General features: G+C 53.5%; 3 protein-coding genes across 13 annotated transcripts; all 3 read left to right on the plus strand.

Annotated features, from left to right (window-relative positions):
- The first annotated feature begins 12318 nt into the window (after positions 1 to 12318).
- On the plus strand, positions 12319 to 33446 carry ITGA5 (integrin subunit alpha 5). The gene is made up of 30 exons (XM_004774538.3): positions 12319 to 12822; positions 18951 to 19081; positions 20631 to 20743; positions 20867 to 20987; positions 21188 to 21249; positions 21338 to 21383; positions 21640 to 21765; positions 21990 to 22034; positions 22165 to 22208; positions 24150 to 24206; positions 24391 to 24443; positions 24739 to 24947; positions 25224 to 25415; positions 25645 to 25690; positions 25861 to 25962; positions 26151 to 26206; positions 26341 to 26495; positions 26813 to 26950; positions 27083 to 27150; positions 27758 to 27908; positions 27992 to 28084; positions 28230 to 28309; positions 28411 to 28491; positions 28598 to 28703; positions 28917 to 29069; positions 29832 to 29918; positions 29998 to 30111; positions 30682 to 30783; positions 31580 to 31702; positions 32348 to 33446. The coding sequence occupies exons 1-30, from the start codon at positions 12446 to 12448 to the stop codon at positions 32429 to 32431; spliced, it is 3315 nt and encodes a 1104-aa protein (XP_004774595.1). The 5' UTR covers positions 12319 to 12445; the 3' UTR covers positions 32432 to 33446.
- A 3863-nt stretch (positions 33447 to 37309) lies between these two features.
- On the plus strand, positions 37310 to 57803 carry ZNF385A (zinc finger protein 385A). Of its 11 annotated transcripts, none has more exons than XM_004774541.3 (8): positions 37310 to 37396; positions 44024 to 44160; positions 51531 to 51641; positions 53196 to 53358; positions 55247 to 55489; positions 55838 to 56007; positions 56214 to 56309; positions 56454 to 57803. In XM_004774541.3, exons 1-8 carry the CDS (start codon positions 37387 to 37389, stop codon positions 56685 to 56687), a joined length of 1164 nt encoding a protein of 387 aa, XP_004774598.1. In that variant the 5' UTR covers positions 37310 to 37386; the 3' UTR covers positions 56688 to 57803. The 11 variants fall into 11 exon arrangements, with proteins under 11 accessions (XP_004774598.1, XP_004774599.1, XP_012902380.1 ...); XM_004774542.3 differs by having other exon boundaries at positions 56457 to 57803; XM_013046926.2 differs by having other exon boundaries at positions 37341 to 37396; positions 44028 to 44160.
- A 3341-nt stretch (positions 57804 to 61144) lies between these two features.
- On the plus strand, positions 61145 to 63182 carry GPR84 (G protein-coupled receptor 84). Its single transcript, XM_004774546.3, has 2 exons — positions 61145 to 61255; positions 61776 to 63182. Exon 2 carries the CDS (start codon positions 61784 to 61786, stop codon positions 63002 to 63004), a length of 1221 nt encoding a protein of 406 aa, XP_004774603.1. The 5' UTR covers positions 61145 to 61255; positions 61776 to 61783; the 3' UTR covers positions 63005 to 63182.
- Positions 63183 to 68648: the final 5466 nt, after the last annotated feature.

Below are 68648 nucleotides of genomic sequence, written 5' to 3' on the forward strand. Positions count from 1 at the left end.
CTACGTAGGTGTCTATTCCCTGAGGCAGGTCACCGTGGAAGAGGAGAAAACTTCAGAAGACTGAGTGTGACTGTGGGTATGTCCCGAGTTGCAGAAGGAATCTACAACCCAGTTCTGTCAAAGTCCCCAGGCTCCCTGCCCTACCAGCTCTCTCCCTACGCCCATTTCAAGACTGATGAGACCAAATGCTCATTGCCAGCAGATTCCCATTCCCAACCACCGACTCCCAGCTCCTTGGTCCCTCCCCCATCCCCATACTCACTCCTCCGCTGGCAGGATCTCTGGGCTTTTGGCTGGGAACCCAGCTCAAAGCGGAAACGGGCAGCTGGGAGGTGTGATTTATGTCTCTGACTTCACCCCAGGCTGGAGCCCAACACATGGACCCTCCCCTCAAAGTGCCCTTTCGGCAAATTTCCTCCTCCTCCTCCTCTTCCTCAGAAATCTCAGGCTCTTCTAACTGGTCAGAGGTCATCTAGGAGAACCATTCCATCTCTGCTATCATCCCCACCACCACCACCACCACCCCTACCACTCATACCACTACCTCCTGCTGACTGGAGATGGAAGAATCTATTAACTTTACAATCACCACAGGAGGCCAGATTCCCCTATCAAGGCAAACAATAGGGAAGTCCCTCCGTATATCTAATGTCCTTCTGTCCTGCTCTTGAGCCAGTAGCTAGTGAAACAAAGGGCAGCTACTTCACTCCGAATTCAGCCTCTGGGGTCTCAAGCTCCTTTGGCAGATTTAAAGAACTTCTCCAACTCTCTGATTGTTTCTCTAAAGACTTCTCAGAAACAAATCCAAGGTATCAGGGTGCCATTTTCTCATTTCTAACCAGTAACATGTCAGGCAACATCGTGCATAACTCTATCTCCTGTCTGTCAAGGGCTGGAAAGCGCACTCCGCCTTTCTTCAGTTTAAGCCAATCCTGAAATCCAGAGTGGAAAAGATCTTCACAGGAGGTGATAATTCCCATAACTCCTTGCAGGGTGTCCCACCTTTACCAATTAGTAAAGTCCTATTAGAAATCTCTTTTCGCCTTTTCCTGCCTTTTCGGGAGTCCTCCTCGTCAGTCAAATGGTTTTGCTAACTTTAGAGGGTTATTGGGAAGATGAAATAGGGAAAGGGATTTGAAAGATATAAAGGGCTGCCTCTTCGTATTATTTTGAGGTCAAATGAGATAATACAGACTTAAGGCTTAGATCTGTACCTGGTACTTGGTAACTTAGCTGATTTTCCCCATGATAACCTCAAAAATTAGAGAGGGACCTGAAAGTTTGCCCTTCCTAGACATTTAGAGCTTGTAGTCTCATTACAGCCTCCTTGGATGGGAAACTCAGATTCCTAGGTTTTAATTTCTGAAAGTACATGATTGAATGAATAAGTGAGTACGTCCTCCATTCACTCTTCTGGGATCTGGCCTTGCCTGGCCTGGCTTCCTTCCCACCACCCCCTGCAGAGCCTCTCCCTCAGAGCCCTGAGCTCATCCTAGTTACCAAGTGTTTGTTTAGTTCTGTCCCCCTCCCCCCCCCACACACAAGGACACCAGCCCAAATGCTGGCTTTCCCCAGTGAGTTCTTTTCTTTCCCCCACTGATTCTTACATAGGAATCTGAATGTGTTGGAGATGGAAACTCGGGCCATCTCATTCAATTCCTTCGGTTCAGGAAAGACAAAACTGACAGCCAGAGAAGGGCAGAGTCTCAAGGCAGAACTACCAAGTCAAATACCTGCATCCATGCAAGGGGGCCCTGTCTGCTGTCAGGGATAGGAGAATTCTCAGCCTCCTCTTCTTTTCTCCACCTAAGTAGGTAGAATAAATCACTATTTTTAAATGCCTGGAACACAAGCAAAGGCTGGAAAAGGGCTCACGAAAGCCCCTCCACACAGACGCTGGGGCTTCTTCTTCATTCCTCCATCTTACCCCAGTTCTTATTTCCGGCCCCTTTTGGTATCCCCGCTCCATCCCCAACCCTCCAGTCACATTTGTTTGGCTTCTGTGCTAACCTGCCTATCATTTGTGTGTCCCTCAACAAATACATTTTCTGGGATGCCTGGGTGGCTCAGTTGGTTAAGCTGCTGCCTTGGGCTCAGGTCATGATTCTAGCGTCCTGGGATCGAGTCCCACATTGGGGTTCCTTGCTCAGCGGGAGCCTGCTTCTCTGTCTGCCTCTGCCTGCCACTCTGTCTGCCTGTGCTCACTCTGACAAATAAATAAATAAAATCTTTAAAAAAAAAATACATTTTCTGGGACGCCTGGGTGGCTCATTGGTTGGGCAGCTGCCTTCGGCTCAGGTCATGATCCCAGCACCCTGGGATCGAGTCCCACATCGGGCTCCTTGCTCAGCGGGGAGCCTGCTTCTCCCTCTGCCTCTGCCTGCCTCTCTGTCTGCCTGTGCTCACTCGCTCTCTCTCCCTCTATCTCTGACAAGTAAATAAATAAAATCTTAAAAAAAAAAAATACATTTTCTGTTTTTTGTTTTTTTAAAAAACGGACCAGTGGCTCTCTGGGGGTGTTTAGTCTGAATCCATGCAAATACCCAAGGCTCCACAACGGGTCATATTTGACTGGCAGCTCCTGAGGGTTGGAGTTCCCTGGCCATTCCTTCTGCCCCTGCCAGTGAGGCTCAAGTATACTCCAGACAAAGCCAGTGGGTTGGTTTCTCCTAAAGTGAAGCCAGATTGCTTGGGTTTGAATCCCAGCTCTTCCACGGACACTGGAACGAGTGACTTAAACTCTCTGTGCCTCAGTTCCCTCATCTTAACAGAGAGATCTGCAGTTAGCTCTCTCATACGGCAGCACCAAGCAAATGAGTTCATACACCTAAAGCTCTCGGAACACATAGTGTGTATTATAATATGTATAATCGTAGATACTATGTAGTATGTCTAATAATACCATAGGCCATTATTATAGGAAAAGACAGGGACTCAAGAAATCTGTGTCTCTACCCCCACCCCTATATGTACTGGGTCATGAGGCCTGGGATGCCATTACCCTTCTCCAAACCTGCTCCGCTGGCCCCTAAGCAGTCATTACCCTTCCCTAGCCCCCTTCTCTCCCCTGGGGCCCAAACCTGGATGTGGGGAAGGGAAGGAGGACAGGAGGGAAAAATGTGGCCATTTTAGGGCAGAGGAGCTGTTAGAGGGGAGAGGGAGTGGGGGCAGCAAGGGAGTAGACCCAGAGTTGGGAGGCTCCTTATTGGGAAAGGCCCCTGTCTGATTCTGGGAGACAGAGGCCAGGCCTGGGCACTTGGCCAAGTCCAACGAGAAGGCCCCAGGCCCTGTCCTGGCCCCGAAGCCAACACTGGTGAAGAGAAGACTAGATGCTCATTTGCTTTGGGCCCTTCTCCACACGGTCACAGCACACAGTCTCCTACCCCAGTCCTACCCCTTTCTGCCTAAACCCCCATGGCCATTAAAGTGATCAGAGCCAAGAGGAGGACCCCCCCCACACAAGTGTGTTGGGGAGCAGGGCTCCTGCTTTGGCTGTCTCTAGGACCCTGCCAACCACCCACAATCCCCACTACCTCGGTTCCTTGTCCAACACTGTGAGCTCCTCCTACAGGAACTCAGCCAGTTCTGGGGAGACCACTGCCAGTGAGGGGGGGCCCAAGGGTGAGTAACAGTTCCCGCGGGGATCGGGGTGCCCATGACTAATCAATGAGAGAGTGAGAGAGGAAACTTACATTCCTTGACTTGTAGGGCAGTGGATAGAGGTGGGAGGTGGGGCAGGGCAGACTGAGGCAAGGACAGCCAAGTAGGGACACAGAGAAGGAAGCTAGGCTGCAGTGGGGGTGGGGTGTCTCTTCAGCCCTGCTCTCTCCACATCCCAGGCTGCAAGAGGGGCAGGCCCTAGGTAACCAAATATCTGGGTCCCTGCTCTGTTCAGAGGCTCCCCATCTTCTGGCCAATGAGGCCCTCCCACAGTTCATTCAAGTGGGACTTCTGATCTTGAAAGTGTTGAGAGGGACAGACTGGCATCTCATTTGCATTCCTTAGCCCCTATTCCATTCATCTAGGGGTCCCCATTCCCCGAAGACTCAGCTTGGAACACCTCCCCTGTGCCAGGCTGAGGGCATACGAGAGGAAGCGAGCTGGGAGCCAAGGTGCCCTGGAAAGGAAGGAAGCCAGTCTGCCGCCACAAAGGAGTCAGGAAAAAGAGGGAACAAACAGCCAAGTGCTTCCTGCCCATTCTCTTTCCTACCTCCCCACCTAACACTCCCCACCAGCCTCCTCCAGACAGTCCCCACATCTGAGGGCATGGGGGAGAGGGAAGAAAGGGATGCAGAGACCCATGCTGGATATCACCTACAGCCTCCAGCTGAGAAGCCTTCCTGGCAGGGGGCCCAGGGCTACTCTCACAGAACTCCCTGCTTCCCCTGCCTAGTGATCACCTCCACCTCAGCCAGTCCCTGAAGACCCTCGTCCCAGTTTTTTCCACTTGGGGAAGAAAGTGACCTGTTCCTCTTTCTGTTTTATGGTTTGCTTTCTCTGGCATGAGCTAGAGAAGAGATGGGATGGCGGGGAAAGCAGGCAGCCCTCATCCCTCAGGCCACTAGCTCACCGCCCCCCTCAACCCCGCACTGGCAAGAGATCACGCCCCAGCTGTGGCCTGTTGACCTCTCAGGACACAGATGCCCCCACCTGTGCACATATGCACACTGACACAAGCCTGTTCAGGTGTTCAGACCACACACACACACACACACACACACACGTCTTCACCTCACATCAACATTCACCGCACACAGGATCTCCTCCCCGCCCAACGGTGAACATCCGTGCAGGGATACAAAAACCTGGACCAACTTGGGCCCAAAATCTATCCCAGCTTTGACACTTCCCCAGGCCTCTTTCTCCTCTTCTTCGGCCCCAGGGCTTTCCCTACAGAGCACAGCAGGGGAGGGGTGAAGGCACCTTAGGGTGCTTCTTCCCCAAGCCTGCCAGTTGTGAAACTCAGTCAGCTCTGTCTGGGTTTCTGGAACCCAGCCCCCATCCCTGAGGTGATCATATGGAAAACGTCCAGCTGTGGTTGCTTGGAGAGATGAGCTCAGCCCGTCTGAGTGGGGCTGGGGGCCTGGACTCAGCGTCAGACTTTCCATCTCGGACCTTACCCCTCCTCCTACCCCTAAATACCACCCCAGGGATTCAGGAGCAGGAAGGGGGCCAAAGGGACTTCTGACACAAACATCTCAGGCCGAGACGGGTTTGGCAAAGGAGCGGAGACACTGAGTGGAGAGCAGACCAGAGCTGGAAGCACCTCCAGGCCTGCTTCACCCCTACCCACCCACTTCAGGGAAAGAAACCCAGAGAAGAGAGACACAGGAGACACAGCGTGATGAGTGTGGAGGAAGTTGACTTCAGAAATCAGTACCCAAGAGGTGGAGGTGAGGAGGACAGGGAACCAGTGAAAGAATTGTCACTTCAAGGACCCCAAAATGGCGAGGGATAGAGAAAGCTGGGTCCTAAATGGGAAGCGGGCGGGGAGCAGACCAGAATGCCTACAGGCTCCCGCCCGCTCCAAAGCACCTCTTGGTGACCAGCAGAGTTCCCGACCCAGCCAGAAGAAAGGACAGGCCCCCCAGTTCTAGCATCTTCAACTCACCATGCCTCCACACACCTCTCTCCACATCCTCCCTCTTTCCCCTACTTCTTTTCTTCCTGGTCCTTTCCCCTCCCTCCTGCTGCCTCCACTCCTTCCCTTTCATCCTCTGGGCTCTACCTCTGCCGTTTCTCTCTTTCTGTAGCCTCTCCCTGTCCACCCCTTTGCTCCTTTCAATCCCCATCATAGCCCAATTCCCCCTCCTTCTTCTCCCTCATCATCTCCCATCCACCCCACCCTACCCCCCACCAACCCAGCATGGCCCACTGAACTTCCGTACATAGTTAGCATTCAAAATGTGTACTGACTTGGGTCAACCACCCTTCCTATGTGTCTTGCATGGTTCTCGGCATTTTCAAGTAGACAGAGCTCTACTGCTTAAAAGGCTGGAGCTGTAGAAGGTTTTGAGCTGCGAAGTAGCATCATCAAGAGCCTTAGTTTAAGGAGATTAATTTGCCTGCAGTGAGTAGAGCAAATTGCAGGGGGGGGATGAGACCTTCTTTTCTCCTTTTCCCTCTCCCTCTCCAGCTGTTTCCTTCTGACTCTTCCTCATCTTCACAGGCTTCCCCACATAACCACAATGTCTCCCTCTCTCCCTTCCATGAATCTTCCTTCCTTTCTTCAGTTTCCCTTCCCTGCACCCCCAACCACACAAGCTCCTTCCACCACCACCCCCCTTCGTGGCACATCTGTAAGCAATCCGCTTATGGTGGGGGGTGGGGTTGTGATCTCTTCCCAGCCAGCTGTGGGGGTGTGGCCAGCCACAGCAGGCTGGGTATGAGGGTGTGAGGATGTGAGGGTGTGGTCTGAAGGAAGGGCTGATCTCCCCAAGGTGAAAGCTTAGAGCTCCATCCCACCTTTCCCTCCCCCAGCCACTCAGTGATCTACCAAACTCCATTTCCCTTCTTCCCAGGTCAATCTCTATCACACATCCTTCTATTTTAGGGAACTGAGGGCCTTAGCCCTACCCCCACCCCACAGTTCTGTCCTCTGGGACCCCCTAGGCAAGCCTAGATCAGAGATGGGGACAGGGACCGTCCCCAGCCTCTGAGTGGCTGGATAAGCTATTGAAAGGGATCTGAGCCAACAGGTCAGGAACGGACCGCCTCCCCTTGGCTTCTCCCCTGGGGCTTTGAAGTCCAATCAAGGATTGAGGCCAGGGGCGCCTGGGTGGTTCAGTGGCTCAGGTCATGATCCCAGGGTCTTGGCATCGAGCCCCCCATCAGGCTCTCTGCTTGGCGGGGAGCCTGCTTCCTCCTCTCTTTCTGCCTGCCTCTCCACCTACTTGTGATCTCTGTCTGTCAAATAAATAAATAAAATCTTAAAAAAAAAAAAAAAGGATTGAGGCCAGAGGTGAGAAAGGGCAGAGGCTCAAAGGGCAAAACCCATTTCAACCTTTGCTGCAGGTAAGGCAGGAAGCCCCCATATATATTTGCACTCATAAATTGTATACAACACTGCGTTCTATTAGATTATTATCTCAACTCAGGAAGCCACAACCTTGGAGTCCAGAGGTTAAGAATCTTTCAAGGTTTGGTGCCCCATCGAGCTGTAGCTGCAGGAGAACAGGAGAGGGCTGTATTCCCCAGGAGTGCTCCGTATCACTGAACCCCTTAGTCTTGGCCCTACAGACTGTCCATTCTACCCATAGGGGCTGGCTGCTAGCCACACCTGGACCCCTTGCTGGGGTCACTGTACACCCCACTTACCCCCAAATTCAGCACCCCAACGGTTAGATCTCCTGAGGGGAAGGGCAAGGCGACAGACCTATCTTAGCCCTTGTACATGATCCCTGGAAAACAAATGTGCTCATTACAAGGTGATGATGGACAGGGAGGAATTTGCAGCCAAGAAAGGAGTGTGTGTTTGTTTGGGGGTGGAGAGGTGAGGAGTGCAAAAAGGTCCAGAGACTCATGGGTAGGACTTCTGTACTTTCCTGAGAAACAAGCAGGAAGGACATGCAGTCCCTCATCCCCAATCTCTCACCAGGGCAAATTTATTATTTTGTTAAGGACAAATGGCATACCTATGCTATACATACAGACACACACACACACACACACACACACACACACATGCCTGCAGAGACACACACACACACACACATGCCCACAGACACACGCACACACACCCTGATTCCTTCCAGATCAAAGAGGTTGTCATCTCTGTAAAGCCAGAAGGAGCTAAAGCTAATGAAACCATCTGTCTGGGTTTGGGTGCAATTCCTGCTCCCAGCCCCTTCTGATGCCCTAACTTCCTGTCTGGGATTGGTAATCCTTCCCAGGAGAGGGCTAGAAATGGCAGGCAAACTTATAGGGGTGGAAGGGAATGCCTGGCTCATCTTCAGCCCCTCACAGCCCCAGTCAGATGTGTATTGGGAATCCTGGTGTTCCAGGTCCCTCCCTGATGGGCTCCAGATGTGCTTACATCTGGGAAGGCTATCCCAGGAAACTGATGCTCCCGCCCACAGCTCCCACCCCGGATGGATCTCTTCTCCAGCCCCCAGGTTTTGGAGCACAGAAGCTTGAGGCACTCCTTTCCTCTCCAGAGGTAGGTACAGGGCAGCAAGGGGGAGAAAAAGGATGGAAAGTAATGGGGGTGGGGTGGGTGAGCGAATAAAATGAGGTCAACATTTAGAACACCCCAGAGAATCGTATTTCCCTTTTAACTTCCTATCTGGGGTTGTTACATTTTGCTGTAGGATTCTGTTCCAGAAAAAAAAGAACAGAAAAACTGAAGAGGGTTTGGAAGCAGACTCTAGCTGCAATGGAGGAAATTCCTTCTCATTGATTTGCTTGTTTTGCACCCCTGGGTCTTTTTTTTTTTTTTTTTTAACCCCAGTGTCTCCTTAGCCCTGCCCCTCTCCCATCAGTGTCCTTCCCCTAATTCCTGTCCTTTTGTCGCTCCCCAACCTGGCCCAGCTTGGGAAATTTCCCAGTTTGGTTCCTACAGAGATATCTGGTCATAGTCTCAATCCCTAGGTCCAGAGGCCCGGAGGACCCAAAGAACTTGGGCATACTGCCTCCCAGAACTGGTCTTGTCACCCCAGCAAATGTCATCCACCCGTCCTGTGCTCTGAGCAAAGTGGGGGTGGAAGGGAGAGAGTAGTCTGGGTTTACTTTAGGTCTAGGATATGGGGGAAGGGGTTCTCCCTACCAGACAGGGAGTGGGGGTAGGGGGTGGTGACTCACAGATGATGGAGCCATTAGTTCCTCTAGGCTGAGACCTGAGTCAGGGCAGTGACAAAACCCAATGGTTCCCAAGGCTTGCTCCTGGACTTTCCGATTACCCTCTCTTAGACACACACGCTGAGAGCAATGTCTCAGTGTTAGCCGGCTCTGGACCCAGACTCCGGGGATAACTAGGCTCCTACTCTACTTCCAGAGATCCCCCTGCAGCTCCGTAAGTTTCCTAAGTATCCCTTCTTTCTTCCCTCTCTGAAAATGACTCCCACTTGCCACCCCACCATAGGGTAGAAGGAGTGGGACCCCCTCCCCCCGGCCAAAGCCAGGAGCCACAGACCACCTGACCCCTCGGGCCCCTTTGTCCAGCAAACTCTTCCCAGTCTTACTTGTATTAAGTGACACTGAGAACATGATATTTGCACAGTCCCCCACAAGAGTAAAGCGAGAGCCGCCAGCCCAGGGTTTCCGGCTGTCCCAGGTCTCTCTAGGCTGCAAGGGTTGAGGGAAACAGGATCTGTCTCAGCCCACCTACAACCCACTTCTGTGTGCTACCACATGCCAGTGAGGAAGTTTTGTTTCATGAAGACCTCACTCAGCCCAAACCACCCAACCAGGCTTCTTACAGACCTGACAAGCCTTGAGTCTATTCCTTGAAATCAGGACATCCAGCCTCAGTGTTCTTAGAATTTCCAAGCATTTGAGAATTGGAAAGAAACAACCGGGTCTCACTCCAGAGAAATCACATGCATACACACAAAAACTTCCACCCAGTTTCAGAGCACTAATGGACTGGGCACGCAGTGTTTCCCCCACTCCAGCCTGGGGACAGTGGACCTAAGTTAAAGATCCCTGCTCCAGAACCTTCTCCCTAAAGAAACCGAGCCCAGTTTAGAGGGCTAAACCGACAGTACAGTGGAAAAGTAATGACTTTGGAATCAGCTGGGATTGAATCTGGATTCTACCTTGACCCCTTTCTTTCTGTCAATCTTGGCATAGTCACTTCACTCCAAGGACCTCCGTTTCTCGACAGTAAAATGACGATCCTGATACATTCAATGCTGGACAGCTGGGAAGATTAAATGGGATAAAGGTAGGTTAAAGGTCAAGAGCAGGACCAGACACACAGCACATGCAAAATAAACGACCAATACTCTGCATCCCACCCTAGTGTTTAGAATGTGCTCCTCTATCCTGACCATCTCTGGAAATTTTTTCCTCTTTTTTTAAGGCTCCAGCCTTCAGGACAGGCAGGCTGGTGACAGCAGGAGCCTGGTGAGTGTCCTGCCCTTGCCCTTCACTCCTTCTGCCCCTCCATCAAGCAGACTGTGATTAAGAATAGCCAATCATCACAGCAAATCATTCCTACTGAGCTATGAAGGGACAGAGGGCACCAGAGAGGTCAGATCTGAGAGACAAAACAGAGACACTTGGAGACATACACGCTGGACCAGAGAAAAGCTGAGAGATACACAGAAGAGAGAAAGCTGAGAGGAGACAGAGCATTTAGAGGTCAGCTGGCTAAGAAGAAAGGGCATTGGGTTTAGAGAGTCAAAACACTTGAGTTCTAGAGTCACCACTGACTGGCTAGCTGCGTGTGACCTTGGATAAGTCACTTCAGCTGTCTACACCCATTTCCTCTTCTGAAAGAGAGGGTTGGGCTGATAACCTTTAGGTTAACCTCCTCCTGGCTGACCTTTTTAGGCTGGCTTCCAGACCTGGAGGCTGTGCCAAAGCAGCTCCAAGTAGGAGGGAACCCCAAGCCAAGCCTGACCCGGAAGCAGAGGAACATAGAGCTAGGCAAAGGCAGCTGTGATGAGAGGAAAGGCAGGAGGTGTTGGGGCCACTGGGATAGGACTTATAAGGGCAGAGAGAGCCAAGAGAGGAGGGATATTGGGGATAGTAGAAAAGCCAGCCAGAGAATGACTAAGGGGCTCCCGGTATAAACAGGAGCTGGGAATGGACAGGGAGGGGGCCCGTTTAAGTTGGCCAAGGCTGGGGGTGTGGAGTGAGGAGGAGACTGGGGCAGGACACTATGTCCCCTGTCCCCCACCAAGGATCCTGGGAGGAGCTGAGTCACACACCTCCCTCCTTCTGCCCCTCCCCACCCCCACCCCAAGCTCCCAAATCCTGGGAAAATCTAAAGTGTTTGTGCCTGGACTGAAAAAAAACGAGAGAGCTGGTTCGTACACTTGTGCTTTGCCGGGCTATACAGTGGTCAAGCCACAAGCCCTCTGCCCCCAAAAGGGGTTCTCAGCCCTTGGCTTGAGCAGTATCCCCTAGAGGTTACCTCTGCGGCAGGGGCGCACTTAAATTCTGACCCAGAGATTACTTGGGTTCCTCACCTAAGAAAGCTTCAGGACCTACAGATGTGAGAGTGGGATGGGAGCCCACGTCACCCCACAGTCTGACTAGCTGACCTCTCCCTTGGGCCACAGCTGGCTCTAAAGAGGGGCTTTTAAAAAAACAGCTGGATGATTTGGGACAGGAAGTAAGAGTAGCAGAATGAGGAGGAGACTATGTGAAAAGAAAAAGCACGGATTTGGGGCACTTTCATTCTGAGACTCCCAGGCCAGAGTGGGGCAGGGGCCTGGGGAAGAGAAGGGGCAGGGTTTGATTTGTGGGATTATTATTCTGGAAGGGGAGAAGTCCTGGAGGAGAAAGGCAGGAAGGGGGCAGGGAAAAAAAGGTTACGAGAGAATCTAGGCCCCTTGGTCCCCCTCCCCCAGACTAAGATAAAGACTAGAATCCTGAAAGGTGATCTCATCCCACAGAGCCAGGGCTGGGGGAAGGGGTGGGCTGGGGGTCACCGCCTTCCCCTGCTGAAGAGTCCTTTCCTCTACATCCACAGGGGATCAGGGGATAGTGGGGTCCTGGGCTCCAGCTCCCAGAACCTAAAGTTTGGACCCCTCTGCAAGACACCACCACCACTGCCACCACCCTAGCCGACTTTACAATTCTTCAGGTTTGTAGGAATCAAGCCAGTTTGATCAAGAAGACACTGAGGGTCCCAAGTACCTCCCCCTCCCAAGCACTCCTAGGCTCTTAGAGGTCAACTGCCAGATTCTAGGGAGGGTCTCAACAGAGGTTTCCATACTCTTCCACCAAGAAAGGGGTGACCTAGAGCAGAATTCACCTGTGATCACGCCGGGGCAGGTCCTCCATCAGATCAGGCTGCCTAGGAGTGCCCAGTACCTCAACTCCTGAGTCCCAAATCCAGCCAGATTTGGGACTTGGCCAGATCCCAAGCACCCAGTGGCCGCAGAAGGCAAGGGGGAATCCCAGTTGGCTAGATGCCAGGGGTGTCTCCTATCTCTTTAGACCCCAAAGTCTCCTTCCTGAAGGAATAAGGGAGAACCCCACACGCATATACGGGCTGCGTCCTCCCTCCAGAGGTGATTCCTTTCCTCATTAGGAAATTCTCCGCTCCCTTTTTCCGACTCCTTTTCCGAGCGTTTACGTTGTACATCTGGAAAGGAGGGGGAGGAAGGAGGGGAAAGCAGTGAGGAGGGGGAAGAGCCCAAACCCGCCCAGTCTGACCCAGTCCAGACAACCAGCCTCCAGCTGGGGCTAGGGAGAGGGGAGTGGAGAGGTGCGGCCCCCCCACGCCCCTTCGGGGTGGGGGGCGCGGGCTCAGCGTTCCGAGGACCCAGGAATGCCCCCCCACTCACCCCCCCGGCAGGCGGGGCGAGGGCTCAGCCGGGAGTTTGGCAAACTCCTCCCCGCGTTGAGTCATTCGCCTCTGGGAGGTTTAGGAAGCGGCTCCGGGTCGGTGGCCCCAGGACAGGGAAGAGCGGGCGCTATGGGGAGCCGGGCACCAGGGTTCCCTCTCCACACCGGGCAGCCGCGCTGGGGGCCCCGGCGCCGACCCCCGCTGCTGCTGCTGTTGCTGCCGCCGCTGCTGCTGCTGCTGCAGCCGCCACCCAGGGTTGGGGGCTTCAATTTAGACGCGGAGGCCCCAGCAGTGCTCTCTGGGCCCCCGGGCTCCTTCTTCGGCTTCTCGGTGGAGTTTTACCGGCCGGGAACAGACGGGTGAGTGAGGAGAGCTGGCGGCGGGATGGGGGTGGGGGGTGGAGGGCTGGAGACTGGGGGCGCGGCTGAAGTATGGAGGGGACCAAGGCTGGAGTTTGAGAGGCGGAGTTTGGAAGGACTAGGGCTGGAGTTGGGGGCCCACGCTAGAGTTGGGGGCCCGTGCGGGAGTAGGGAGGGGACAGTGGCCGGCGCAGAGCTGGGCGCCTAGGTTTTGAGATCAGTGGGGAGACCTGTGTGGGGTGGGGAGAGGACACGAAGCTGGAAGCTGTTGAGGTCTGGGCACGGGTCTTGGGGCCAAGGGAAAGGAGGACCAAGAGCAGCGGGTCTCTGGCTGAGATCTGTGAGCTGCCGGGACCCGGGCGGATGCTGGCGGAGAAGGGGCGCGGAGGCCGGGAAGGGCTTTTTGGAGCCCTGGGGGACCTCGGGACCCCTGAGGGCCATTGTGCGGAGGGAAGACGGGCTAAAGCAGAATGAGCTCTGTGTAGCAAGAGGGGAGTCGGGAAGTGAGGGGGTCCGGAGGTTAAATGGGGACTAGCCTCATCCTCCCCTCCCCCGCTCCGCTCAGACTGGGAAAGACCCGGGAGGGGGATGGCGGCTCCCTCCCCTTTCTCCTCGGGCTCCTACTCCGCCTTCCACCTCCAATCTCCGTTCGGACGAGGGGACCGGGAACTTGGGGAGAGTCCCGGGACTCTGGCCCTGGGGGCGCCGGCGCTGGGGCGGGCTTGGCCAAGGGCGGGTGCTCGGATGTGTCGGGAGGGGTGTGTGCGCGCGCGTGAAGTGGGGTGGGCGGTTTCCCTCTTCCTCTAGCTCTTGGGAGGAAGAGAAATGCCGATTTCCTGTAGCTTGTCGGCTGGAGCTGAACTAAGACCGGACTCCAGGGCTGGGGTCGGAAGCTGAGGAGACGTGGGCTCGCTGGGCCCAAGGGCGTCATAACATAGGACATCAAGGACTGGGGAAGTCTCAAAGGAGGGTCCTCATTCCCAGCTCAGCAGGGTGACGAGCACACCGGACCCTGAGTGCCTGGATAATGGGGAGCCCACAGACTTGGGAAAGCTGGAGTTAGAGCTGAGGCAACATTGGAACAAGGGTGTTTGTTTAAATATGGGGGGTTGGGAAGCAAGAGGAGAAGGTAGCTGCTCCTGAGCCAAGGCAGGGACTCCCAGGTGCCAGATTCCGGATCCTCCACAGTAACTGGGAAATCCTCCTCTTCTGTCTCTGGGCTCTGAGCTTTCCATGGGTCCTGACCACCACCACCACCCTAACCCCTAGTGTCTCCAGGTTTGATAGGACCTCTGTCGGCGGTGAGCTAGTTTTATACACGATACAGTTAACTTAGCTCTATTCATTTTCTTTAGTTTTTTGGAGAAAAGGAGTTAATCTAGCTAATTCAATGGGGGGGGGTGCAAATTTCTCCTTTGTCTGGAATGGGAAAAAAGAAAGATAGTTAGGCCCCAGCTGTTGGTTCTGCGCTATTCAAGGTCCCCACCCAACCCCCACCCCACCCCCCTGGCCTCCTGCCCAAACCCCATTGCATCACCCTGGCCTGGAGCCTCTGCCAGGCCTGGCCTCCCCTAGGCCCCCTCAAACTGCTTACCACAACCCTAATGGAGTAGAGAAGAGGGAGGCAGGGGGGTTATGGGATCTTTCCCCCACCAGGGTAAATCCAGTGGTCTGGCTCCTAACCTTCCTCATTAGGCCATCCCCACCCCACCCCCACCTAGCAAAGTGTCATCTCCGATTTAAAAGTCTCCTTTAAAACATCTGGGCTCTCACACCCTCCGGTTCCCTAGGTGTCTGACCCCTGGGCTAATCCTACAGTCCCTAAAGCTGTCCTCTAAACCAGGACCCAGCAGCCTTCTCATCTCTCCTCCTCCCCCTCTGCTCATCTCTCCTCCCAAGAGAACCCAGGTATCCAGCTTGCACTCCTCCCCTCTCATTTTCTCTTACAATACAGTCTTAGAGTAGGACTCTGAACATTCCACCTCCCCAGTGACCTCCCTCCCACCGCAGCTGGGCCTTCAACCCCCTCCTGCCCACAGGGGACAGACACGGTTCCCAGACCTGGGGCCATCGCTGAAGAGGGCAGGCCTCAGTGTTCTTGTTGTCACTGCAGTGGCTTTCACAGGGACACTGAGACAGCCTCAGAGGGCAGGGTGAGCTCAAGAGAGGTTATGTGGTAAGAAAGGGCCAAACTTTGAGTGAGTGCTCGGGGTGCATCCTGGCCCCAACACTTGCTCTTTGTGTGACTGGGGCGAGTTAGTTTTGCTTTGTGTTTCATGTAAATCAGACACCTAATGATTGGGGCTGCTCTGAGGACTGAGACAAGAGATAGAAAAAGCACATGGTCCGTAGAGGGAGATCAGTACATGGGAGGCATAATTTTTCTAGGGTAGCTGTTTTCTATTTCTGGTTTTCTCCTCTCTGGATAGCACCTGGTTCTTTGTCTAACTTTTCCCCTATTTCTTACTTGCTTCTAGTATTTGTTTATAGTAGTGATAGTAATAATGGTCCTTCACATTCCTTAGCACTGTCCTATCAATTTTTCCATTGGATTGTTAAGAATAATCCTTGCATTAGATATAGGAAACACTATTGTGCTGTTTTATATACATATAAACGGAAACTTCAGGAATCATAGAAATTGGCTTAGGGACCATTCAAGGGCAACCCATCATTTTAGGTGGGGAGGGAATCCAGAGCTTGGAGAGAAGTGACTTGGCCCAGGTCACAAGCTGGAAAGGCGCCCAGACTTCTTAGGCCAGCTCCCTCTTCTCTTCTGGTACCAGCACCGCCACAAGGGGAGGCAACTCTTCCTCACCAGCCAGTCCGGCATATATCTTGGGAATTCACTGAGGGATCTAGATGTCCTCCTCTGGCCTGGCCCTTTTGGTTGTGGGACCTGCTGGAGCTGGGCCCTGGTCCACTTGCTACTCCCCACCCCCCACCTTGCCAGGCCAACAGAGTCAAACAGTAACCATGTATTGAACAGGAACCTGGTTAATCAGAAGCCTGGCTGGGGAGATAGTAGAGGGGAGAGAAGGGGATTGATTTGTTGGCAACAGGGTAGACCAGAACGCTGGCCTAGGAAGTTGGATTCTTAGCTTCTGGTCCTCCTGTCAGGAAGGATTCTGATTGGCCTTGGACATCTTACTTAATCTCTCATCTGTAAAATGTGAACATGGGACTAGGTCAGCAATTTAATTAAAGCTTGTTCTTTATTTCCTTTATTTTTGTTTAAACGCAAATAGTATCTTACCAGGGACTCTATATAAAACAGAGAAAAGAGGATGCTCTCTGAAAGAAGATGGGAGGACTGTCAGGACCAAACTAGCCTCCCCAGACTCCATGTGGCTGGTGTGAGGCACCTATGGGACAGTCTTCAAACCAGTGGTTGCTCTCTGTGGCTCCTCGCAGCTGTGGTAGCCTGTGTCTCCACAAGCCAACTGTTGGATTTTGGAGAGCTGAGGCTTCAGAGGAAATCATGGCAATTATTTCTTCCCGTGAACTCTACATTTTAGAAGAGTTTATCTGCCACAGTGCATTTAGTAAGGCATAATTAATTCCTTTTGCCCTGTTTTTTATCAACTAGAAGTTAGAACAAGCAGACAGCTCTAGCTGCCAATCAGAGCTTCTGACCAATACGTGATAACCAGCTTCCCCAAATGTGATAGAATTTTGGCCAAAAGCAAATACGCTTGCAGTTTTTATTAGCCCAGCCACCTTATCAGGTGAATGCATGATTTCCACTAGGCTTTCTGAAATACTGAAAATAGCCCAAGGACCCTTCTTTGTTACCTTCATGGACCCCTAAGAGGGCACAACTGCTGCAGGAGTTAGGAAGCAAGAACTAGGAGTGGGGCATCCAGGATTAGCTATGTGATAGGGCTGCCCTGATACTGGGCACTTTGCTTGGCACATAGGGAAGGGAGCTATTTATTGGGATGCAAGGGCCGCTGGCCCCGCAGGTGTAAGTCACGGGTTGGGGTCTGCGTCTGTGTCCCTTGCCTGCATTCCAGATCTCCTGAACTCTCCAACAGCCACAACATAGACGCCCCCTGGCCCATGAGCCTGTGGGCTTCACAGGCTTTGGAAGGCCTCTCTCACCTTCCATCTCTGCCAGACTCCAGGCATCCTAGGAGCACTCGGGCTCAGTTCCTCCTCAAGAGCAGGAGGTCTTGGAAAACTGGGAGCAGGAGCAGGTCTCTTGGCTACCATCCTGTGCTCTCCTGGAAATGGAATGAATATCAGAGCTCCAGGAGGCTCAGGTAAACTGCTCAACCTCTTCACCGGGGGGGAGAGAGAGAGAGAGAGAGAGAGAGAGAGAAAGGGAGGTGCCCAAGTCCACACTGAGCTGGTGCTAGACCCGGAGCTCATGACTCCTAGTCCAGTCCTCTTTTCACTGCCTCCTGTACCACAGCTATTCTTTGGGGCTGCGCCTGCTAAGGGAAGCTTGTACCCCTCTCTCCTCACCCAGGCCCGGGGCAGTGCAACCTCTGCGCACCACCCCCAGCCCCACTGCCAGTCTCACATACTGGGTCCCTGTGCCTTCTAAGAGGCCAGCTCCCACCCCCCAGCTGGATGTAATGCCTGAGTGAGAGGGGTGGGGCCTGGCGGGTGGGAGACAAACGGAGAAGTGAGAGGTTGGAAACAGACAGGAAGCCACAGGCAGTAAACATTTCCTGTCCCCAGGGTAACCAGGGCTCGCACCCCACCCCCCTTCACTCCAGGAACTCTCCCTCCCTGGCCCCCCTTCTATTCTTCTGGACCCTGCCTTCTCCCTCCTCTGTTCTCATCCTCAGCACCCCCCCCTCGCTGCCTGCTCCACACTCCCCACTTCGGTATGCCCACCCCTATTCCCCTTGAACCCCACCCCTATCACCCTTGCCCCACCTGGTCCTCTTGGAAGACATCCCTAGCTTTTGGGGCATCTACCATACTTACCCACTTGGGCTCTCTCGGGTAAGGAGGACTAGGGAACATAGCCAAACAGCAGGGAAGAGATGGTGCTGGGAACTGAAAGGGGCCAGAAACCAGGAGAGATGGAGAAGATCTGAGAGAGATCCAAGAGTGAGAGATCTGAGAGAGAGACACAGAGGCAGTAGTCACAGGGGCGAAGGGACAGAGACGGAGAAGCAGTGCCAGAGCAGATATGGAAGGAGAAAAGAGGCTAAGCTGACAGGGACACTGGCCCAGGGCCTGGGTCCAGTTGCCCAAGGCTGTCAAATGCAGTCATTGTGGGAGACCCTGGAGGAGAAAACCAACCAGGCTGATGGCTACACAGAGGACTTGGAGCCAAGGGCCCTCAAAGACTGTGGTAGAGGCAGAGCCAAAGACAGAAAAGATTGCCCGGGACCTTAACCATAACCACACCATTACATAGGACCCCCCAGCAAGGGCAGCTTTCTCCTCATTGTCTTGAAGCACCATATTCAGAAGCAAGACTCAGTAGAGCAAGATCTGAATTCAGACTCTTAGTGATGGTGTGTGGGAAGGGTGTTCAGGGGCTGAGCAGAAACTTAGCCAAGATGGGGAGGTCTACCCCAGAGTCTAGGGGGAGGGCAGGCCCAGGCCCAAGGGAACTTGTCTTTACCATCCTCCAAGATCCTCTCCACTTCTACTGACCGATTTCCAAGACTCATATTTTCCTCCTACACACCCCAAGGCTGGGCAGCCTGGATGCCTGGGTCTTGATGCCTGGGTCTCGGCCCAGAGAAGGGCTTTGGCCTGGGCTTTGGCTTGGGACAAAAGGGTAGAGGCTAGGTGAGAGGACCCTCCAAAGTCCTCTCCAGGGGGCTCCAGACACTGTGTGTCCAATCCTGGCAGATCTACAGGGAAGCTGAGGTCCAGGCCCTCTGGCCCCTGTTCCCTTCCCAGAACGGACTCTTGCTTCCTCCTTTCTCTAATAACAAGGGAAGGTGGTGGAGGGGGGTGGTTGTGTTAGTGACAGCGGCACATGGGGACCACCTGACTCCAGCCTGTGCCTCTGGCATCTGTGGCATCTTCTGAGATATAAATACAACCGAGGGGGCATCTACCCCACCCCCCAGCCAGCCCCTGGCCCAGAGGCCTGGGGAGACTGGAGGAGAGCGAGGAGTCACTCTGAACCGCCTCTCCTTTCCCCTCCGCAGGGTCAGCGTGCTGGTGGGAGCGCCCAAGGCTAACACCAGCCAGCCTGGAGTGCTGCAGGGCGGTGCCGTCTACCTCTGTCCCTGGGGTGCGGGCTCCGTACACTGCTCGCCCATTGAATTTGACAGTAAAGGTAACCCCCTTGGGTAGGGGAAGCTCGGAAAGGACCCGGGGGTGCGGCTGCGGCTGGGGGGCGGGTCGAGCGGCGCCGGGAGCAAGGGGGCGGAGCCTGTCCGGGTCTGTGGCCACGTGCTGTCCCCGCGCGCTGGCGCTCCAGCTCCGGGGAGCGCCGGCTCCCCGTGGCACTCATACCACGTTCCCAGTCTAGCCCAGCCCTAGGAGGGCGGGTGTGATTCAGAAACATGTGGCTCTCATTTCCCCTGAATCACCCACAACTCTGGGAGGCCGGGGCAGCAACACAAAGACAGGGAGAGCCACACAGACTTTTCAGTCCATCCGACTAAGCACTGACTAAGTGACAGTGCATGCTGGGCACTGTGCGGGGGCTGCGGGGACCGGAACGCGATGAGACTACCGCCCTCAAGGAGCTCCGGATCTGGAGTAGATGCAGAGGTGGGTGGGAGTGAGACGGAGGGAGACAGCAGAGAGAAGGGCAGGAATAACAGCTAACACTTTCAGAGCACTTGCTCGCTGCTGCCTGCAAGCAGCATACCTCAGCTTGCTTGATCCTTTCAACGGGGGGTGGGAGGGGGTGGGGGGTGAGGTATTATCCCCACTTCATAAATGAGGAAACGGAGGTTAAGTAACTTGTCCAAGGTCACGCAGCTAGTATAGGGTGGAACAGGGGCATGAACTTGAATAGTCTGGCTCCGCAGATAAAGACTGGTGTGAGGGACAAAACGAGGAGAGATAAAAAGATGGAGACAATGGCGAGGGCAGGGAGAAAAATCATGAAACAGACTTTTTTTTTTTTTTAACCTGAAAGATGAGAATCAGAAGAAAGAAAAAACTGTCCTCTAGAGGCCAGAGATAACACTTGGAGAGAGAGATGAAGGGAGAGAGAAAGAGTCGTAAGGGGGCAGAGACCCAGATAAGAAAGGGGATGGAACAAGGTGTCATTAGAGACTCAGATCCAGCCACAGAGAAGTGGAGGCAGAGAACTACTCTCAAGGGAAATAGCCTTTCTTCCCCACCACCCTCCTGCCTTCACCTTCCCACAGGCATCCCTGTCCCAGCCCGGTGAGGAGGCACGGGGACAAGGGGAAGTCAACTCTAGAAAGCCTAGGTTCTGGGTGCATGCACATGTGTGTGCACTTGTGTCTGGGGAAGGGGTGAGTGAGGCTGCACAGAGCAGACTCTAACGACCCTTCCCAGGGCAACTGTGTGGCTCAGTCATTAAGCGGCTGCCTTTGGCTCTTGTGATGATCCCAGGGTCTTGGGATCCAGCCCTGATGGGTTCCCTGCTCTGTGGGAAGTCTGCTAATCCCTCTCCCACTCCCCCTGCTTGTGTTCTCTCTCTCACTGTGTCTCTCTGTGTCAAATAAATAAATAAAATCTTAAAAAAAATTTTTTTTTGAATTAAGACCCTTCCCCACTCCTCCCAGGGAGTCACGGGGCTTGGGGTTTGCAAGCACCTGGGTGCTCCCAGACTGAGGGTGGAGGCCACTCGAGGTCTCAGCCATCCACAGTCCAGCCTAACTGCCTTTTCTCACTTCTCCAAGGCTCTCGGATCCTGGAGTCATTGGTGTCCAGCCCAGAGGTAGAGGAGCCTGTGGAGTACAAGTCCTTGCAGTGGTTCGGAGCGACAGTTCGAGCCCATGGCTCCTCCATCTTGGTGAGAGCCCACAGCCCCAACAGTGCCGTGATAGGAGATGGGTGGCTGTTGACTATAGTGGAGCACAGGCCTGAGGGAGAGAGGAGAGCCCCTTCGGACTAACCTGCTCCTGGGCCCTGTCAGGCCTGTGCCCCTCTGTATAGCTGGCGCACAGAAAAGGAGCCGCTGAGTGATCCCGTGGGCACCTGCTACCTCTCCACAGACAATTTCACCCGCATTCTGGAGTATGCACCTTGCCGCTCAGGTAGGGCAAGAGAGGGCATGAATCCTATGTTTGCCTTCTTCCCATGAATCCCCACACCACCCCAATTAGCCTTTCCCATCACGGTCAAGTTCAGGGAGGGCCTTTCTCTGGTGCCCCCACCTCCATCGCTCCCCAAGCTCTCTCTTTCCTGCGAGACCCATGTGTGCTGGACTCCTTCCCACTGCCTTCTCCCCTTGCAGATTTCAGCTGGGTTGCGGGACAGGGTTACTGCCAAGGCGGCTTCAGTGCTGAGTTCACCAAGGTGAGAGGGTGGCCTGGGAGGGAAGTGGCTGTGCGTGGGGTCACCCAGGAGTCAGGACTAGATGTGGACTCCTCTTCTTCCCCTACAGACTGGACGTGTGGTCCTGGGTGGACCAGGGAGCTATTTCTGGCAAGGTAAGTCCTTTCTCTGCTGTCCCTCCGTCCCCTGGCACACGGCCTCTCATCTCTCCTCCCGCCTGAGGTCACCATCCCTCCCTCTTCTCTGCCCCTGTCTTCTTTCTCTTCCTTCTTAAGATGTGTATATCCTTTTCCACCACCCTCCACAAGCTTTCCTTCCCTGAACCAGACTTCTGCAATGCCACCCCGCTGTCTCCCACTGCCCTCCCCCACCTCCTCCTCTGTGCATCCAACGCCTTGTCCCCTTCCCCAGGCCAGATCCTGTCGGCCACCCAGGAACAGATTGCAGAATCCTATTACCCTGAGTACCTGATCAACCTGGTGCAGGGGCAGCTGCAGACCCGCCAGGCCAGTTCCATCTATGATGATAGCTACCTGGGTGAGTGAGCAGCTGGGGAAGGAACTAGAGGGGGAGAACCTCAGGCGCTTTTGCCCCAACTCCCCCACTTCCTCTTCTCCCAATCAGGCATCTGCAGTCCCGCTGTCATACTTGTGGGCAGGCTGTGTATGAAGGCCCAGTAGGGGTGGGGGAAGACCTAGAGGGTGGGCCACAGCAGAGGGGTCCCCACAGGAATACTAATACCCACTCTCCCTGTCCCCCAGGATATTCTGTGGCTGTGGGTGAATTCAGTGGTGACAACACAGAAGGTGAGTGTGTCCCCAGGTTGGGGGACAGATGGAGGAGACCCAGGACGAGGTGCCACAGGAATGAGACCCCATTCTGGTCTGATTCCCCTTTTCCCCACCCTTAGCACACAATTTTCTCATCTCTTTACAGACTTTGTTGCTGGCGTGCCCAAAGGGAACCTCACTTATGGTTATGTAAGACGCAGCCTGACCCTCCCTCCTTCCCTCCTGTCCCTTCCCTTCCCTGGCAAATCACAAAGAACCATGCACCGCAGTTTGTGAGGATTCAAAAAGTGGATCAGAACCGGGGCTCTGGAGGTAGCCCTGGGTTCAAAGACTGATGCTTACTCTGGATGAATCATTCTGTTATTTATTCATACCCTACTTTATTCCATAAAATCCTTAAACCTACTTAGCCTCTCTGAGCCTCATTCTTCTCTGTATAATGGGATAATAATAGTTCTGACCTCACAAGGCTCTTATAAGGACGAAATGAGATAATGCCAGTGAGAGGGCTTAGTGAACTCTTAGGCAGTGTACAAGTGGTAGCTGTTATTATTAGACCGTGACAAGTGCTTTAAAAAGGACATAGATAAGAATGCCACAAGAGTTCATCCAATTAACAACGTTTATTAAGGCAAGGTAAGAGATGAGAAGATGAATAAGACACTGTACCCCATCTCATAAGGTGCTTCTAGTTGAGGATGTGAGATAGGACCCGGGTCGAGGGACAGAAACTATTCCCAAGCACCTCGGTGCCACTGGCTCTGCCCACTCCTCACAACAAGCTAATGGGACTAGATGATACCAGGCACATTTTCCACATGAGAAAGCTGAGGCTCTGAGACCAGGCAAGTGATTTAAGATCACCCAGTCAGTAGGTGGTCGGAGAGAGGTGTAAAACCAGATCTGTCTTATTCCAAGTCAGCCTCCTTTTTTTCTTTTTTTTTTTTTAAAGGTTACTTTTTAAAATTTTTAAAAAATATTTTATTTATTTGAGAGTGAGAGAGAGAGAGCACAAGCAGGGTTATTATAAGAGGGAGAGGGAGAAGCAGACTTTCCTCTGAGCAGAGCGCCCGATGTGGGGCTCGATGCCAGGACCCTGGGATCATGACCTGAGCCAAAGACAGACGCTTAACCAACTGAACCACCCAGGGGCCCCAAAGTCAGCCACCTTTCTGCACTGTGATAAATTTCAGAAAAGTGGTTAAGAGGATATAGCAGTTTAGGGGAAGGAGTAACCTTTTTAGGGCAGGAGCAGATCAGAGAAGGTTCTATGAAGGATCCATGGAGATGAGGCTAAAGGGCATCTGGGACAGGAGCATGAAAAGCATAGAAGAAAAGGAAAAGAAAGTCAGGCCATTGTAGCATTGGTGGGATAAGGAAAATAAAGAAAGGTTGAGGAAAAACAGATAGTTTGGGGCCAGATTCCCCAGAGCCTCAGAGGACCAGCCAAGAAGCTGAGAACTGGGGCAATGGCTGCAGGGAATCACTGTGGATTTCCAAGCATACGTGTCCCTCCTGGATCCGCTCCAGGACTGTCAGTCTCTCTGCTGTGTTGGAGGCAGGGTACCCAGAGGCAGGGACAGAGCCAGGGATTGTCCAGCAATCCTGGGAGGGGACTCACCCCGGAGTAACAGCAGCAAGAGTGGGGAAGAGGGCGAGGAGTCAAGGGCCAGTCGCTAAGGGGAGACAGAGGGGAGCCAGGAGTGTTGTGGTTTGGGAGGCATGGGGGATGAAGAATGACTAGGTCCCAGCATGCATTCAGCATTCAACTGATGATTGCTGTCTGCTGCTCACCAAGCACTACTTCAGGCTCTGGGGAGAAAGCAAAGACCAAACCGGAACTCCCGCCCTTGCTTATCATACATTCTAGTGCATATAGATGGACACGGACAAATATGAAATCCATCAGTAGTTAACCAGCAATACGGAGAAAACTAGTGAAGTTGCCATGTAATGGAGCTACCTGGCATAGAGATGGGAACGTGAAAGCAAAGTCTGGAGGAAGTTAGGAGACGAGTGGTCTGTGTCTCCCACAAATGCCTCTCCCCAGGGAATCCCATGCCCATTTGTCCTCCACCCAGGGGATGGTCTGGGAGTCCAAGACCAATGGGTGTATCTCATCCTCTCCAGGTCACCATCCTTAATGGCTCAGACATCCGATCCTTCTACAACTTCTCAGGGGAACAGGTGAGGACGCTCACAACCCAGCTTGGCCTTCTTCCAGCGAAGTCCCAGCCCCAACCTAATAAGCTCGGCCCAACTTCTAGGCTCCCTGGAGTCTCTGACCTACCCCTCCACAGTCCCTGTTGATCCTGTCGAGTGACCCCCTAGTTCTGACCCAAAGCTGCCCCTTTGTCAATCTCCACCTCAGATGGCCTCCTATTTCGGCTATGCAGTGGCAGCCACAGACATCAACGGGGATGGGTAAGTGGTGGGAAAGAGGCACAGTGCCATGCCCTCCCCAGATCCATGATTGAAGAGTGGGAGTGAGACAGAAAAACACAAGGAGAGTTTTTCTCTGGATCTCACCCCCAACCCAGTGCCTGCCTTCCCCATGCCTGGGAGCCAGGAGAGAGCAAAGGGCTAAAGACCTCAAGTCTTCTTGCTTTGGGAAGAGGGAGCCTGGGATCCAGGATGCCTGGGATTTCCTGGCAGTGGGGCTGGAGGGGAGGTGGCAAGGCAGGGTCTCAGGATACCTAGGTTTCCTCCCTGCCCTCAGGCTGGATGACTTGTTGGTGGGGGCACCTCTGCTCATGGAGCGGACTACTGATGGGCGGCCTCAGGAGGTGGGCAGGGTCTACGTCTACCTGCAGCACCCAGCTGGCATGGAGCCCACACCCTCCCTCACCCTCACGGGCCATGATGAGTTTGGCCGGTTTGGCAGCTCCTTGACCCCCCTGGGGGACCTGGACCAGGATGGCTACAATGGTAAGTGCCAAGGGCCCCAGGAGCTAAGGAGGAGTCTGGGGCCTGAGTCAGAAGGAATCTGGGTGGCTGTCAGCTAAGATACCCAGATCCCCCGGTGACTCCTCAGGGAGGTTGTGTAGACTTTAATCCTCATGTCTGGGTTTTGAAACTTGAAGAGGTTCAAGATCTTGGAAGAACGGATGGTGAATAATGATCCTGGGTTCTGGGTTCCGGTGGAAGAGATTCAGACTCCTGGATTCCCAGCCTCCTGACTTGTGTATGTTGTGTGTCTTGCAGATGTAGCCATTGGAGCTCCCTTTGGTGGAGAGACCCAGCAGGGAGTGGTGTTCATATTCCCTGGGGGGGCAGGAGGGTTGGGCTCTAAGCCATCCCAGGTTCTGCTCCCCCTGTGGCCAAGTGGCCACACACCAGACTTCTTTGGCTCTGCGCTTCGAGGAGGCCGAGACCTGGATGGCAACGGATACCCTGGTGAGCAGTGGCTGAGGCCTTGTTCACCTTAGAATTCTCCAGATCACAGACCCCCCTCCCCCCTTCTCTGCACGTTCCTGGGGTCCTGGGTACAGTTCTAGAATAATGCCACCGAGTGCCCCTGTCCCCTCCTTTTGACCTCCTTTGAGCAATGACCTAGAAGAGGGTTAGGAAGGAAAGATGTTGATTTGGGGCCTGCTGTAAGGGGTCCTTTCTTGACTTCTTGCAGATCTGATTGTGGGGTCCTTCGGTGTGGACAAGGCTGTGGTGTACAGGTATGAATTCTAGGGGGGGCAGCGTGGGAAGAGTGGGAACTAGGGAATTTCTTGGTAGGGTTGGGAAAGTGCGCAAAGGACGCTGGCTTCCTGGGGCTTGTGCATCAGCCTCCTGCACCTGGATTCCAGAGAAGTCTTAGTTCTATCGACCTCATATCCACTCTTGGCAGGGGCCGCCCTATTGTCTCTACTAGTGCCTCCCTCACCATCTTCCCTGCCATGTTCAACCCAGAGGAGCGCAGCTGCAGCTTGGAGGGGAACCCTGTGGCTTGGTGAGCTGGGGCCCAGGAGATGACAGGGAATGGGTCTGAAATACCTCAGTCTGTGCCTGGGAGTGCGCAGAGAAACCAGGTCTGGGGAAGGGGACAAATGGCGGGTGTCCGTCTGGGTCTGGGAGGTAGGTGGAGAATAGAATGCCTGTTCCTTGGATACACCAGCTTTCCTCTTGGTCTTCTTCCAGCATCAACCTTAGCTTCTGCCTCAATGCTTCTGGGAAACACGTTCCTGACTCCATTGGTGAGGGAGACTGCCTGAATCTCTTAGGCCTTGGGATGGGGGATGGAGGGACCGGGGACTTTGGCACCTCCCTTCTCTCTGAATAGGTTAAGGGGGAGAGACAGATTCTCCTGAACATATGTTCCTGGCTGCAGGCTTCACAGTGGAGCTCCAGCTGGACTGGCAGAAGCAGAAGGGGGGAGTAAGGCGGGCACTCTTCCTGGCCTCCAGACAGGCAACCCTGAGACAGACCCTGCTCATCCAGAATGGGGCTCGGGAAGACTGCAGAGAGATGAAGATCTACCTCAGGGTATGGCCCCAAGGGCGGAGAACAGACTGGCCTGGGTTGGGGGTGGTGTCCCATAGAACTGGGGTCCCTCTTGAAATAAAAGAGATTGGGAAATCCCAGTGAGAGGCTTGGGACTTTGGGGGCTGAGGAAGGGGCCCTTCTGTCTGAGGAACTGGGCACCAGGCTGTTGGGGCCTTGGAAGGAAAGAGAATGGTCATATTTGGACACCTGGATTCTTGAGGGCCCTGAGTGGACAAAGAGATGTAAGAGGCTGAGGAGCAAGACCATCAAGTCCCCAGTGTTCCCTGACACAGTGAATTCTTTCCCCCACCCCCCAGAATGAGTCAGAGTTCCGAGACAAGCTCTCCCCAATTCATATTGCTCTCAACTTCTCCCTGGACCCCCAAGCCCCTGTGGACAGCCATGGCCTCCGGCCAGTCTTACATTACCAGAGCAAGAGCCGCATAGAGGACAAGGTGAGGAGAGGGGGGAGAGAGGAGATCTGGGAAGAGATTGCCCTGGGCACCCGGGGCAGGGCCGTGGCGGGAGGAGCCTTCAGCTCAGGAGGAAGTCTAAACTCCCCCTCTCAAGGCTATCCTGGTCCTCAGGCTCAGATCTTGCTGGACTGTGGAGAAGACAACATCTGTGTGCCGGACCTACAGCTGGAAGTGTTTGGGTAAGTGAAGGCCAACATCAGGCTGGGGGATTCCAGATGCCAAGACCTCAGAGTAGGACTTGTTGGAGTTTGGAAGCACCTGGCACCTGAAAATAAGTAATAGGGATATACTGGCAAGCTGTGCGACCTTAAGAAGTTACTCAACTTCTCTGCGCTTCAGCTTCTTTGTCTGTGGAGTGGGAATGATAGCATCCATTTCTCTACCTTTTTGGAAGGACTATGTGAAATAATCTACGTAAAACACCTGGCTAGGGGATGCCTGGGTGGCTCAGTTGGTTAAGCATCTGCCTTCAGCTCAGGTCATGATCCCAGCGTCCTGGGATTGAGTCCTACCTCAGGCTCCCTGCTCGGCAGGGAGTCTGCTTCCCGCTCTGCCTGCTGCTCCCCCGCTTGTGTGCACACTTGCTCTCCTTCTCTGACAAGTAAACAAATAAAATATTTAAAAATAAAAAATTTAAAAAAAAATCAATCATCTGGACTAGTGCTGGCCATAGAGTTGGAACTCAGGAAATGGCAGCTATTATTATTATTACATTATTATTATGGTTCATTGTCCTGGTTTGGGGATTCATTTCCCAGTGTCCTTTACCCTGTGTTTCCCCTCCAGGGAGCAGAACCACGTGTACCTGGGTGACAAGAACTCCCTGAACCTGACTTTCCATGCCCAGAATGTGGGTGAGGGCGGTGCCTATGAGGCCGAGCTTCGGGTCATAGCCCCTCCAGAGGCTGAGTACTCCGGACTTGTCAGAAACCCAGGGGTGAGAGGGGCCTCTCAGGTTCAGCTTGGGAGGGGACCTGCCAGAGGGGCACCAGAACCTTACCCATACCCACCCACCTCCAGAACTTCTCCAGCCTGAGCTGTGACTACTCTGCTGTGAACCAGAGCCGCCTGCTGGTGTGTGACCTGGGCAACCCCATGAAGGCAGGAGCCAGCGTAAGTCTGGCGAGGAGGAAGGATCTGAGAGGGCAGTGACCAGCCTGTCCAGAGCACAGCTGAGGAATAGGGAAGGGGGCTGGAAGTGGGGTGAGACAAATGCCCACTCTAACAGGCTCCCTTGTCCTCCTTCCTTGCCCCACAGATCTGGGGGGGCCTTCGGTTCACAGTCCCTCACCTCCGGGACACCAAAAAAACCATCCAGTTTGACTTCCAGATTCTCAGGTAGGGATTAGGGGGTGAGGGGCTGGGTGGGGTGGAGCCTGGTACAGGGGGACATCCCCCTTGCTGGGCTCCAGCACCGCCTCAGTCTCTCCATTCCGCAGCAAGAATCTCAACAACTCACAGAGCGAAGTGGTTTCCTTCCAACTCTCAGTAGAGGCTCATGCCCAGGTCTCCCTTAATGGGTAAGCACCAAGTCAAAATGTGGCCTTTTTTGGAAGGGGAGATGCTTCTAGGAAAGGATGTATCTAGGATTCCTTCCGCGGTCCTCTAAACCACCCTCCTCCTTAGTGTCTCCAAACCTGAGGCAGTGCTGTTCCCGGTGAGTGACTGGCATCCCCGAGACCAGCCTCAGGAGGAAGGAGATGTGGGCCCTGCTGTCCACCACGTCTATGAGGTGAAGAATGGTAGGGGACAGGGGCTGGGTTCAGGGCAGGCTGCTGGGAGTGGAGGGACGAGAGAGAATTTCATCTTTGCCTACTGACTGCCTCCTTCACTTCTAAGATAGGAGACATGCAGCAGGGGACAGTGGGCCATGATGCCCCAGGGGTCTCAGGAGGACAGAAGCCCTCAGCTCCTCCTTAGGGTGGTTGTGTTCCCCTCTCCTCAGCTCATCAACCACGGCCCCAGCTCCATTAGCCGGGGCATGCTGGAGCTCAGCTGTCCCTGGACTCTGGAAGGTCAGCAGCTTCTCTACATGACCCGGGTGACAGGACTTGCCAACTGCACCACCAGTCACTCCCCCAACCCACAGAACCTGGAGGTGAGAGGCCTGGAGACTGGCATGGGAGGAGGGACTAGGTTTCGGGAGGTTGGGGAAGGTCACCAGAGGCCTGGAAAAGAAAAAAGATTGTCCCTAAAGCTAGGACTGTGAGAGGGGCAAAATAGCAAAGATACCTCAAGGCTGTGGAAGGGGGAAAAGACTCTTTTTTATACACTGCCTGAAATATCCTTCCCTTAATTCTTGCCCTGGCATACTTCTAGGGTCCATCTCTGTCCCACCTTCTCTGGGAAGCTGTCCTCAGACCTGTCCCCCTGGGCCCTTATGCCTGGTTTAAAGTTTATTTACTCATTGGCAACATTTAAGTAAATGAGTATCTATGCTAACACTGTTATAGGCTCAGGAAATATCTCACTGAACAAAACTAACAAGGTCCCCTCTCTCATAGAGCTTACATTTTAGTAGAGAATAAGAGACAATTAAAATTGAAAGGTGGGGGGCGCCTGGTTGGCTCTTGGTTTAGCGTTTGCCTTCAGCTTATGTCACGATCCCTGGCTCCTGGGATCGAGGCCCAGAGCCCCACATCAGGCTGCCTGCATAGCAGGGAGTCTGCTTCTCCCTGTCCCTCTGAGTCACTCCCCTTGCTTGTGCTCTCTCTCTCTCTCTGTGTCAAATAAATCAATAAAATCTCTAGAAAAAAGAGAGAGAGAGAACAGATTGAAGCTGCTCTGGAACCCAATGCTAGCTGACTTGGAAGCTGTGATGAGGTGGGAAAGGCAGCTAACGGTCTCTTCCTTTTTCCAGTTGGATCCAGAAGGTTCAGAGCACCACCGCTTACAAAGACGGGAAGCTTCAGGACGGAGCCCAGCCTCCCCAGGACCTCAGATCCTGGTAAGTCATACTGGGACTTGGGTTCTCAGAGCCACCAGAAGGGCAGAATTCAGGGTTCAAGCCTCTTCTTTCTTCCCAGAAATGCCCTGAGGTGGAGTGTTTCAGGCTGCGTTGTGAGCTTGGGCCACTGCACCGGCAAGAGAGCCGAAGTCTGCAACTGCATTTCCGAGTCTGGGCCAAGACCTTCCTGCAAGTGAGGGAGCCTTACCTCTACCCTGACCTTCAGGCCAGCCTGATCATACCCTCACTTTCCCTACTGCCCCAGCCACCTCCTTGGGTGAATGGGGCCCAGACAGTACAGCTCCCCTTCCTCACCCTTGTTTAAGCAAGGCAGTGTGTCCTTTGTGCCACCTAGTGGCCACTTTGGGAATGGCAGCCTCCCTCTTCAGGCCGTTTGGGAGGAGGGAGAACTGTAGGGAGACCAGCAACAGAGAGATGGAAGATGAATTCACAGTGGAGAGGCGAGCTGATATAGGAATAGTAAAGAGCAGTCATTTATTGAGCAAACGCTGCTGGCCAGGCAGTGTCCTGGATGCTTGACCCACATTAATGACTCCAAAAAAAAAAAATTGTATTAAACATGTAGCTATCTAATTATACATTATTTAGTTACACATTTGTTATCTCATATAAGGAACACAGATATTCAGGAGAAAGTAAGTCCAAAACAGGGAAAGATCACAACCTGAACCAGATTGCGGGGAGCCCTCTGTCCTCTAGATCCCAAGAGGGGTGGCCCTGAGCACCTCTTCCCCATCCACAGCGGGAACACCAGCCTTTTAGCCTGCAGTGTGATGCTGTGTATGAAGCCCTGAAGATGCCCTACCGAATCCTGCCTCAGCAGCTTCCCCGAAAGGAACTTCAGGTGAACCTGGGCCAGAGGTCTGAGCTGAGGAAGGTTCAGAATACGGGACCTGGCACTAGGACTGGGACATGGGTGGGGGCTGGCCTTGTTGTTTGTAAAAAATACGTATTGAGCATTCCTGTGTGCCAGGGTCTGTGCTGGGTCCTGGGATATAACAATAAGCAAGATGAACAGTCTCTTCACTCTTGGAGTTCACAGGCTAGCAGGCAATGAGAACACAGTGTAACAAGCACCAGGATATTTATGCGAACACATCAGAGGGACACTTTTTTTTTTAACATTTTATTTATTTATTTGACAGAGACAGCGAGAGAGGGAGCACAATTAGGGGGAGTGGGAGAGGGAGAAGGAGGCTTCCCAGTGAGCAGGGAGCCTGACCTGGAGCTCGATCCTGGAATCATGACTTGAGCTAACAGCAGACAGACGCCTAATGCCTGAGACATCCAGGTGCCCCTTAAGGAACACTTAAACTCAGTCTTGCAGGGTCAGGAAAGGCTGCCTGGAAGAAGTGATGTTTCAGCTGAGACCTGAAAAATAACTAGGAACTACCAGGCTGATTGGTTAGGAAATGTATATTCTTTGGGAAAGGAAATTAGCAGGTGTGAAGACCCCAAAGTAAGAGACAATAATGCATACCTTGGGAATTTAAATTTTGAATTCAGAATTCTGTTAGCCCAACCTGGGTAGCCCAACCTGGGAGGTGAGAGGTGAGCTGGATCTGATCGCAAGTGGGAGCCAAGTGTAGGTTGGGGAGAACTAAAGGCTTTCCAGTGACTTCTTCTGACTTGCTCCCTAGGTGGCCACAGCCATGCAGTGGACCAAGGCAGAAGGCAGCCATGGCGTCCCACTGTGGATCATTATCCTAGCCATTCTCGTTGGCCTCCTGCTCCTGGGGCTGCTCATCTATATCCTCTATAAGGTCAGTCATGTTCTACCTGGGACTTGGCCACTCTCTCATCAGGTTCTGCCCTGAACCCAACAGAGTCCCAAGCATCTATCTCCAGACCAGTTCTCCAGCCAAATACCCCCCCACAACCCCATCCCCACCCTAGCCACACTCGCACTATCCTTATCCTGCCCGTAGGATCCTTCCACAGCCCCCAGCTTAGAAGGAGTCTCTTGACTTGAGCTATTAAGTTTGCCTAGACTTGCAGAATCAATGCCATGGCAAATATGTGGCATTTGTGCCATCCCATCCCCCAGAAGCTAATGGCAGCCATCACTAATTGGCCAGACCCTGTAAGTGGCCTCAGAATCCTTCTCAAGAGGTAGCCACTACTAAGCATTCAGACGTAGAACTTGAATCAAACCTGTTTGCTATCCCTAGCCTAACTGGGGGCAGTTTTACAGCGCTGATAAAAGAACCCCAAAAGCAATCCTGGCTTTAACCCTCCTGGCCCATTGGACCTATTGTAGAAGTAGCCTTAGCAGCCAGGATTTAGGCCAGTTTTGCAAAATGGGGAGACTGGAAGTGCTAGAATCCTCTTCATTTCCTCTTGGGATTAGCTCTGGGGAGACATGGAAGCTTGAATATCTAAACTCTCCCTCCTTACTCCCTCACTAGCTCGGATTCTTCAAACGCTCCCTCCCGTATGGCACCGCCATGGAAAAAGCTCAACTCAAGCCACCGGCCACCTCTGATGCCTGACTCCTCCCAGTCCCAGACTCCCAATCCTCAAGGCCCAGTCCCCCCCACCCTCAGTTTACTGACTGGGAGGGGGCTGGGCACTTTCCTGAAGGTGCTGAGGGCCAGGGAGAAGCTCCTCTCCCCAGCCTAGAGACATACTTGAAGGGCCAGAGCCGGGAGGTGAGGAGCTGAGGATCCCCTCCCCCCATGCACTGTGAAGGACCCTCGTTTACACATGCCCTCCTCATGGATAGGGGAACTCAGATCCAGGGATAGAGGCCCCAGCCTCCCTGTAGCCTTTGCATTTTGGAGAACGTTTCCTGAAAACAACTTGGAAGTAGCCCTGGGGAATCCGATCCCAGTTCTCTGGGCCAGATGTGCCACCAGGACTTCCTGTCCAGCTCCAGACTGCAAAGATCTATCCTCAGTCTTGCCAGAGATCACAGGAAGCCCCCAGCTAAGAACCTGGAATCTGGGGAGTGAGACTTGGAAGCTCTGGACAGCCCCACCCTGGTGGGCCAGCAAGAACACTAACAGTGGATGGTGCCCCAGGCCCAGCTCAGGACAGATCCCAAACAAGGATCATGCTGGCTCAGAACCAGCTCCAAGAGGACTCAGAACTCTAATGGGGCCAGATCGAACCTGGGGCCTGGGGTTGATCTGGGACCCAGACTCAGACGTTGGTAACCTAACCAGGCAGATCCAGGATTACATTTGAGCCTGTTCCAGACCTGGGCCGGGAGGCCCAATCCACCTCTGACTTGGGAAAAGTCAGGAATCGCCCAGAACCCTGAAGGGGCCATGATGGTAACAGATCTGGAACCTCAGCCTGGCCAGGCACAGGCTCTCACAGTCCCCCAGGAAAAGGGGAGCCCACTGTCCTGGGCCTGCAGGATTTGGGTTCTGCCCACTAGCTGCACTGACGCTGCCCCTTTCTCCCTGCCCACCCCGCCCCCGTTCAGCTCCGGACATCCGGGACTTATTTAAACTATGTTGCAAGTGCAATAAACCCGGCCCTGTGCCCCCACTGACCAGAGCTGGAATTTGTGTCCTTTCCTACTCTTTCCAAACCCAACCTGGAATCAGATGGCTTGATGCGTAGGAAATGTCTATTTTTCACAGTTTCTTTCCTTGGGAGGCAGAAGTATGACCCCCAGGAACTATGGAACTACTTTCTGGGTTCCCTTCTTTTAAGTGAAAAAGATGATGGAAGGGGTGAAAGGAGGGCTTGACTCCTGCCCATCACCAGCCCCACAAGATCTAGTTCCCAGCACCTCCCAGAGAGAAGAAAAAGAATCCTTTCTCCTTGGGTTTAAGCGCTAAGGGAAGAATACAGAACGGGAGGTCCAAGTTGAAGATGGGGGAAGATGGCCCAGAAGACTCACTGGGTTTCTCTAAATCAAAATAATGAGATGGCTTGAGAGAAAAAGCCACAAAATGCAATCAGAAGAAAGCCAGTTAGGTTTTTGTTTTGTTTTGATTGCTCAGTATATGCTGGTAGGTAGAGAGGGTGTTAAATTGTTAACATACTTTAGTTTCTCTAGCGGTAATCCTGTCAAGTAGATACCATTAACCCCATTTACACCAGGGAAAATTGAGGTCCCTGGAGGTTATATAACTTGCCCAAGGTCACCAAGTGAGTGCCAGAGCAGAGTCGAATTCAGCCTTGTCTGACTGAGAAAGCCCTCATTCTTAACAACATCCCCTAAGGTATAGGTCTTAGAAGAGAAATCGAAATGAGGGAACCCCTCACCGCCCTCTGTCTTTTCAAGGCCAGTCCTAATGTGCCGCAGGAGGAAGGAGAGGGATACTGAAATTCTAATGGATTGTTGGAGGCAGAGATGGCCATGTGATGCTGGAGCAGAATTCGACCACTAGAGGGCAGCATACCCACAAATTTATGGGAATTTTGGGCAGGGAGTGCCTAAAGTCCAATTCCTCTTTCCCCCATCACCCTATTCTTGTTAACTTAGGCTTCTGCCTAGCAGTGCTTACGTCACATTAAACGTATCTGTCCTGGGAGGTCAAGGCTGTGCATGCTCCCATCTGTGACTTCTTGATAACTGTACCTCAGAACTTCTTTCCAGAACCTATAAATGAAGAGGGACTGATAAGGAGGAAGAGAGAAAGAAAGGCCAAAGCCACCCAATATTTCCCAGGATGGCAGCTGATGCATAACAAGGCACTGGGAATTCTCAAGGAAGGAAATCTTGTATTCCCCAGCTTGGGGGAGGCATGGAATTGGCGTCAGTCCAACTCCAGGGGCCAGATTTGAGATTTCTTACAGTATGGGCAGGAGGAAATGAGGAACGGAAGTGAGCTGTGTGGGGTATTGGGCTGGTGTCATGGGTGTGTCTGTGTAGGCCTGTACCTTTGATTATCAGAGAGTGACAGGGTCTCTCCCAAGGGTACACAATATGAGAAAGGAATTTCGTGGGTTCAGAAAGTCCAGAGTTGCATCTAGCACCTGCCTTCCTGCCCCTGAACTATACTTCTCAGGCTCTGGTCTGTTTCCCCTTCCACATCTCCCCGCCCCTCCAGAGGATGTCTGCCTCTCATCCTGAGACTTGAGCCATCCGGGGACAGGAGGGGAGGCTAGGAGGCCTGAGCCCTCTCCCTCTCTTTGTGCAGAGATGGGAAAGAGGCCCTGGGTAGGGAACAGAGCAGCTGGGGGTGCAGAGAGGGGGAGGGGGCTCAGGAGAGGCAGCTGGCAGGCGGGAAGCTGATCTGGGGGTCTCAAGTTTCTTGACATCAATTAGAGCAACCGGCCTGGGCTCATTAGTAGCCCCGGGTGCAGGGCTCATCAATAATGAATTAACTCCGCACACTGCCCACCCCCCCCCACTGCACCCCCCCACCACCCCCCTCCGCCCCCGCCTGCCTGCAAGGTCACCCCGCCCTCCAGCCAGCTGCCTTACCTTGGTAAGTTAAGCAACCCCTCTTCTTTTTAAGATTTTATTTATTTGACAGAGATCACAAGTAGGCAGAGAGGAAGGCAGAGAGAGAGGGGGAAGCAGGCTCCCTGCTGAGCAGAGAGCCTGATGCGAGGCTGATGTGAGGACCCTGGGATCATGACCTGAGCTGAAGGCAGCGGCTCAACTGACTGAGTCACCCTGGCGCCCCGAGCAGCCCCTCTACTGAGACCTCCCTAACTCAAGAGTCCCTGGGGGCAGTGTGGGAGAGCTGACAAGGCAGAGGGCTAAGAGGTCTCTATGAACAATCAACCACACCTACTTTTTGACTCCTATTTGTTCTGATTCTACCAAGGAGGTGAGAAAATGGCAAGAGGCAAGAAATGGGGGCAGGGGAGCAGGAAGTAGGATGCATAACAGGGCCTGGGGAGAAGCAGTCTTTGTGATACTAGGGTCGAACAACATGGTGGTAGATTGGAGCTAGAGTAAGAGGACCTCCTCTGATTGGCTAGGAGACCCTACATTCTCCCCCAAGGTCAGATTTGGGCAGCAAGACCTGAGTCCCCTGAGATCTCTGGGCCTCTGGATCAGAAGACCAAGGCATTGAAAGCCCCAGCATTCTCTTGCCCTTGAGCTGGAACAACTTTTCTTGAAACCAGATCAGTGGGGGTTAAGGTAAGAGACTGCTGAAGTCCAGAACCAGGAACTTGAACTTCTCATCTAGTCTCACTTCCATGCTGAACCCAGGAATGCCAGTCTCCAATCCCCCTTACCCTTCCTCCATTGTTCCAAGACTCCAGTCCTGCCACCCTTCCAGCAGCAACCTCTTCCTCCCTGCCTCCACCCTTCTTAAATCCCAAGCGTTCTAATTCCCAGTCACACCTCCTTTCCCTCTGGCTGAGACTGGCCTGAAGCTGGCCGCATGGCATTCTGGGAAGTCCTCCTACCTTCCTCCTCTGGGGGCAGGTATAGACAAGTCCAGGCCATAGCAGCTGCATCTTCCACAGACACTTCACAGACTCCCAGACCCAGACTCCTGCCTCATGCTGGGGTCCCAGTTGCTCATCTCTAATCAAGTCCCCCTGTTAGTCCTTAAAATACATCCCATGTCCTGCACAGCCTCCTGACATTCTCCCCAGCCCGTACATTCTGTCCTATTCCCCATCCTCCCCTCCACCTCACCAAACACCCCACTAGTCCTCTTCAATTGGAGCTCACCTTAATGGAGAAGGCCCCGGGTTTAGGTCCGGATGCCTGATGGATGCTCCTATCCCCACCCCAATTCAGGTCATCTGTACAGGGCAGAACCTCAGTTCTGGGCTTTGTATCATCTTCTGGGAACCCTAGTGATCACCGTTGCAAGCTTCTTTTTCCACCTCTTTTTGAGTCCATTGATTGCAATCTCTTCACTCAGACCTTCCCTAAGGACCTGGGCATTTGAACCCCAGCCAGAAATCAACCTGGGATCCGTCTTCAGCTCCACATTTCGCCTCTGAAACCCAGCCCAAACATCCTGCTCAGAGAAACAAAGTCAAAGAAACAAAGGACCTTAGCATTCCCTGCCCTCCTCCACAGCTGACCCTGCCCAGCCTATCATTCTGAAGAGGACCCAGGTGTCCCACCCAACCCAGGCCCCATCCCTCCCCGGAGTACTCAAGCATTCCCTCACCCCATATCAGCTCATGACCAGACTTCCTGCCCTCAGACTCAGCCCTTCCCGGGAACCCAGGCATCTTAGTTCCAGGCTTCCTCCATCACCTCACACCGCCTTGTAGATGTCGTGTTCCCCCAGTCCTGGCTGCAGTGACACAGTAAATCCAGGAGACCGGGGCCAGCAAGTGGGAGAGAAAGCGGGAGGGGCAAGGAGCGGCCGAGACACCCGCTCCTGGAGCCCAGGGTGCCCGGGTTCCCCCTCCTCCTGTCTTCACCTGCTGCGGGCTCCGCCCCCGCTCCGCCTGGGCCGGCCTCTGCTCCTCCCCCGACTCCTCCCCCCGTACCCCCAGCCCGGCCAGAACGGCCCCCGGGACAGAGCGACGCGGAACCCCGGGCGCCTGGGTCCCCAACATGATCCTCGGTGAGTGGGCTCTGCGGCTCTGGGGTCCGGGGCTCCTGGGTCCCTCTCAGTAGGTCACCCCCCCCAACCTCCCAGCACCGCGGTGACTGCGGCCGCCCGTCAGCAACCGGTTCCCCCTCCCCCTTCTTCTGGCTCCACATCTGGGGGTCCCCTCTTCCCCTTTTCCCCAAGCTGCCGCTTCTCTGGGTGATTTAGGGAGTGGTGAAGGGAAAAGCCGAGCCGAGTAAGACCCCCGCCCCATAATGAGGACATTGCGTATTCATGAGGCTCATGAATATTATATGACGGTCTACGAGAGGCTGGGGGAGAGGGCTGGTCTTGGCCTGGTGGAGTAGAGGAAAAGGTTCTGACCCGTTCCCCCACCAACCCCGCCACACACACACGCCCTCCCCCACCCTTTGCTCAGACACTCCGACATCCTTCTGGGCCCAGGATAAGAGGGAAAGGAGGAAGTGGGGGGCGGGCGGGGAAAAGATGGTGGGTGTAGCTTCGAGGTGTGTGTGGTGGGAGGTGGGAACCTGAGGGTCGGAGATAAGGGGGCTGGGGAGAAGCAGGGGTGGGAAACTGTCCATCCCAGGGCCCCTGCGGCTCCAATCCTGCCTCCGCAGCCATCCTGCCCCAACACGCCGGGACCTGCCCCTCTCTCTCCTTGCTCTGGCTGCCTGGGCCCTTCCTTCCCGGCTTCCTTTTTCTTCCTTCTCCCCCCACCCCCACCCCTCCCTTGGGCCGGGGGCACCAGGGGACAAGGAGCAACGGAGAGAGTAAGGATGGGGGAGGGGAGCCCCTGCGGGGCTCTGACAACCCTTCAGCCACAGCCACCCCATCCTCATGACCTACATCGGAAGGGAGCCCCAGGGTGGGGGAGGAGAGGGACTAGCTGTGCGCCTGGACTTCTTAGCTCCCCCGGTCTCATAGTCACTGGCCTGTTATGTCCTCTGACCCCTGACCTCTGCCCTGGTTAGGCCAGTTCCTGGGCCCTGTTTATGGTGGGGGACACCCCTCCCTCTTAGCAGGCCCACACACTCCCTGCCTCCCACTGGGGACACCTGGCTCCATGCTGGCGCCCCAGGGCTTCCTGGCTCCTGCCTCAGCCCTCTGCTGGGTCCCTCTGCTGGGTCCCTCTGCTGGGTCCCTCTGCTGGGTCCCTCCGCTGTTTGCCTCCCTGGCTCTTTTGCTTCCCTTCTTTCTTTCCACCTCTGTTAACTTCCCACTTGTGGGCTTTCTCCCCTTCTGCCCTCCTTCCTCCATCTCTTTCTCTCCCCGTGCTGTATCTCTTCCCTCTCTCACCATGTTACGCACTCCATCATACCTACTCTGCGAACGAGGGAACGGAGGCATGAATGACTGGCTGCCTGCCTTTTTCCCGAAAATATCTCCAGCAAAGAAGAGATTCCTCACCCAACTCTGGAGACTGTCCCCGCCCTAAAGTGACCCTCACCAACACATCTTGGACTCAGGTCCCCAAAACATAGACTCCACATTCCTCCAACCTCTGCAATCCCTGCAGAGCCTATGTGCCCCACCCTGGGCAGGGGCCCCAGAGGCAGCCTCGTGCTTACCCAGAACAGGCCAGTGACAGCAGCACTTCCCTTGGTCAGTGGGCTCAAAAGACGAACTCAGGAACCTGCTCAGACCTGACCAAGACTCCATACCTCGGTCCACCAGTTGGACCCCCATCACATCTCCTAGAGGACCCTGTAGTTAATTCCCTCCTTCTGCTTACCTACGGAAGGGTGGGAAGCCTGCCCACTGGGCTCAGGCCCCACCCCCAGAGCCCATAGTAAGGTTTTCTGTTCCAAATGCTGAGGTCTACTGAGTCCATGTGCCTGGTGGCCCTGACCAAATGGTGGGGCCCCGCCAACCTGCTCAAGATCTAGACCATGGGCCTGAGTTTAAGCAGATAGTGGTTCTGGGCTCAATTCCCTGTTCTGGGCCTTTCTTACTGTCCTCTCCAACTAGGCCTTTAGGGGAAGGGGGCATTGAAGGAAGCCCTTTCCTGTCAGATTGTGACGATTTCCCAGGGATCATCTCTCTTTCCTCTTCCTGGCCACCTCCTCCCTTTAGCCCCGCCCTGCCTAAAACCACCCTAGGGTTATTAAGGATGATATTTTAAGTAGTTGTTCATAATCATCCCCTTGTTGCTTTAATCTTTGACTTCAAAGCTTTTCCAGCCCTCAACCTGCCTCCTGTCCAGATTGGGGAAGTTGAGGCAGAAGGGAACAGATACATGGGATTTGGTCAAGATGTCAAGATGCAGGGATTCGAGGCTCTCCCCCCAGTCCCCAATTTTAGGCATTGCTGGAGAGGCAGAAGAGGCCCAAAGGCCTGAAGAAAAAGAAGGGTTAGAGATGAGAGCCCAGTCCAGACCCCAATCCAGTTCCTCCCTTGGCCCCAGAGTTCAATTTCCATCTTAACCCAGTGCTGACCCCACGCTTCTCACCACCTTAGGTTGGGGCCCTAATACTACTTGCAACCCTAATCCCAATACCTCTCTCCAATCCCACTCTCACCTGGCACAATCTTCAAGACCAGCACTAACTCACACCCTACCCTTACACCTTTCCTGACTCCTATGCCTGTCACACAGGACCACTCCCTAAGCCAGCTCATGGCAGACATTCCCATTCTTTACCACAAGGGCTTGAAGCCCCAGGCCTGACCTAAGACAGCCAAGGGTCTGGGACTCTGACCTGGCCAAAATTTCTGGGGAAGGGAGGAAGGAAAAGACCAGACATCAGTGGGATGGAAGGAGTTAGATGTAGCTTGGTTGTGGCTCAGTGCTAGAGGGGAAACCCTAGCAGGATCAAAGTGCCTAGGGCTAGGTAGGACAAAGAAAGGGACAGATGGACATCCAGCCAAGGGTCTGAGAGTTCACCCTCTCTAAAGTGCATTGGGAACTGTCTTTAATAAAGCATTGGGCAATTCCCCACAGAGCTGGGTGGGGCTCTATCTGTTGGAGGTAATTACTCTAATGAGCTTCCCTCTGGAGAGGCTTGCCCCAGCCAGGCCCCAGCCAGGTCCCAACTCCTCCCTGCCCTGCCTGACTGCATTTCGATCTCCTACCCCCTCCAAACCCACCTGAAGCCCTCACCTAGCCTGATGTCAGAAGCCCTCCAAACCCACCTGAAGCCCTACCTCATTTCCTGCTTCCCCAGTCCTCACTATGTTTCTGCCCTTCCCCACCCCCATACCCCATCTCTAGTCTACCTACAAAAGTGTAGTGCTTGAAAACCCTGTTTCTGGAGCCAGATAGACAGGTTCAAGTCCCTCACTAGCTGTGTGACCTTGGTCAAGTAACTCCCCTTCTCAGAGCTGATTGTTGTCATCGATAAGGTGAGAACTCATTTATCTAGCAAACATTTATTGAGCTCCCTTTGTGACAGGCCAGCAATTTCCATGGACTCGTTCAATCCTCTCAACAACTCCTTGCGGCAGTGCTGTTGTTCTCTTTTGCTGAATGAACTCATCACCTAGCTCCTGAGCCTTGGGGCCATCCTCAGGGAGACCGTGTATGTCCAGTGCCTGGCATATAGGAAGCCCTCAAAAAGGGGCAACTGTTATTCTCAGGGAATAGGAGAGCCCGCCTGAAACGGGACCCCTGCTTCTGCCCACTCTGCCCATGAGCTTCCATCAGCCCCTCTTCCCAACTCATAGCACAGTAGACCCAAAAATCAGGAGGGAGACAGGTGAATCTCTGCTTGCCCACCTTGCTTCCTTGCCTAACTCCATTCTCATTTCAGTCCCCGCCCCCACTTCCCTCCCCTTCCTCCTTCCCTCCAGGGCTCCTGTCCCTGGAAGAGATGAGGTGCTGGCCACAGGGAACTGAATCGCTGCTATTTATTTTCCTCCAACCCCAGGAAGTGCAGGGACCTTGCTCTCCCCTTTCTCTCCTTGAACAAGATGGAATCCTGTGCTTGGATCACATCTCCATGCCTTCCAAGTGAGATTAGAGTCTTTCGGGGGTTATGTAGCCGCGAAAACATTTGCCACAGAGCGTGACAATCTTGATTTAAATCCCAGTCCTGATACTTATAGGCTATGTAATATCAGCCAAGGTTTTTAAGTTCCCTGAGCCTCAGTTTCCTCATATGTCTGATGGGGAAAATAGTATCAGCTACCTCCATAGAATCATAACTGCCTCAGAGATTAAATGTGATAATACTCAGAACTCATTGCCTGGCACATAGCGGCTCCACAATACTTTTTATTTTCTACTGCCTTTTCTAGAACTCATCTCTGTCTTCTTTTTTCTTTTTCTTTCTTTCTTTCTTTCTTTTTTTTTTTTTTTAAGATTTTATTTATCTGTTTGAGAGAGAAAGAGAACATAGGCTGGGCGAGAGGGAGAGGGAGAAGCAGACTCCTTGCTGAGCAGGGAGCCCCATGCAGGGCTCAGTCCCAGGACCCTAAGATTATGACCCAAGCTAAAGGCAGACATTCCACCTACTGAGCCATCCAGGCGCCCTCATCTCATCTTCTGAGATGGGTGTATGAGTGTTGGGGCTTCAGAGAGTCTGGAGTTGGGGAAAGGGGTCAAGGAGCTGAGCTGCTCTGGGGCGGGGCAAGTGCCAGCCCAAACCAGCTGCTAGGGGTGGGTGCTGTGTGCCTGGGACTCTGGGAGCGCTCAGGTTTCTCTCACCATTCCTGATGCTGCCCAGGGCTCGTTAAGGCTGCCCTGGTCTGGTGTGCCAGGCTTGGGGTGGGGTGTGGGGGGTGCACGCAGAGGGGAGAAGCCCTGAGGGGACAGACCAGGAAGGAGAGGTGGTCAGACTGCCCCTCAGACTGTCGGTTCCTCGCTTCTCTCTCCCTTTCTTGCTTTCTTTCTGTCTTTCTTCCCTGGTCTCTAGCTCTGTGTCCAGCTTTTCAGCAGAGTCTCTTTTTTTCTCTCTCATTTCACTCTCTTCCATCTCTCTGTTGTTCACTATCCTTTTCTTTCTCAGTATCTATGTCTTTTTTCTCAATCACTTACTCCTGCTTCTGTCATTCTTTCCTGTTCTCTCTCATTCACTTTTGTCTGTCTGTCTGTCTCTCCTTTCCCCCTATCTCATCCCAACTCTGAGGTAGCAGAGGAGGGAACCCACACAGGGTTTACAGACCCCCAGCTGCCCAAGGGCTAAAGCCAAGCATCCTGCCTTTTACTTCGACCCTTAGCCATCTAAACCCCAAGCTCCCTGCAGCCTTGACCTCAGGTACCCTGGCCACCCACCCTGGCAGAAGGGACAGACCCCTCCAGACCTTTCTGGATCAGCTCCCTGCCCCCAGCTGTGCCTGAGCCCTCCCCACCCCCTCCCTCTCGCCTCTGATTCCCTAATCCCTGCTCCCCCGCCCTCCCCTCTGCCCCACTTTTCCAGGACTCTGATTGGTTGATTCTACTGACTAGACTGGGGGGAGGGGGCTGGCAAGAGAGGGGGCAGGGGGCAGAACCAAGGGAAGGGGACGCTCTCAGGCCCAGGCCCCTGGGGGGCCAGGGCCAGGCCACTGCCTGGGGGCAGCAGTCACCAGAAACTGAAGGTATGCAAAGGGGCAGTCTCTATGGAGGGAGCAAGAAAGAACCCCGGGGTACCCTCTGCCCCAGTAAGGTCAAGGGAGGACGGGGCCAAGCTTGCAGCCTCCTTGCTTTGCCTTTGTTCCTGGGAAGCCCCTGTTGTAGGCAGGGGGTTGCTAGAGCAGTAAAGGGCAGCCGAAATTCCCTAACTGGTGAACTACGAGGTCACAGAAGGGAGTTGGGCTAGTGGAAGCCCAGAGGGGTCCTGAGGGCCTTTGGCCCACCCCCTTTGGAGCCTAGCAAGTGTCCTCCCATGGCTCCGGGGGGGAGGAGCAAAGGTTTCCAGGGTGGGTGGGTAGCGGAGTGGCTAGCCTGGACTTTCATTTCCCCTTGGGGTCAGACCCAGGCATTCCCCTCCCAGAGGCCAGGCTGGCAGTTCCTCCTGCCAAAAGCTGGAGCTGAACACTCACAGTAAGACAAAGGGGCCTGCAGGAAGACTGGAAGGTTGGGGGAGTGGTGCTCTGAGAATGGGCCCAGGCAGTCCACCTTCCAGAGCAAATGCCACCCACCTATGACCGACCCCCAGAGATGTCCACAATTAACCAGGATTTCTGACCGGCACAAATCACAGCTCTTTGGGCAGCCTGACTTAGTAGCCCTCCTCCAAATCTATGCCTCAGTATTCCCCTCTGAGCAGTGGCATGAATCACCCACCTGACTCTGTCCTCCCTGGGGTGAGACTTAGCCTTTGGGATTCCTTGGGGGAAAACCAAACCAGAAGAAGGGAGTGACCTGAGCCATGGGGCTCCCGAGTCCTGCTGATCTAGCAGAGAAGGTCCACAGAGAAGGTCTGTGCTCTTCCTGGGTCTGTAAGATGCCTAAAGGTCTTGGGGGAGGGAGGGAGGCTGGAGAAGGGGGAAGTGAAAACCACCCAGAAGGGAAGGACTGGTCTGCACCCTCCCCTGGGCCCACAGGGCACTGTGCTCCATTGCTCCGGACACAGCAAGCAGGGGAAGTGTGTGTGCACCACGGGGGTCACACTTCTGAGTGTGGGGGCCCCAGCTGGGGAGTGGGATGGATGGGTTTGGGCGGGGCTCCCAAGCCTCAACGTTCCTGCCCCATGTAATGCTTTCTCTGTCCTTCAGGCAGCCTGAGCCGGGCAGGGCCCCTCCCTCTGCTTCGGCAGCCCCCCATCATGCAGCCCCCACTGGACCTCAAGCAGATCCTGCCCTTCCCACTGGAGCCGGCCCCCACCCTGGGCCTCTTCAGCAACTACAACACTGTGAGTAGCAGCCTGCCTGCTTGCCTGCCGTACCCTCCCCCTGGCTCCTTCTTTCCTTCCAACTCACCCCTGCCCTCTTCTCTTGTATCTAATTCCTTATCTCCTCTTAGGACCCCATCTCCCTGACTTCTACAAACATTGTTGGCTATTTGGTACACTACTAACAACAATAGTTAATTTTTGCTGAGGCCTCACTCTGAGCCAGATCCTGTGCTACATGTTTTATATGAATCCTCTCACTGAGTCCAACATCTAGAGGAGAAATGAGACTTAGAGAGGTGACTGTGACTCCAGAGAGGTGGACAGGGGGACAGGTGCTAAGCCCAGAAGGAGGGAACAAGCCTGCCTATTTGAAAATTCTAACTCTTTCGCATCCACAGCTGGATGGGGAGGGTCAGTGGGTTAGGGCTTAGAGGGCTAACAAAGTTGTCTAGATTGAATACAGTATGAAATAGGGAGCCATCATCTATTCCTGAGCAGGAAAGTGACTTGATAAGAGCAGCATTTGGGCAAGGTGGGTGGGACAGCTGGTTGAAAAGGAGCAGAGGCTAGAGGAGCAAAGCCAGGCCTGCAGGGAAACCTGGAAGTCCAGACTGGGCCAGTGGTAGGGCCATGTGAGTGTATAGGAAGGGGAGCGGCAAGGTGTTTCCAAGGAAATATTCCTAGGTCATGGTGACCAACTGGTATTTGGGGGTTTGGGGAAAAGGGAGAGGATGAGTAAAGACTGACTCCAGGACTCAAATCTCTGTGACTGGAAGTCACCTTGACAGGGGCAGGGGTATGGAGGAGGAAGCTGGTCTGGGGTGGGCTATTGAGCTCACTTTAGGACATGGTGAGCTGGTGTACAAGTGGGATGTTGAGCCGAAAATGTCCAGCAGACAGTTGGAATTTGGGTCCTGGCAAGTGGGCTCGAGCTAAAGGTTTGGGGGAAGTCAGTTTCATTCAGCTCAGATAACCCATCATCAAACCATATTCAGCTACAAACGCTGACTGAGCTTCAGCGACGCACCAGGCACTATAGTAGGTGTTTCTATACCTGATCGCACTTCATCTTCACCAAAACGCAACAACATAGACATTAGGATTCCTGTTTCACATAAAACAAGGCAGAAACTAAAGCTCAGAAGGGTTTAGTAATTTACCGCAGTTGACATGGTGTGTGCCAAAGGTATGATTCAACTCCATAGGGAAGCTGTTGTTTTATCGCTGTTTCACAGATGAGGAAATTGAGTTCTAACTATAAGCAAGGCACTATTCTAGATACAATGGAGACATGAGGGGGGAAAATGACAAGGTCCAATCTTTTTTTTTTTAAAGATTTTATTTATTTATTTGACAGAGAGAGATCACAAGTAGGCAGAGAGAGAGAGAGGAGGAAGCACGCTCCCTGCTGAGCAGAGAGCCCGATGCGGGACTCCATCCCAGGACCCTGAGATCATGACCTGAGCCAAAGGCAGCGGCTTAACCCATTGAGCCACCCAGGTGCCCCAACAAGGTCCAATCTTGAAAGACCTTATATTCAGGGAAGAAATATCGACATCTATGCAGTGATCTATAACACAAAACAGAGCAAGAGTTACAAATATTGTGACAGAGACACAATGGTTCAAGTGAACAAAAAAAGATTTTGAGCACCTACTAGGTGCTGGGTACAGGACTGTCTGTGCCCTTGGGGAGCTCATGCTCAGTAGGAATGATAACAAGTGAACAGCTACCCTATAGTGTGAAAAGAGCTGTGTCAGAGGCATTTAGCTTGTATGGGAGCCCAAGCAAGTCAGGAAAGACTTGCTGAATGAGGCAGTGCCTAAGGGACCAACCAGAGCTGAACAGGAGAAAGAGAACAGAGGAAAAGAGATTGAACCCAGAGGTGACATGATTTGGGCTTTGAAGAATTATTAGCAGGATTTTAAAAGGGACCTTAGAGAACATTCCAGACTGAAGAAACAGCATGAACAAGGGCTAGAAAAGAGCACTTGAAGAAGGGCAATTGATTCGGTTTGGCTGGACCAAAAGGGGCTGAGAATATTTCCTTCCACCCCCTACCCTCCCACTGTCATCCCTGTCCCCCCACCCCCCACCCCCTGGTCTGCACACCTTATTTACATTTACCCTTAGGTCTCCAATGTCATTTCCCCCATTTTATTAGATGAGGAAACACAGACCAGAATGACCAAGTAAGTGACTTGCCCAAGGTCACAAAGCTAGTCAATTCGCATGGATAGTTCAGGCTTTCTGACTCCCACAGGGCTCAGGCCCCACTGCCTCTAGCAGGGACTAGCTATTTAAAGCCATGAGTGCTGATAAGCTCAGAGGGTGCCGGAGCGTTGAAGCAGCACCAACTTTGGCATCTGGCCGGCAGGATTTGAATTGACATTCCAAAAGTACTGGCTGTGTGACCTTAGGCAAATCGCTTCACCACTCTGAACCTGAATTTTACCAGCTGTAAAAACTAGATAGTAATAGTATCAACACACAAGGCTGTTGGGAGAATTGTATCACATAGTCGTAGTGCCTGGCCCAAAGTAAGTGTTCTGTGTTAGCCACTAGGATTAGTATGTTATTGCTATTATTTTCATTTAAGAGAGGATCAGAGAGAGAAAGGTAGTATGGCCAAGGCCTCAGCCTTTTAAAAGAAGTAGACTTAGGCAGCAGGAATAGGAGGAGGCTCCAGCAAAGGAAATGGAAGAGCCACTGGAGGGGGTGGGGAGGCAACCTGGTTCCTGTAGAGTTGGAGAAGCCAAGGGAGAGAGTGTGGCGGGCTGCATCAATAGTGTCAAATTCTGCAGGGGAATGAGGACTGCAGAAAAGCTGCAGACAGCCCATTGGCAATACTGTGCAGCAGTTAAGTACATGGCTTTGGAGTCAGGCAGCCCAGCTTTAAATTCAAATCCCAGTTCAGCCACTTACTAGCTTATGACCTTGGGCAAATTATTTAACCTCTCTAAACCTCAGTTCCCTCATCTATAAAATGAAGATAATGATAGTACTTATTCTGAATAGTGGTTGTAAAGATTAAATTAGATAATCCATGCAAAGAGCTCAGTACAGAGGCTGGTACATTGCAAGGGCTCAGTCAACATTAGCTGGTGATGGTGGTGGGGTGGCCGTGGTTTTATTTTCATCGCAGAGTCTCTCCCTCCCTGGACTAAGACCTCCAGATCTCTCTCCTACTGGGGCAGTTCCTACCTCTTTGACCTCTTGCCACATTATGTTTTCCTCTGCCCTTGGATGTCCCTCTTTGTCTCCCAAAGACAACCTCTCTCTACCTCCAGCCCCCCCACGCTTCACTCTTCTCTCTATCCTATGTAGAATGGGAGAGGGTGAGATCCAGAGATGAGAGAGGGGGAAACCTAGGACTTGTCCAGAGAGGATGAGCAGGTGTCTGGGGGAGTGGGTTGCTCTGCCCTCCTGTCCCTCAGCCACCAGTGCTGCCCCTACTTGACCACCAGAGGGCAGCAAGTGCACGAAGCATAAGCTCTTTGGGAACCTGGTTGTCCAGCAGGTGGCGGGCGACGCGACTGAGGTGGGAAGAGGTTAGGGACGATGTCCCCAGTCTGAGGTCGCTTCTGCTCTGGACGCCCCCGAGCTCCACCGTTCAGAGGAGTCGCTGAGAGCGCAGTGCCTGACACCTAGGTACCTGGGCTCAATTTTCCCTCCTTAGTAGAAGCGACGTGTAAAAAGGACAAAGGGGTAGTGCTTAGAGGGAAGAGAAGGGTCGTTTGGGGACCTGGAAGAGAGGTTGTTAGCAAAGAAGCGAGGGCCATGGCAGAGGGGATGGAAGAAAGGAGAAACGTCCGAGTTAGAGAAACAGAGTCGTCCAAAGGATTGGTGGGTCCAGTGGAGACACTGGACCCAGGACTCTTCCTGGGAAGAGTGGAGGAAGCCGAGGTCACCTGGTCAATACACGGTCGCTGGGCCGAGCGGCCCCTCTCCAGGGCAAGGTCTACCCTGGAACGTGTATCTGGATACGGACACCCCTTCCTCTCCTCTTTTCACCCCAGCCCCGCTTCATCCCTCGCTGGCTCCCTAGCCCCACCCCCGTCCGTGGCCCGCCCTCGGCCCCGCCTCTGGGGCGGGCTCCGGTCTCGGCCGGCACCGCCTCCCCTTCTCCGGCCCGGCGGGCCGCACAGCCCCGAGCCTCCCGGGCAACGAGCGCCGCGTCCCCGGCCTGCCAGGCCCGGCCAGGCTCGGGTGCCCCGCCCGGGTCCGCCGCCCCGGGCCATGGAATCGCGGCCCCCGGGGTCCCGCAGGGTAAGCCACCCGGCCCCTCTTCTCTCCCTGACTCCCGACGCTGCCGCAGCGCCCCCCCCACCCCATCCCCGCCCGCCCCTGGCGGGCGGGCTACCTCTCCTTTCGCTTGGTCCTCGGGTTATCTGGCCCATCCCCCATAGCTGGCGCGGTCCCAACCAATCTCTGGATCCCAGCTGGCACCCCCAGACTGTTGCCACCGTACTGGATACCCCCACCTCTGCTTCTCAGATCCTTGGAGTCCCCCAAATCTTCAGACTTCCCATCAGGTCTTACATGTACCCTCAAATTACCACGCCGTTTACAGCCCTCTTATCCCATCCCGGCGTCTCTCCCCTTCCCAGCATCCCTCCCCCACCAGCTTCCACCTGCTATTTAGACACCCCTAGCTCTCTTTCTTTCCTATTTCAATTCTTCCAATCCCTCAATTCTTCCCATCCCCGAGATTCCACCCTCATTCCCTTTTCACCTTTATGGGGGGGAGGGGAGAGGATGGGGAAGTGGGGTGGTCAAACAAGGGGCAGCGGTTTCCATCAGATAAAGGGCAATGGAAGGAAATATAATCGTGCCCCCCCTTCGTGTTCCTGATCTGGTTTCCTCCCTTCCCTCCCCCTTGCCCTTCCTGATTCATTTTGCCCCAGCTTCAGGGAGCCATTCCCCTTCATGTGTGCTGTTGGAGGGCAGGTGGGAAAGGAATGTTTTTGTGGACCTTTCCAGGCAGTGTCTAGGCCAAAATCCCAAGGAAGGGGCTCTGGAGGGGAATGGGCTGTGGGAGATGTTGGCCTCCACCCCTCCCCAGAGAGCCGTCATCTAGGTCACCAGGGCCTCTTGACCTTGGCCTGGAGCGGCACTTCAGTGGCTCACATTCCACCTGCGCAGGGATTGGGCCCAGGAGCCCTCACCTTCAGCCTGGTGTCTCCTCAGTTCCTGGAGGAGAAGGTAGGAAGGACCCACCACCCTGGGTTGGTGCCCTCTAACCCACCCTGGCTGTCGTTTATGGTCTTAAACCTGAGGAGGGGTGTGTGCAAAAGAAAAGGCTCTCAACCTGACAGGAAGGACCCAAGTGGGGCAGAGACCCATTCTTCCAGGATGGTTGTTGGGACAGTCAGCCCACAGGTCAGCCTCAGGGCACTCTGGGGAGCAGGCTGGAGCAGAGACAGAACTGGGACCTCTGCTGTCCCCTCTCCATCCCACCTCTCTCCCTACTGCTGTCATCGACTTAGGTTTCCTGGCCCAGATTGGGTTTCTGTTTGGGCTGAATTCCATTCCCCACCCAGCTTGTGAGGAAGCCCTGGGGCAGGGGGCTGGTGGGGGGCAGGGGGTGTCTCTGGGTAGGGAGGACTGACGCCTGGGGACTGGGAGCTGAGAGCAGTTGTCTGCCTCCCCTTTCTGATTAAAGCCTGTCTCCAACTTGGTCTGTCTTTCTTTCTGCCAAACACATCATACATTCACACAGATAAACACACAGCTGAAGATTACACAACCTGACCATTCATGGCGTCGGCAAAGCCCCCGACACAGAAATGTTGATACATAAATGATGTACACACAGCACATGACACTCCTTCACACTCCACCCATGCACAGATTGATCACAGCCTGCCTAGACACACACAGTCACACCCATTCTTCCCTTGTTTGGCTTCTCTTTGAATAGGACCTGGGTTTCCAGGAGGTGAAAAGTGAGCTACTGCAAGGGGCTGCTTCCAGCCAAGGACAGACCCAGTGATGGGACACTTATCAGTCAGACCAGTCATCTGAAATTGGTCATGGCTCCTGCCTCTACTACTACTAAATCAGGCAGCCCATTTCACAGGGATCTAAAGCCCCCTTCCTGACATTACCCCCAACCAGCCAGTGAGGCTACTGGGGAGAGTCAGGATATAGGGACTTTTCAGATTCCAACCACCTTTGTCCCCCTGCCTCATGTTTCCGTCTCTCACCAGTATCTTATGGGAACCATGAAGACCTGGGAACAGGGAAGGGGCTCAGCTGAGGAGCTAAGGAACCCCAAGTCCCAGCCACTATTTTCCACTTGATTCTTCCACCTAGAAGACAAAATCTTCACTCTAATTTCATTCCGTCCTTAGGAGAGGTCCCAGCCATCACTCAATCCTCAGTCTCGGCTACATTCCAGTCTCGCCTCTCCCTGGCTGCCTAGGAGCCAGAAGGGAGGAGGACTGTGCAGGGAGGCAGTTTTCATGCCTCTAGTCCCCTGGCTTCATCCCCTGATAGCTGAAGGGCTCAGACAGAAACTCCCCATCCTCTCCCCTGATAGCTGAAGGGCTCAGAGAGAAACTCCCATCCTCTCCCCTCCTCTTGTGAACTCTTGGCAGGAGACTGCGAAGACATCTGCTGACCCAGGGTGGGGGCAGAGACGGTTCCCAATCACGCCCAGTCCCACAGCCCTGCCCCAAAGAAAGAGTTCAGAAGATCTTTCTGCTGCCAGACCAGACCAGCTTCTTAGTCCCCCCCCCCCCCTCCGCCACCACCACCACCACTAATTCCCCTTTATTCGCTACAGCCACGTGTTCTCACCAGAGTTCTTTTACTCCCTTTAGATCTGCTGCCTTCAAGAGGTCTAGGAAGTGTGTTAGGGCAACCGGGGCCAGATGGGAAGCTGGGAATATCTGTCTCCTGGGACTAGAAGCTTGCATTAGTAGACATCTCCCACCAGAGTGGGGCCAAAAGAGTTCAAAGGGCTCAGCTGAAGGCCCTAGGATCTGGGGTGCTTTGGGACTTCCCATCAGTTGAGCTTCTGGTGGATTCGCCTAGATAGAGGCCAGAAAAGAGAGTTGGATTGTCGTGGTGTGATGAACTGAGACAGCAGTCCATGTTCGAGTACCAGCTCAGCTGTTAACACGTGATAGGACCTTGGGCAAACCACTTCTACTTTCTATCAGATGGGAGCAAGGGGCCAGTTGATCCCTCACGTCCCTTCCTGTGCGGTGAAGATTGGGCTAGGAGGGAATCAGGGGACTGAGGCTCAGAGCCCTCAGGCCAACTGAGAGCTAGAGAGGAGTTTCTGGGGATTTTGGTTCAACCCAGCTGCTACAAATGTAGGGGATGATGGACATAAGCTTGTGCTGGGGTTCCTGGCTCACCCCAGCCTGCCTCCACAGATGGACCCTGTGCAGAAGGCTGTACTCTCCCACACTTTTGGGGGACCCTTACTCAAGACTAAGCGGCCCATCATTTCCTGTAACGTCTGTCAGATCCGCTTCAATTCTCAGGTAAGAAGCGTAACTGCTCAAGGGGGTGGGGCAGCAATAGCCAGGGGATGTCAGGGGAGGAACAAAGAATGGGGATACTGCAGGAGGGGCAGGGGTGGATGGAAGGCACTTGAGAGGTACAAGAGGTGGCTGTATATTTCAACACGAAATAGGCCAGTCCTCTATGGTTGACCTCTCCCTCGCTTGACGACTGAGGCTTCCCTGGTTCAGAACTTCTTACAACACAGGTAGCCATCATGTCTGCATGGGAGAGTGGCCTCTGGCGCGCTAGTCCTTGGGCACTGGTCTGAGTTAGGACACTGAGTCCCCTGCAGAACCTGTGCCTCCATGATCTCTGCTAAACTCCTCCCCTCACCCACCCACTTCACTCTAACCTCCCAGCTTCCTCCTCTCTCTACCCTTTCCCATGACAGACTTTCCCATGGAGAGAAACCACCCAAAATGCAGAACCTAGGTGTCAGGCCTTTCCAGCCGTCCTCCCTCTGAGGCTCCCCTGGGACTTCTGTGTGGGTCTGGAGGGGACTTTGTGGGGTACAAAGAGATTTTGGAGAAAAACAGCAGAGCCTCATTCTGCTGAGTAGGGGGAAATAAAGCACATTCTGTTTCTCTACCCAGTCCACACACACACACACCATGATGCCAGGCTCCACACATCACTGCTCCACCCCTGGGCCGTCAATCTTCTTAATTCATCCACACGTTTTTATTTCTACTCTGTCCATGTCTGGGTGACCTTGGGGCTCCAGGACTGTATGTTCTTAGCAGGAGGTGCACATAGGAGTCAGGATAGAGCCAGGACCAACCCCACTTTAGGTCTTTCCTTTACCTTAATCCCAGGCATCCCCTCTCCCAACCCTGGCTCCACTCCCTGGTGGAGGGCAGAGAACTAGAGGGGCAGGGGGCCAATAGTAGACAGCCTTCCCCTCTTTTGCCCTCCCTTTCCCTCCCCCACCAAGTGGCTCTGTTTTGACAGCTGTCTCTGCTGCTGTCTCTATCTCTAGAGCTGGGCTTGGGGCCAGGGTCCTCCAGGGTGTCCACAGAGGCTTCAGGAAAAATGAGAACCAGGGGGAAGTAGTCAGGAGAGAGCCCAGACCTCAGGGCTCTTTGGGACTCCCAGCCTGAGTATAGAAGCAGTGAAGGCTGCCTCCCAGGACCAGGAGACATAGGCAAAGAGGCCAGGGGGCCAAGAGATTGCTGGCTGGCTGGCTGGATTACTAGAACCATCCCATTTAGGATTCTATTATAGGTTGGGGTAACCCTCCCTCACCCAGAACTAGGTAAGGAGCCGGAGTGAGCAGCCAGGCCCTGGGTGTGGTGGTAGGGTGGAGCCTGGGCTAGGTAAGGATCCAGGTTTCCACCTACTCAAGCTTGAGAAGCTAGTCTGAACCCCAGGAATAACCAGCCCTCCTTGGCATGGGGCTTTACATCTCACTGGTACAGTGAGAGAGTCACTGCAGCCTGCTGAGACCACCCCAGGACCTGAAGGAGCTCTGTGGGGAGAATGGTCAGATGAAAGGTGATCTCAGATTCCATTTTCTTCCTTCATCCCTAAAGAGCCAGGCGGAGGCACACTACAAAGGTAATCGCCACGCCCGAAGAGTCAAAGGCATCGAGGCTGCCAAGACCCGAGGAAGGGAGCCTGGTGTCCGGGAACCTGGAGACCCAGCTCCCCCTGGCAGCACCCCCCCAAACGGGGATGGTGTAGCTCCCCGTCCAGGTGTGTCTGAATCCCGCTCACCCTACCCTCTCCCCGCATTGTTCAACCGATCTTGTCTCTGTTCTTTCCCCACTTCCTCGAATTCTCTGCTTTCATCTCCCTCTTCCTCAGCCCGTACCCCACCCTGACCCAAGGTGAGTCCTAGAGCCAAGCACAGTGATACAGAATTTCCATCCTGTCACCCTCACTCCCGCCCCAGCTCCTCTCAACAGAGTCCCCACTGTCTGTCCTCCCCACCGCCCAGTGACTCAGAGAGGGGCTAGGGTGAGGCCACCTGGCAAACTTCCTCAAGAAAAAAGGAACCATCAAATCCAGGCAGAGGCTCCTTCATCTTGGGGAGAGGGGCAGGGAGGGATTAGGACACCTCGGGGCCTGCCTGGAGGTACTGAGAGCTCAGGAAACTCAGGCCACTCCCTGGATGATCTTGGTTGATCTTTTGACCTCACTGGGCCAGAGTTTTCTTTCCTGGGAGTGAGACTTTAAGATGTTTGAGGTCTTTTCCAGGTTTACAAAAAGCAGCTCTGAGATTCTTTCTCCCTCATGGCTGGTGGCCATCTTCAATCATACTCCCAGCCAAGAAATTGGAAGGAAGGAATATCAAGACAGGAAGATATGAGCCACCCGCATCCTGGGATTACCACATCAGATATCAGTCATGACCAACTCCAGAGAGACTGGAAGAACCCCATTTCCTCTTATCCTTGCCTGTCCTTTCTGCCCCACCCTAAGCAGAATGAAAATCAGGCATCTGCTTCACCAGCTTGGGAACCAGGACCCCACTCTCAACACACACACGTGCACACACAGACACACACACACATCCTGTAGAGAGGCACAGACAGGGTGGGCAGGTGAGCTGAGTTCTAACTGTGCTCTGGCTGCTTAGTCTGATCATTTTTTAACATGGCAGCATCAGCAAAATGGGAATGATGATGATTGTGGTAGTGGTAGCTGACATTTCCTGAACATCATTGTTCTAGGTGCTTTATGTATACTACCTCATTGAATTAGATCTGATGGTACATCTCGAAGGAGATCATGATACCTCCCCTACTTGTGTAAACCATGAAACCCTGTCCAGATTGAGATGTGGGTGTGCTATCTGGATTGACGTAGGGTAACGGATGACAGAAATGAGCAAGAGAAATAAAGGGAAAGCTCGCAGGATGGACAAGCAAATGCACACCTGTGGGGGTCCGGAGGTCCCTTCCTACAGGTGCCGTACTCCCACTGCCAGCCTCCCCACGACCCGGAAACTGGATCGGCTGCTGGAGCAAGAATGGGAGTGCTAGAATTTCCCCTGTACAGAGGCCAGAACCCAGCGCTGAGGGCTGGGGCCTGTGCATCTTTAATCAAGCCATGAATTATAGAGCAGCCTGCATCCCTGTTCCTTCTCCGGTTCTGCTGTTTCTATTTCCCTTTTGCCATGTCTGTAACTGTTTCTCCTGACCTCTCCTCATGCTGCCTCTGCCCCTTCCTAGAGCTCTTTGGCATGCCTCCCTGGGGACTGGGCAGGACTCTGGGAAGGGGCTGGTCAGGCAGGAAACCTAGGCCGGCTGGTAGGCCATTGAGACCAGAATCCTTGTTCCATGCCTCTCCCCATGGCTAGGCCAGGTGCCAGCTTCACCCTGAAGAAGGGCCAGTGGGGCCAGACCCCTCAACCATTCTCAGCTTCTGGAAAATGAGCCAGGCCTTGGAGCCTCACACCCAGCCTGCAGCAGCTAGACCACATTTGGCTCTGGCCCAGGGCATGAGAGCATGCATGTTGTCACAGGGTGGGGACTCCTGGGCCTGTGCCCTCCAGGAAATGGGGGTGGGTTTCCTCCACATAAAGAATTTTCTCCAAAAACCATCTGGGGTGACCCCTATGTTTCTCCCCTAACAACAGTTTCCATGGAGAATGGACTGGGTCCAGCTCCAGGATCCCCAGAGAAACAGCCTGGCTCCCCATCCCCTCCCAGCATTCCGGAAACTGGTCAGGGTAAAACCAAGGGTGAAGGGGGGACTCCAGCCCCAGCTTCCCTCCCTGGGGGCAGCAAGGAAGAAGAGGAAAAGGCCAAGCGGCTGCTCTACTGTGCTCTGTGCAAGGTGGCAGTGAACTCCCTGTCCCAGCTTGAGGCTCATAACAAAGGTATGGACTCTCCTTCCACCTCTATTCCCCTGTCCTCAGCCCCCTCCTGTTCCCTACCTCCTAATTCATTCCCCCAACATCCTGGACCCTCTAAGACTTACCAGTCTCTCTCCCTCCCAAATAATCTCCCCGCCTCCTTAGTCACTGACTTTCTTGGTTCCCCCTCCACCTGCCTTCTTTACCTGTGACTCTCCTCTGATCCACCTTGTGTTTGGGGGGCATCCAAGGGACTGGGGAAAACCCCACAGTTGATGCTCCCCTATCTTTTAATTGGGAATGTGTTTGTCATCTAGTAGGCCTGGAAACTTTTTCCTCCACCCCTTACCTTCTGCCCTCTGTGGGCTCCAGGTACTAAGCACAAGACAATTCTGGAGGCCCGAAGTGGGCTGGGCCCCATCAAAGCTTACCCTCGTCTGGGGCCTCCCACTCCTGGGGAACCAGAGGCCCCTGCCCAGGACCGAACCTTCCACTGTGAGATCTGCAATGTCAAGGTCAACTCGGAGGTCCAACTGAAACAGGTGGGTCCAAGGCCTTTCCCAGGAACTCTAGGGAGTTCTATTCAGTAAGTGGGGAAGAGAACAGGGAGCTTGGGTGAGGGCGCTTCTCTCAGGGTCTGTTCTTGGTGCCACAGAAAGGGCGGAGCCAGGTGTTTGGGGGTGTGGCAACCAGCGTCGGCTGCTACTTTCCCGGTGGCTCACAGCCCCCTATCCTCTCAATCCCACAGCACATTTCCAGCCGGCGGCACCGAGATGGCGTGGCCGGGAAGCCCAACCCGCTACTGAGCCGTCACAAGAAGCCTAGGGGCACCGGGGAGCTGGCGGTGAGGCCTGGGCGCCAGAGAATTCGGCCTTGTGAGGGGGAGGGCCGGAACTGGGGGGAGAAGGCGATGCGGGCAGGCCTGGGGAGAGGTGGGGTTTGCGAGCCACTGCCTGACTTCTCTCTTTCCCCGCCCCTCTCCCCCCAGCAGGGCACGCTGACTTTCTCCAAGGAGCTGCCCAAGTCCCTGGCGGGTGGCCTGCTCCCCAGCCCCCTAGCGGTGGCTGCGGTGATGGCAGCGGCAGCAGGCTCCCCGCTGTCCCTGCGTCCGGCCCCAGCCGCACCTCTTCTCCAGGGACCGCCCATCACCCACCCCTTGCTCCATCCGGCCCCCGGGCCCATCCGAACAGCGCACGGACCCATCCTCTTCTCCCCCTACTGACCTGAACCCCAAACCCCCTCCCATTCAAACCCCCCCACCTCCAGCCGGGACCCAGGCTTCCAGGCTCCAAGCCTGCCCCTACTCTCGGCACTCCCTGAATGATCTCTCTCCTTCCCCCCCACCCCGAGGTACGGGGTTCCAGGAAAGGGGAGGGGTAGCGGGGGAGGGGGGCTTCAGAAGGGGGGGAACACCCCAGATCTCAGGGAACCCCGCCCCCTGCCCTTCCCTCTCCCCTAGAAAAGGGGGGGCCGTCTCACCCCCGAGCCCCCTTGGAGACACCCCCCCTCCCAAAAGCCATGTCCATTCAGCCCTTCCCCCCCAAACCTAGCACAAAACGGGGTTCACAAGCCATGGTCGGAGTCCGGGGGGGCAGAAATGGATTTTCCTGGCAATAAGCGGACTCTGGGACTCCGGCCCCCTGCCCCCAAACTGAAGCGCTTCCGTGAACACCCCCATCCTCCGCAGGGGGAGGGGAGCGGGCGGGATCCTGGGTCCCTCAAAAGCACTTTGGTTTTACCGCCTGCAACCTCACTGTGCCCGCCCCGCACCATGCCCCAGCCCCAGGTCTACCTGGGCCCATCGCAGGGGCAGCACTTGGGGGCATCTCTGGCACTTGGGTGGGACCAAGTAGATGCCCCTACAGACCCTTCCCTCACCTTCTTCCTCCCCAGTCTGGATTCCATTCTTTTCACCAGCACCCATCGCCCAAGGGGTACCGAGGGGGGCAAGGGGTGTCCAGTCCAAGCCCACCCCCGCCTCGCCTTCCGCAAAACTGTGAGCAAAAAGCAATAGAAGCCTCGCCCCCGCCCCTCCCCTTTCCGCAGGATTCGCTGAGTCTGTAGCCTCCCCCGTCCTCGCTCCTAGACCTCATGGCTGTCCCTACCACCAAACACCTCCAACTGCACAACTCGGGCGGGGGCGTGACCTCCCTCCCCTCTCTGTGGTTTCCGTGTCGTCAGCCCTTACAGCAGCCGACCGGGAGGGGGACGGGCCCCCACTGGCCTTCCCGTCCCCATCAACTCTTTATGCTTGACGATGTAGCAACCCCGGCCCCCCACCCACGTCTTCCCTTTTCCCTCTCCCCGACAATAAAGTCTGGATTCGTTGCCCTCCGTCCCCCAGACTCAGACTCTCAATCTTGGCTCCTTGGGGAGCTATTCCAACGGGAGATGGATCTGTATGGTGAAAAGGGGACCAGAGAGACGGCGGTGGGAGAAGGCAAGATCCGAGGCTTGTGGAAAACGAGCAGAGGATCCCAGTCCCACTCACACCCGCTCCCGCCAGCCCAAATGTAAACTTGGCAATGGGGAATCGTTCCGAGTCCTAGGCTCGGATGGTAGCCGCGGCTGTTGAGAATTCTCCATAACTCCACCAGGCGGCGCCAACGACGTGGAAAAAGAGTCCCCCTCTAAGACGCTCCGGTCTCTCGCGATTCTGGGAAACAGGTCTAGATCCAGTCTCAAGACAAAGGAAAGAATCCAGGCTTTTGCACCTCTCTCTGCTGGGAAACCCACGCCAGCAACACGCAAGGAATGGGAAAAGGTCGGGGCAGGGACTAGGAATCTGAACTCTAGCACTGCTGGGCCTCGTAAACAGTGACCTTGAGTTAGTCCTTCCCCTCTTTGGATCTCAGTTTCCCCACATGCAAAATGAGCAGATTTGGGTCTCTTAAAAGTTCATTGAGACTTCGTGTTCCAAGACTAAAGAACTGGGATTGTGCCATTTACAGATATGCAGATATGCTAGAATACCTCCTCTTTTGGTCCCCTAAATGGTCTGTGGGACGGAGAAGCACAGGCTGTTCAGCTGCCTCCCACATGATGTGGGGCAAGGGGCTCCTCATTATCTACAGAATTCAGTTCAACCATACACTCCCAAGAGCAGTATGGACTCTGTGACCCCTTCTCTCTAGCCCTGCTGGGTGGCAATTCAAACAAAAAAGGCCAGACCAGAACCCAGCATCTCCCCCAAGGGTCCCCCTGAATTACATCCCCTTTGCTCACTTCCCCCTCTCCACCCACTTCCCAGTTTTTCAGAGGAAAGAGGGGAGGGAAGGTGAGATGATGATTGTTAAAGAGGAAGGGGAGGGAAATAGAGGCCTCCTGGGTTTGTCAATTATGAAGTTGGGGGTAGGAGTTCACTGCGGGCTTAGAAATGGAACCCAACAAGGAATTTGGGAGTGTTTGGATTGTGTTTTTTGTTTTTTCAGATCTAGCTCAAAAAAAAAAAAAATGCAGAGACTAGAGATCCAGAATTCTGAGGGGCAAGAGTGGACTTCTGGGAGAGAAGGTAGTGAAAAGCGGGGACTGGGTCACATGTAGGGACAGAGACAGCAGCTGGAAGAAACTGAAGTGAAAGGGGCTGGGTTACACACCTCCAACCTTAAAAATGAATTCGTGATTTACCCCATTCCCTAAGCCTACTGCTCTGACCATTCCCTCCCTATCTTACTGATGGAGAACACCACCATCTACCAGGAAAACTGGGAGTCACCCTTGTCTTCCCTCTCCCTAACCCTTCATCTAATGCATCAGTAGATAAATCCTATTTGACCTCTTAATGACCCATGCATCCTGATCGTTTCTCTCTATTCCCACAACCACCGCCCTAACCAGGATTGGCTACATAGTTTGGGGGCCCAGTGCAAATGAAAAAGCAGGGTCACTTGTTCCAAATGGATCTTAAGACAATGTGGAGTGTTAAACCAGTTCCAGCCCCATGTAAGTGCAGGGCCGTGTGTGATTACACATATGGCATGAAGCCAGTCCTGGCCCCAGCTCAGGCCTGGCCTCACTCTCATCTGGACTGGTGCCTCTTTACTGGTCTCTCTCACTACTACTACTACTACTACTACTACTACTACTACCACTGCTACTATTACTTCTTCTGGTTCTTCTTTTAAGATTTTATTTATTTGTCAGGGGGAGAGAGAGAGAGAGAGAGCACGAGCAGGAGGAGTGGCAGGCAGAGGGAGAAGCAGATTTCCCGTTGAGCAAGAAGCCAGATTCGGGACTGACCTTGGGACCCTGGGATCATGACCCAAGAGGAAAGCATACGCTTAACCAACTGAGCCACCAGAGTGTCCCAGGTCTCTCTCACTTCAAGCCTGCATACTTTCACTTCTTACTTGAGTGCACTTGCTACTTGAGTACAAATCTTCCCGTGACCTTCAGGATAAAACCCCAGCTCCTTAGCATGATGCACAAGGACTTCCTCGATCACTGACCTCCTCATTTCTCCAGAATCTTCTCTGTTGCTCCCTATCTCCCAGTCTTCGTTCACCTCTATCTACCTCTGTGACTCCATGCATTCTGTTTCCTTTGCCTAGAAGGTCCTTCTTCTTACTTCCTCCCAAAAGAATCCTGTTCATCACTCAAAACCCAACTCAGATATCCCCCTGTAAACTCTTTCCTGACCTCTTCTTTAGCAGTCTCATTCCTTTTCTCCAAGCCCCTGTTACACTGCAAAGTAAGGGTCGGCAAACATTTTCTTAAATGACCAGATGGTAACTATTTGAGATTGTGTTGGCCAAGAGGCAAAACTAAGGGATGGCACTATGTAGGTACTATATAACCATTTAAAAATGGAAAAAAACCCTCTTGGCTCATGGCCCATACAAAAACAGATGGGCAAGGGGTGGGGGTGCCTGGCAACTCTTGATTTGAGGGGTTGTTAGCTGAAGCCCCGTGTTGGGTATAGAGCTTACTTTAAAAAACAAAACAAAACAACACTGATGGCAGCCCCAGATTTGGTCCATAAGCCAAAGTTTGCTAACCCTTACTTTAGAGAATCAATTAAACATTTACATATTTACATATCTTTTATTTACATATTTGTGTCCCCTGCTAGACTATATGCATATCTTCTTGTATCCCCAGTGTCTAGCTCAGAGTCCAGTGCATAGTAGGAATGAAACATGTGTTAGTTGAATGAAGAGATGAATGAATGAATGAATGAACAGACAAACAGTGGGCTGAGCCCCTGTGTGGAGTGAAGCCAGAATCCTGGATGCTTCTTTTCCCACCTTTCTTCATCTGGCTCCGTTTATCAGATGTGCTAGGGTACCACATGGGACCCTGCCCACCACCCTCCTCCCCAGTATGAACCACCTCTGAGTCCCAGAGAGCAGAAAGGCAGTGCTCCCTCCTAACAAACTCAAGGCCGCTAGGGTGTCCAGAGCTATTCCTGAAACTTGGTTTTCCCCTAGAGAAGTAGCCCAGATATTCTGATGGTCTGTCTCCATGTCTGGATAATTCTTGGCAATGAACTTAGAGGTGTCCTGCTATGCAAAGAGGGGAAGGAAACAGAACTTATGTCTTTAGGAAGGAGTGAAACAGCTTTGGTGTAAGTAGCAGGGGATTTTCAACAGAGAGGCCCAGATTGCGCTAGCCAAAGCCAAGGGAGGTAAGGAAGGAAGTGGCTGAGGTTGGGTAACTGGGGAATTTCTTATTCATTCAGTCTAGTATAAGACCATGTCTTGAAGCCTGACTGCCCACCAGAAAAAACTGCCCTTCGAGTGAGTTGGACTTCTTTCCACTGGAGTGAGAATTGAAGGCAGGGAGACTCAGGTGAGTACTTTCTGTGGTGGGTGTCCTTTTACTTTCTCTGTCTCCTCATCTCCCAGGTGAGAAAAATAGAAAAACAAAACAAAACAGCTGAGGCCTGTGTGTGTGTAGCAGACAAGGGCAGGGGAAACTGTAGTAGCACCTTGAATATAGAGAGGGATTCCTGGGTGGTCTTAGGGGAAAGGAAAAAGATTAGAAAGTCAGAAGGTGTTAGGGTTACTGAGAATATTTGGATGGATATTGAAGAGACCTGGAGTTTGGTGTGGACAGATACAGAGAGATATTTAGATAAGAATTTGGGGAAATTAGAGAGAATCTTTGAGAATGGGAAAGGGCTAAGAGAGCCTAAGGAGAAGGTTGGGAATCTCAGGAGGGTTGAGGATATAGAGGCCTGACAATGGCTTAAGAGGCTGGTGAGTTTCCAAAACGGTTCAGGTGTCCAGAGGCCCATAGCTGTTCAAGACCTCTAAGTCCAAAGCGAGGTGCTGACTCCTTCTTCCCCTTACTCCTTCCGCCTCTTTAGCCTCCATCATGCAGAACAGCTCCGTCACCAAGTTCTCCTGCTACCATGCATCTGTACTGGGCTATCGTTATGTTGCAGTTAGTTGGGGGGTGGTGGTAGCTGTGACGGGCACCGTGGGCAACATACTCACCCTGCTGGCCTTGGCCATCCAGCCCAAGCTCCGGACCCGCTTCAACCTGCTCATCGCCAACCTCACGGTGGCTGATTTGTTGTACTGCACCCTTCTCCAGCCCTTCTCTGTGGACACCTACCTCCACCTGCAGTGGCGCACTGGCGACACCTTCTGCAGGGTTTTTGGGTTTCTCCTCTTTGCATCCAATGCCGTCTCCATCCTCACCCTCTGCCTTATTGCCCTAGCACGCTACCTCCTTATTGCCCACCCTATGCTCTTTCCCCAAGTTTTCAGTGCCAAGGGGATGCTGCTAGCGCTGGTGAGCACCTGGGTAGTGGGCGTGGCCAGCTTTGCCCCTCTCTGGTCCATCTATACCTTGGTGCCTGTAGTCTGCACCTGCAGTTTTGACCGCATAAAAGGGCGGCCCTACACCACCATCCTCATGGGCATCTACTTCGTGCTGGGGCTCAGCAGTGTTGGCATCTTCTACTGCCTCATCCACCGCCAGGTGAAGCGCGCAGCACAGGCACTGGACCGGTACAAGCAGTCGAGTGTCCACTCCAGCCATGTGGCTGGGACGGAGGCTATACCCGGTCGTTTCCAGGAGCTGGACAGCAGGCTGGCATCAGAAAAGCCCAGTGAGGGGATTTCATCTGAGCCAGTCAGTTCCACCACCACTCAGACCGTGGAATGGGACTCATCAGAAGTGAGGAACCAGCACAGCAGGGAGGTAGCTAAGCAGATGGCAGAGAAAAGCCATCTAGAAGCACCAGCCAAGACCAGGCCAACTAAAAGAACCCAAAGAACTCAGGACTCTCCATCAGAATTTGGGAAGGTTACTCGGATGTGTTTTGCTGTGTTCCTCTGCTTTGCCCTGAGCTACATCCCCTTCTTGCTGCTCAACATCCTGGATGCCAAAGCTCACGCTCCTCCAGTTGTCCACATGCTCACTGCCAATCTCACCTGGCTCAATGGTTGCATCAATCCTGTGCTCTATGCAGCCATGAACCGTCAGTTCCGCCAAGCCTATGGCTCCCTCCTAAAACGAGGGCCCCAGAGCTTCCGTAGGCTCTGCTCCATTAGAACCTTGTCCCCAGTCACCAGAATCCAAGACTGACTGCTCCAGAACTAAAGTGGCCAACTGGTAGGGAGTGGATGAAAGTAAGACCTGTGGGCTTTTTCACAGACAGTTTTCCTCTCACCTGCAAACCAGGCTTCTCCATCCCTTGATGAATGCTTCATCTCTAGGCTGCGCAAGGTGCATTATAATTAATAAATGAATTCTATTCTTTTAATGCTCAGTTGTGGTCTTTGAGGGGAATAGGCCAGGATTGGTTGCAGCTGGAACCTAATCGTTGAGAGTTAGGGGGGACTTAGGTCCCAGTAGGGTTAGGAAGCAGTAGGCCTAGGACACAGCCTTCAACAGAGGGATTTCCATGTATAAAACATGAGTTGGTTTAAGAGGACACATCCCTGTGTTTTTGTTTAACTTGCCAGAAATGGCCCCTGCCCCTAACTACTGCTGCTAGGACCCACCATCTCCATCCCTGCAAACAGGTTTATTCAGCTCAGAATAGTCTCGTAATCCAGCTTTGATAGCCACTCCAGTGAGTTGAGCTCCCTGGCCCTTGCCCTATCCAAAGAGAATGGTTGTGGAAGAGGACTCCTTGCTCTGTGGAAATGAACTGAGCTAAGCTGAAGCAATGGGCAGATAGGAAGGTGTCCCAGCTACCCTAGTAGTCACCGTGGTCAGAGCTAAATCAGCTGATGACCTGACCCCTCACTTCCCCAGACTTGCTCTTGCCATCCTGGGTTATGAGAACAGAACAGAGACTCTAGTTAAGAGAGTTCGGGGGTCCACCTGAGGGGAGACCATACCATGCCCTTCCTGGAGCATGACCAACATCCTGTCACCCCTGCCAGGCACACGTGTGAACTTAAAAGAGAGTACCTGTGGCCACTAGGTGACGCTGGTTCTCTGTGTTTCCTTTTTGGCGTCCCTGTTGAGGACGGAAGGTGTCAGAGGGACTGTGAGCCCACAAACCACCTCCCACCCAGCCAGCAACAGTGATGACCTGCATCTTCTCTCTTTTCCCCAAAGCTAAGGGCAGAAAGTAACGAATTAGACATTTCTTTTTTTTTTTTAATTTTATTTATTTATTTGACAGAGAGAGATCACAAGCAGGCAGAGAGGCAGACAGAGAGAGAGAAGGAAGCAGGCTCCCCGCTGAGCAGAGAGCCCGATGCGGTGCTCGATCCCAGGACCCTGAGATCATGACCTGAGCCGAAGGCAGAGGCTTTAACCCACTGAGCCACCCAGGCGCCTCCCGAATTAGACATTTCTTATTCATGAGATATTTATTGTCTATTTAGTTGCTGTGAGGGGGAGCAAGGTGGGCACTGTATAGGCACTGGAATATGACAGTCATGTTTACAGTGATGCTGCTCTGGCCACATGCTGTCCCCTCCCTCCTCCTGAGTCCATGGTTTGAGGGAAACAAAGTGAAGACCAGAGAGATTCAGACAAGGACTGAAACAAGGAGAGTCAGGGTGGACAGATCAATGTCTTCACCTTCAACACACTTCCAAGCCCCAGGAATCCTGAATCCTAATCCAAAACATGTATTTCTGAGAGTTCTTCTTCCACAAAAATCACAACAGCCTAAACTGAGTCAAGCTCAGACTGCTGAGGCAGGGGTGCAGGCAGGAGGGGTGAACAGCAGGACCAATAAAGAACAATAGCTACAGTGTGTAGAGACAAGGGTTCCAGTCCAGGCTTTCCAGTGATTAGCTCTGTGAATCTAAGCAGCATCCTGGACCATCTGGGCCTCAGGTTTTATCTTGTGTATAAAGTTCGGGGTGGGAAATCATCTTACCCTGTGCCCAGTACTGTCCGAAACCCTGCAAATATATCATTTCATGTAATTATAAAATTTACCATGAAGTATTTATTATAATCTCATTCTTACCAATGAAAATAATGGAAGCACAAAGAGGTTAAGCAATTTGTCCAAAGCAGAACTATAAAGTGGTATGACCATGATTTGAGGGTGGTAGAGTCGCACTTCAGCCCACATGTCTAACCACTATAGGACAGCTGTCTTTCTAAAACAAGAATCAAGTTAACAGATAATCCCTTCAAAGTCCTTCCTGCTCAGCCCTTCTTACATTCTGAAAGTTGACAATTCTCTGAAGGGCTGTAAAAGGGTTCACTTTTTATGTTCCTTGAAGGCAATTCAAGTTTTGGCAAGTAGAAAGAAGCAGCAATAGAGATTGAAGTCAGACCTAAGAAGGGACTTCCCAAGTATCGGTCGCTCGGAAAAATGACTCACGGGACACAGGAGGAAACTCTGGAGCCTGAGACCAGAGGGGCCAGTTCTTAGCAAGAAAAGAACCCTCTCCGCACTCACCCTCCACGGCCCACGCAAACACACCTGCCTCTAATTTTGATTAAAAAAAAAAAAAAAACTAGGATAAAGGGGCGGAAGAAAAGCAAGGTTCTCTCTCAGTCTTTCTCTCTCCAGTGGGTGTGCATGGCATGGCGCGTCTGTGTCCACGCACGAGGTCCCTCACGGTGTGGCGCTCACGCGTGTCTCGGGGAAGTGTCTGTATTTGGGGGCCCTCGTGAGTGTGAGTCTGTCTCTTTGTCTCTTTATCTCTGTCAGTCTCCAGCGCAAGCCCCGAGCTCTATCGCTGACTTTCTGACGCTATCTCTCACAGCTTCTCTTTGTCTCTCTCCATCTGTCCGTCTCTCCAGTAGGCTGTCTTCATCTCTTGTACCTCTGTTATCGCCTTTTTTCTCCTAAACTCCACTCTCCCTCCTCCCTTCCCACCCCGCTCTCCCCGCGCCGCCTCCCCAGTCCCCCGCCCCTGGCCGTTCTTGCTCGCTCGCACGCTCTCTCTCTTTCGCTGTCTCTCACAGGCAGATTTATGGTCAGCCCAGGGCTTCTCATTGGCCAAACGCTGACAGGCCTTGATTTAACGCCTCCTCTCATTGGCTGAGCTTGACAGGCCGATTTACGAGTCACTCTACCATTGGCCAAACAGCCTTGGCCCTGATTTATGGCTCGGTGGCTGCGGGAAAGGGGGGGCGCAGCTGGGAAAGGAGGATGCCCCTCCCCTCACCACCCCTTCCTTCTCAGTCTCCCCTGCTTTCTCCTCTTTCTCGCCCTCCCCTCAAGGAACCGCACTCACTGTACCTGTTCCTCCAGTCCCCTCCTCCCTTCTCTTTCAACCCTGGGAGGAGAATTGGGGTAGGGATGGGGGGAAATCCGAAGTCGAGGATGGGAACTGGAGGTGTAAACATGGGCAGGGGAGATCTGAGGGGGTAGGGGTAGGGTGCCAGTGGAGTAGGGAGAGAAGATTGAAGATGGAGAGAGAATGAACTGAAGAGCAAAGGGGAAACTGAGGGGATCAAAGGGGTGATAGTAAAAAAGGAAGGCTGAAGAGAAAAGGGAGACTGAGGGACAGGAAGAAGGGAATCTGAGAAGAAAGGAGAGACTGAAAAGACAGGACACATTTGAAGGGGCAAATGGGCTGAAGGTTGGGAGGCGGCGGGAATCCGGGAACTGGGAGACTTCTTTTCAAACCTCACTATACAGACAGAGTAAGGGACTGAAATTTCCCTTCAGATAATGGCTCTGAAGAGGAGGAGGTTTAGAGGAACAAAAGAGCAATAGAGAAGTGAGAGAGAGAGGGGCAGGGAAGGAGAACTGGAAAGTAATGGCGAAGGAAAGGGGGAGAAGGATGGAGAACTAGAGGAGAAGACAGAACTAAAGCGGGTTCGGGGGTGGGGGGCTATAGTGAGAAAAGACTAATCTCTAGAGGAACTACTGAGTGAAATAATGCCCTCCTCCTCTCTAAGAAGACCCATAGGCGCCTGCATGGGGACAAGTCTGGCGCTCTACCCCCCCCACCCCCACCCCCACCCCTGGGATGCTGGGATGTTCTACTTCAAGGCTGCGGTGGGCTCCCTTATCCCTACACCTCACTCCTCCCCCTTGCCCACCTCCCCCGTTAAATTTATGAGTTCAGGGCAGGCCTTCAGGAATTAGGAATATTTATGCTTCTTTGAGAGTGAGATTTGGAAGGTGATAAATAAGGGACCATAGTGGGGGGGTGCAGCTGGGGGCTCCTATTTTTAGTGTGGCCACTTTCCCAAGACCCCCCCCCCCACCAGTTCCCTCTCATCCTGAGCCAGAGTAGGGAGCACTGAGGGAGGTGGGGAATGGGTTTCAGATATCAGGAAGGGGGTTTGACTACCCTGGAGAGCCCCTCAGAGGACTGCAGATCTTTGCAACAGAAAGTATTGAAGGCAGATGGGGGAGGAACTTTCGAGTATCCTGGCATTCTTATAGCCCCTGGAGTGCAGTTACAGCATTTCTGCAGAAGATGGAGAGAAATGGGGAGAAGCCAGTTTTCCCTCTGCCCCCCTAAGGTCAGTTGCTGAGAAATAGGGGAAAGGAGCCAGGAAATTCAAAGGCAGGTTTCTCTGGCATGTCACCTCCCTCAAAGAGAGAAGAAGATTTGAAATCCCCCACCCCCCACAGACCACAACCTGGGTCCCTGGGAAAGGAGGCTAGGAATGTGGGGCTCAGGGCATCTCCTAGGAGTCTCAGCCTCCACCCCCACTGCTGGCTGAGAATTAAAAACAGCCAGTAGTTCTTGATACTCCCTGCCCTGGGCCTCCAGGAAATGAGGGAGGGAGAGGATCTATCCTGTGATCCACATGCCTTCTCCAGCCCTAAGCTCCCAGAACCATGTGTATGTGACCCCCACCCCAGTCAGAGGGTTTGTTCTGGGCTTGGCTAGGTAGTGAACAAAGATAGGAGTCAGTGGGATGGTGGGGGTGGGGGGGTGTCTAAAGAGAACAGAGAGAGCTGGAGAAGAGCTGCCCCCCTCCCCACACACTGTGCACTCCATTCACTATGGCTTTAGCAAGGGTGGCCACAGTGTATGCATGCAAGTACACACGCAAGTACACACGCTGGACTCTGCTGCCTGGAGTGGGAGAAGGGAGGGAGAGAAGGGTCTAGACTGGCCCTTTAAGAGCCACTTAGGGTCAGAAAGCCTGGGCTACAGAGAGGGGAAGGAGCTGATGTCAGAAGACGGATGGGCAGCAAGATGGGGATTGATGCTAATGGGGGAGTTAAAGCTAAGTACCCAGACACTCAGAGGGCAGAACTGCAGATCTGTCTTCCTTATGCTCACCCCCCCACACACCGAACCAAGGCTGTAAATCTGTCTTCTCAATTGGGGGAAGGGGGAGCGAGGAAAAACGAGATGCTCTCTTTTCCCTTTTCCTGTTTTTTTCCTTAACCTGCGCCATCCCCACCCCAATTCCTTTGTCCTCTCCCAACCCATCACCCTTTTCCCCTAAGATTTCCAATTTTTGACTTTTCCATCAGGAATTGAGGTAATAGTTTCAGCTTGTAGAAGGAAACCACAAGAAGGTCTCCTTTACCAAATACTGGATGGGAATGGGTTGGTGGGATTGTGGTCTGAAGCCAATAGGCTGGAAGCTCCCATTTGCCTCAGTTTCTCTTCCTTCCACCCTCTTTTCACTTAGAGGTAACTCCAGCAGCCTCCTCCCAGGACAGTAAAGGTAGGAAGTAGGATGCTGGTTGCCAGGAGCTGGAATGAGTGTGAGAGCTTCAAAGTTGGGTTTGTGGAGCCCTCTGACACACCGAGATGCTAGAGGGCCTAGTGGGCCTTCAAGGGCAGCTAGGGAAGCTGCAGGAGCTATCCGCAGAAAGATATAC

This window comes from Mustela putorius, unplaced genomic scaffold (assembly GCF_011764305.1).
Source record: "Mustela putorius furo isolate JIRA1106 unplaced genomic scaffold, ASM1176430v1.1 tig00537227_pilon_pilon_pilon, whole genome shotgun sequence".
NCBI lineage: Eukaryota > Metazoa > Chordata > Mammalia > Carnivora > Mustelidae > Mustela > Mustela putorius.

Coding starts and splice junctions, on each gene's coding strand:
- ITGA5 (XM_004774538.3), top strand. CDS start 12,446: ATGCCCCCCCACTCACCCCCCCGGCAGGCGGGGCGAGGGCTCAGCCGG. Junction 25,963..26,150: donor GAGGGGAACCCTGTGGCTTG/GTGAGCTGGGGC, acceptor GTCTTCTTCCAG/CATCAACCTTAGCTTCTGCC. Junction 26,951..27,082: donor AGAGCCGCATAGAGGACAAG/GTGAGGAGAGGG, acceptor CCTGGTCCTCAG/GCTCAGATCTTGCTGGACTG.
- ZNF385A (XM_045072994.1), top strand. CDS start 47,923: ATGGCAGAGGGGATGGAAGAAAGGAGAAACGTCCGAGTTAGAGAAACA. Junction 48,412..51,530: donor GGCCCCCGGGGTCCCGCAGG/GTAAGCCACCCG, acceptor CTGCCTCCACAG/ATGGACCCTGTGCAGAAGGC. Junction 55,490..55,837: donor GCTTGAGGCTCATAACAAAG/GTATGGACTCTC, acceptor TGTGGGCTCCAG/GTACTAAGCACAAGACAATT.
- GPR84 (XM_004774546.3), top strand. CDS start 61,784: ATGCAGAACAGCTCCGTCACCAAGTTCTCCTGCTACCATGCATCTGTA.